At 37.1% G+C, this 72,089-nt stretch overlaps 1 protein-coding gene across 5 annotated transcripts; it reads left to right on the top strand.

Annotated features, from left to right (window-relative positions):
- The first annotated feature begins 36,282 nt into the window (after positions 1-36,282).
- Positions 36,283-55,741, top strand: PNPLA4 (patatin like phospholipase domain containing 4). Of its 5 annotated transcripts, none has more exons than XM_061988540.1 (9): positions 36,283-36,521; positions 37,553-37,863; positions 38,570-38,693; positions 44,611-44,795; positions 49,359-49,453; positions 49,627-49,762; positions 52,656-52,721; positions 53,376-53,528; positions 54,950-55,741. In XM_061988540.1, exons 2-9 carry the CDS (start codon positions 37,705-37,707, stop codon positions 55,079-55,081), a joined length of 1,050 nt encoding a protein of 349 aa, XP_061844524.1. In that variant the 5' UTR covers positions 36,283-36,521; positions 37,553-37,704; the 3' UTR covers positions 55,082-55,741. The 5 variants fall into 5 exon arrangements, with proteins under 5 accessions (XP_061844524.1, XP_061844522.1, XP_061844523.1 ...); XM_061988538.1 differs by having other exon boundaries at positions 36,283-36,549; XM_061988539.1 differs by lacking the exon at positions 36,283-36,521 and adding an exon at positions 36,568-36,653.
- Positions 55,742-72,089: the final 16,348 nt, after the last annotated feature.

Raw genomic sequence — 72,089 nt, 5'->3', positions numbered from 1 at the left:
GGCTGTATAGTACTGTATCTTTCTTTCAGTCATTTATGGCAGATTATATTCTTCCTGAAAATGGTGTAATGTCTCATGTTGGTAAGAAACTATTTGAACCTTCACCTTCATTCTTTTTCCAATTGTTTCATTAAGCAAAGTAAAATGAATATACATATGGATTGCAGAAGTCCTCTAGGCTATTGGCCTATTGTTTTCATAATCTTATTTTTAAAGGTCAAAACATCCTGCAATGGAACAGAGGTGAATGCATGAGGGAAATGGAAGATTCTAAATATTCCTAAAAGGCTGGAAGTGCCATACTTCTTTCATCTGAGGAGAACACATTTTGGAAGCTAGTGTCACAAGCAGATTTTACAATAAACCTTTAATGTCATTGAGGAAAGTGCTACAGCATCTGCTTTGTTTACTAGTCACTCCCTGGTAAAGCAGAAGGACCCTTGTCCTTTCCAGTAACACTGAGGAAATCCCCAGCTGCTCAGAGCCTGACATGCTGGCAGCATCCTCTCTTGGTATGTGACCTGTGGAGAGGCAGTGTTGCACAGCACAACTTGGGTAGTTGCCATGACAGGCTAATGCTCAATGGCCTGATGTCTCCCCAGATGACTTTTATGAGAAGAGGAAAAAACTCAGTGGGAGAAAAAAAGAGAAATAACAGAATGAGAGGTCAAATATTTACAGCAGAGGTGTGAGACAAGAGGTCTGAAATCCTGGTGCAAATGATAGTAGGGAAAACAAAATATAGGGTAAAATATAAACACACAATTATTCACTGAAGGTTGCTGTGCAAGACAGTATTAAATAGCATGATTTACAATGACAATAATTCATGGGCAGTGCAAGTTACAATTCCTATCACTTTAAACTTTTGCATCATTACAGAAATAGGCTTTAAAACCTAAAAGGAATCTAGATTCCCAGTCGCCCTACAGGCTCTTGCCAAGTACTTTGTGTAAGATTTCAAAGGGAAATAGATCAGAGATTTATAAATGTTTCTTCCAAAAGGAAAAAAGTATTAATTAATATTTACAATGTCTGTAAATGTATCTAGGTCAGAAATGAAATTAATCTTTAGTTTTAGTTCACATAAATTAACAGGTAGACATATAGGGCTTGAAAGTTGTATACATCCTTTGGTTTTGTTGCCACACAAAACTTCAGTCACACTTTTAAAGGGTTTTAAAAAGAATAAAGCTAGAAATTTTCTCTCCCAGGAGAGAAAAGAAAAAGTCTTATAACTTCATATTTGAAAGCACAAAGTCCTCTGCTGGTTTTTAACCCAAAGAAACAAATGCAAATTCACATCCAACAAGCCAAAATTGGATTTTGAGGAAAAAGAAAACAAAACCAACATACCAACAACAAAACTTTTGTACCCCTGGGGAAATTAAAAAATCTCAACAAAGTAAAATAACTCTAGTCTTTACAGTGATGATTTCCTCTTCTGATATACAATTTCCACTTACATCTAGCAGTCAAGCTTTATGATCACTATTGTGCAAAGGAAGACACAGGAAAATGTACCTCCTTAAAGCTTGTCAGTAAGTAGGACACAAATGGATGAGGATCCCACACAAATCCAGCCTAATGGGCACTTGCTGAACAACTTCAATTTTAATATTTAGCTTGACTAAATAAATGATTGGAATTAAAATCTCTAGATTTGCTGAAAAATCTGTTTTGCCTCTAAAATTAACTGGGGAAACCAAAACTAAGCTATCATGGGAAAGCAAAAAAAACAAGAAAGAAAATGCCTCTTTTTATTTACAAGGGGTTTGAGTCCTCATGTAAAGCCCTAGGGCACTCCAGCAGGATGGAAAGATTTAGAATGGAAGTAGTACTCACGGCTGGTGGGACCTTCTGTCAGGCTAAGTGTGAATCTTCCTCAGACAAATGCTACCCAGGAAATTCTCTCCTTTCCTCTTCTCTCCACATGAGATGTGTCAAGGTGATTTGTGTCACCTCTGTGAAAGTGAAGATAAACTTTCCTTACCACTGCAGGCTGAATTGTCTCAGACACACTGTGAAGTGATTTTGACTCATCAGTATTCTGTCCTCATTCTTGAAGTTGAAAGAAAAAACAATGTGCAACCATTAGCAATTTTTCCTCATTAGCAACATTTGTTGAAACTTAAACTGACCTCAGACACAAAATGCTTTTTATAAAAGATAGTAGGATGCTTTCTTTTTAACAGCTTAGTCAGGTCTTGGAAGAATTTTTAGATGACTGGTATTCTGGATATTTAAAAAAAAAACCAACCAAAAAATGTAGTCTGACAATTGATTTCTTTGAGGGGTGGCATTTTCTCTGAAATTCATAGGAACAAACACATATTTTGCAAGAAACCATGCAGCTGATTTAATTAAGTTAAAATGCAGCCAGCTGTCTTTTGGGAAAAATATGTTAAGTAGGGCTGCTTTTTTGCAACATTTTCAAAGAGATAGTTTCCTAAAATGAAGTGAAAGATTTTGAAAGAATCAAGACACCACAAAAAGGGATCTGAATTTAGATTATTTCAAAATAATCATGATTAGCATTTGCAAGTTTTCACAGAGTTTGGCTAGAAATACTTGCTACATACTAACAGTCCATTGTTTCAGGTAAAATATTCAACACTCAACACTCAGAGAGGAAATATTTTAAGTTTGTTATTTAAAGAGATAAATGTTAAAACACATGCATACACAAATTCCCCAGACAAAGCCAACAGAGCAGTTTGACTTCTCCCAATCCCACCATCAACCTCTGCTTTTACTGACTAAAATTTAAGTTTTATAGACCGCATTATTTTGGAAGTTAGCTTTACAGGGAATATCATGTTCTGTCTTTGCAGCACTGTGGCTGTGTCTGTACTAGCAAATTAAATAAAGCAACAGCTCAGATTTGAGTCCTCTGACTTGATCATCTATTGATGGAAGAGTTCTGGCAGGTTCATAAAGGAAATAAATATTACACTCCCAAACAACTTATGTGCAAGGTTCGATGCAGGGGACCATTCTCAATAATTATTTTGCCTGCCACCCCTCTCTTTTGGAGGCTCACAGAGCTTAATTGTATGGATACAGATCATTTCACGCCAGCTGGCCTTGTTGCCAGAGAATAGGTTTCAGCCTGTTTAGTTTATTAGTTAGACTAGCAAACTTGTTAGACTACATTGGTGAAAAGATTAAACTGCCATGTGTGTTAAAACTTTCCTGGATAAAGATAAAAAAGGACACATAAGAATGCCTTTCTTCAAAATTCACTTTCTTTTCAATGTGCTGGTGACAGATTGAACCTTGACAGAACCTTACAAAAAGTCTTGCTGAAATAAAAACGTCTCTGCTATTTGCCTTAAGAAGAAAAATCTTTAAAACAAAAAAAGAAAACCAAGGAAATCTGAAAAGCCGTAAAAAAAAAGAAAAAAGAAAAAAAGAGATGTCTATATGGTTCAAAGCAGTAACATTTTAACAAACTCTGGATTTTTAAACCCAATGGGTAAGTTAAGAGATGTCTTCTAGAAGTGAAAATGTTCCCTTCACATCTGTTGTTTACAGTGACAGATTCTAAACTACCTCTGCAAGAAGCTCTAAAGAAAATTCACAGTACTTGTGGGGGTGAATGCCTTGAAAACATTTTTATCTCAACCCCTCTCTCCCACCAAAAGTACCTCATCGTGCCCAGGATGTCATGAGTTGCAGGGCAGCCGGTGGAGGTCTCTGCAGAACCTCTCACCAGCCTCAGACTTTCAGCTGTATTCCATGTTGTGTTCCAGATGGACATACAGCTCTTAATCACAGAATCATAGAATAGTTTATGTTGGAAGAGACCTTAAAAGTTCTTCTAGTCCAATCCTCTTGAAATAAGCAGGGACATTTTCAACTCGATCAAATTGCTCAGAGCCCCATCCCACCTGGCCTTGAATGTTTCCAAGGATAGGGCATCTTAATTCCCTGTCTTGGAAGAGAGATTGAAGATAGAAGTACATGTACACCGCTTTCTTCCTCTTATACATAGAAACGGATCTTCTACACCTGGATAAAGATCCATTTTATGCCACTCAGAACTTTCTCTCACTTTGAACACAAATAACTAGAAAGCAACAAAGTATTGGGTGTTTCTGTAACCATAGAGTTTCAAAAATATTAGCTCCCATTTTGATACTTACCCTTGCTTATGCACACCAAGAAGAAACAACTCATTTCCAGAAAGAATAATAACAGAATCACATAATGTTAAGGATTGGAAGGGATTTCCAGAGATTATCTAGTCCACACCATCCACGCGCCCCCCCGCCCCCAGGCTGTACTAGGGTTCTCTTACCCTCACAGGAAGTTTCTGCTCATGTTCAAGTGGAACTTCTTGTGTTCCAGCTTCTGCCCATTACCCCTTATCTTGTCACTGAACACTACAAAGACTCACCCCATCCTCTTGACATCCTTCCTCACAGCCTTTCCCCATAAGACAGATGTTTCAGTCCCTTGATCAGCTTGATAGCCCTCCACTGGACACTCTCCAGAAGTTCTCTATTCATGAACTGGGTAGTCCAAAACTGGACACAGGACTCCAGATGAGGCCTCATCAGGGCAGAGTAGAGGAGGAGAAGAAACTCCCTTGACCTGCTGGCCACATCCTTCTTGATGGATCCCAGGATGCCATTGGCCTTCTTGGCCACGAGGCCACATTGCTGGCTCATAGTTAGTTTATTATCAACCAGGACTCCCAGGTTTCTCTCTGCAGAATTACTCTCCAGCAGTTCAACCCCCAGTCTGTGCTGGTGCATGGGGTTGTTCCTTCCCAGATGCAGGACTCTGCACTTGTCCTTGTTGAACCTCATGGGGTTCCTCTCTGCACAACTCTCAAGCCAGTTGAGTTCCCGCTGAATGGCGGCACAGTCTTCTGGGGAATCAGTCAGTCCTCCCAGTTTGGTGTCATCAGCCAACTTGCTGAGGGTACCCTCAGTCCCCTCATCCAGCTTGTTGATGAAAATGTTGACCAAGACTGGTCCCAGAACCGATCCCTGTGGAACTCCACTGGCCAAAGGCCTCCAACTTGATTCTGTGCCATTGATCACCACCCTCTGGGCTCTGTCATTCATCCAGCTCTTGATCCACCTCACTGTCCAATCATTCAAGCCACTCTGAGCTTTCTGATGAGGATGTTATGGGAGACAGTGTCAAAAGCCTTGCTGAAGTCAAGGTAGATGACATCAACTGCTCTCTCCTCATCTACTCAGCCAGTTATGCCCTTGTAGAAAGCTATCAGGTTGGTCAAGTAGGATTTTGCCTTGGTGAATCCAGGTTGATTGACTCTCCTTGATAACCATCATGAGGCTGCCTGGCCTGTAGTTTCCTGGGTCCTCCTTCTTGCCCTTTTTGAAGACAGGTGTGATATTGGACTTTCTTCAGTCCTTAAGCACCTCACCTGTGCTCCACAGTTGTTCAAAAATGATGGAGACCAGCTTAGCCATAACATCAGCCAGCTCTCTCAGCACTTGTGGATGCATCCCATCAGGACCCATGGATTTATGGGTGTCCAGCTTGCCTAGTACAGCTCTAACCCAATCCTCCTCAACCAAGGGAAGGTCCTCTTTCCTCTAAATTTCCTCTCTATCCTCCAGGGACTGGGCTTCCTGGAGTCTGGCCTTGGGGATAAAGTGTGTGGCAAAGAAAACATTCAGTAGCTCCACCTTCTCTGTATCCTCTGTCACCAGGGCATCCACTTCATTCAATAGCAGGTTCACACTCTCCCTAATCATCCTTTTGCTGTCAATGTACTTGAAGAAGCTTTCTTTTTTCTCCTTTACATCCTTTGCCATATTCAATTCCAAGAGGATTTCAGCCTTCCTTATTTAATCTCTGAACACTTTGGCAACATTCCTATAGTCTTGCCAAGCAACCTGGCCTTTTTTCAACATTCCTGAGACATCCTTCTTCCATGTTTCAGAATCCTCTTGTTCATCCATGCAGGCCTCTTGCCTACTTTATCTGATTTTTTTTTTTTATTTGTGACGATCCACCAATCTTGGGCTTGAAGATTAACCAGCTTTCCTGGTCACCTTTACCTTCTAGAATCCTAGCCCAGGAGATTCCTCCAAGCAGGTCTTTAAAGACACTAATAATGAAAAACTTAAGAACAAATGTGGAGTTATGAAAGAGATTGCTTCTCATCAAGAAAAGTTTGCAGTCTAAAAGTTTCATACATTGTTTTTGACACTTAGGTACATGGGCAGTTAAGGATTCAACTATTTTTTTTTTCTACATATATATCTTTATATTTACACCCACATATATATCTATATAGTTTCTCATGCATGTACTCTATATATACCGTATATATATACATAAATATACACATACCATAGACATATGCTATGGAGACAGGTAAAATGCATCTATAATGCAGAATTAGTGCATACATATACATATACATATACATATACATATACATATACATATACATATACATATACATACAAATAGTGCATGGTATCAGTGTACCATTATATATGCACATATATGGACAAATTGCCATGTAATTAGATGTCTAAGTAGTGATACTAGTGCTCACAGGTTCAAGAAAACATAAATATTCAGGGAAGTAATTACCTCTAAATTCATACTTTCCAGAAACAAGGCAACTGCAAATGCAAAGATAAAAGATGCAGCTGCAGTCACGCAAGGTCATTTTGAAATTATAAAGTACTCAATAAAAAGCAGGAATTGTATATTATTTGTTCACAAAATTTATCAGCATCTACATATTTTATATAGCATAGTCTAGCTACATACTTTAAAGTGTATTTATGTATTACTTATTTTATATATATTTGAGAGAAAAAATACTGATACAAATATTTTGACATTTGTTATATGCACGTTACATGTTACCTTTCCGAAGCTTACAATTTATGTGGATAACTGCAAATTTGGCTTTAGAAAATAACAATTTTTTTTTCCACAAAAATGTACATGAAAAAGTGTGGTTTACATTATGTATTTAGGTTGGGACAAACTAATATTTGTTTTAATACAAACTAATATTTGTTTTAAACTTGATTTTTTTTTTTAATTTGAATTTCACAGAGCAGTAATTTCTTAAACAAGTAATGTAAAGACACAGAAGTGAAAAGTGTTAGCTCTATAAACAAACTAAGTAAGACACAATTAGGTTTAAATTCCTCTTACACCCAAGGGATTATGAAATAACATATGGGGGACTTAAACTAAATAAATGAAAATAAATAATCTAATAACGTCTTAGTTAACTTGATAACAACATTTACCATTCAAAAGAATAATATGTCATGCTTAAACTGGCTGATTAATGATTGACGCTGTAACATTTTAAACCTGACTGATTGATCTGTCAGTGTTCTACAGACTGGCTTGCTTTACTCCTCTGTTGGGCTGGAGAGAAAGATAACTGAGCAGGTTTCTGAGAGAGACAGAATGCAGCTCAGAAGAGTTTATTAAAGTTGGATTAAATATTTTCCTTTATATATATACATGAACTTTTATTAAAAGTAACATAATATTTACAAAAACTAGTCTGGAATTCAATGAAAGATGTTTAGCTCAGTTAAAAAGATGGACACTTCATATATTTTTGTTTGGATCCAATACCAAATATTATGATAGTTCAGTAAGCTAACCCAAAACTCAAGTTAAAAATATTTCAACTCATATCACTATGATCTGGACAAAGCATTCATTCTTTATAGAAAGAAAAGCAGAGGTGATTATCAAAAATCTTGGTTACTAGTTAGCACCAAAAAAAATCCCTTTTATTGCACTCTTTTCAACAGCAGTTGACTCTAGAAGGAGCAGGAGCTGTTGTAAGCAATGCTGATGCTCACAGATGATTCTTCCAAGTGCAACATTTCTAATTAGTGCTCTGTAAAGTGGAACTGTGTTCAAAGTTTTGTTTTGCATTTTAAATTCTCAATAAAGTTTTACTCCTTGCTTTCATTTGCCTGACATGTTTACTTCTGTATTCCTGGAGGAACACATCTGTTAGCATGGCTCAGAAAATTAAAAACTATGAGATGTCAGGAAAAAGAGTCTAGAAAGTCAGGAAAGGCTGGATGTAGACTGAAAAAAGCAAAGACGGGAATAAGAGACAGAGTCTATGAGGGATTATTTATTTCAAATTAATAAGCCCACATGCTTACAAAGGGATATCAGGCTTTTTGCATGAAATGTTCAGAGAGCATCAAATATGAGTTAGCTTTCCCAGATGACATGGGAGAAACGAGGAAAAAAATGTAGTAGACACAGCTCTTTACATTTGTCCTTCTCAGCTACATGCTCTTCCATGGTCTAGTAAATACCGTGGAGGTCACACTACAAATTATGCCATTTACAGACTGATGAGATTTACACTCTATAAGCACATCTTTCACTTCAGAAACAGGCAATGGAGAAATATGCAAACTTTCCTTTACTTTCCTCTATGTAAAAGATCTTGGACAATAAAAGACAGTAGAGAGATGGAGTATGCTTAAGAAGGCAAGACTAGCCATATCACTGTGGCAACACTTGAGTGATATCTGACGAAAGGTGAAGGTAATTTTATTTCGTAAAAACACTGAGACAAAACTGATTTGATGCATTCAGTTATGTTGTCATAGTCACATTCTCAGAAGCACTAAGAGGATGTCTGCCCATACTGCAGACACCAACACCTTTGACTCCAGGAAGTCTGCCCAGGCTTCCTTGTGATGGCAGGCAAGACAGGGAATACCAGCTATTGAGTCCTCCTGATGTTCCCTGGGTCTTGCTTAGATGTTTAACCCTAGGCTGGGTTTATATTTCCCTTTTGTATCCCTGTATAGGCTGACCATCAATGTGTTTTTTTGTATCTCCATCTGCCCCAGTTAGGGAGTCACTCACCTTTTTTTCTACTTATCTATGTGTATTTTGGCTCCTACCCTCTTCTCTGTCTTCCTTTTATCACCTTTTAATGGCTTGATTCTTTTTAGTATCGGCTTGTTCTATTCCTTATTTTAGGCTTTCCTTTCTCTTAGGCTGTTATTTTCAAAGCTGCATGTCCTGAGAAGCAGAATATCCATGTGCCAGAGCCTTGGTGACCTCCTATTCAAAATGCATTGGGACCTGTCTGCTCACAGTCCTTTTCCTGATGTCTCTTCCTTCTGATGCTTCACTAGCCAGACACTTCTTTCTTCATTCAGATTAGTCTTAGGGTTTGCATGACAATTTTATCCATTAACCTGTACTGTTTCAAGAACATTTCTGTATATTTTTTAACATATCCCTAGTCACAGAAGCAGTGTAGAAAATAGGTACTAATGCAAGCTCTAGAAATATTTTTGGGTACTGGAAGACTTGCTGCAGTTACTTCCAGACCACTGTTGGCTATTTCACTCTGTTTTCTCAAAATTTAAAATGGTTTATCACTGAGAGAAGCTGAATTATATCTTTTTAGCCTGTCCTAATTTATTTGCTTCTTTTGTTACAGTAAATAATAACAGAGCTATAATTTAAAATTATCTCAGATATGTGATCCCCACCCCTTTGGCACAGGAGTGATTACTCACTAGATTACTTTAAAACCCAACTATGTGTGGAATGACATGGACAACAGAGAAAAATTTTGAGAAGTGGAAGCATCACATTTCTGAATCGTCTAACTTAGAAACCTCTAGATTTGTTTCTAATCTTGTTTGAAGTTTCCTTTCAAGCAGAATCTTCTGTGCAAAGTAGTTAAAAGGAGCTTTTAACTTAACAACTTCAACATGAAACTAACCCTTCTGCAATTTCATAATTTACCAAATTGGCAGTGAAAAGGTCTACTAACTTAGCAAGCAGTAGCTACAGAGTTGTATAGCTTGTGTTTTGCTGGCAGAGTTGTACATGAAGTATAATTTATATTTGTTCCAAAATTGTTGTAAAGAGCCAGAGGTTATCTGGCAAAGCTTCTGATGAGCTCGTTTTATGTTAAGAGCTGCCAGAGTAGCAACCACTAAATGCAGTAATTGATGTGCTACATCCTTAGAATTTACAAAACACTACTTTACTTCCAAATGTCCCTGTAACCTTCATTCTTTCTTCTGTATTGATCATCAATCTCCATATTTTAATTAAAAATTAATCTGTAGTCCATACACTTCTGATTAAACCACTTAAATTTTGTTCTATCCCTTACCTACTTCTTTCTTTCTCATCTTTTTTTTTAGCCCTGGCATCCTCAGAGTCCTTTTTTACAGAAACCTTCCTTAGAAATCTAATACAGAGACTGATGGTGAAGGCACTGAGTACAACTTTAAAGTCTAAACACCTCATTTCTTCAATAATGTGGTTAGCCTTTGAAGCTTTATTAGGCCTGAGACAAAAAGTCTGATCACTTTCAGAGTTTTCCCATTTGGCAGCCATTGACTGTTAACACACGATTGAGACAGTTACTTAAGAAATGTCCTTTTTATTGGTTTAAACTCTTTCAATACACCAAGAGTGACAGTACTATTACAGATTAAAGAAGCTTACCTATTTTTACTGAATGTTTTTGTCTCTATTTGATGAATTCTTCCTGTAATAGTAAATTGGAGCAACATCACCTGATTTCTTAAGTATTTAAATGTCAGACTAGAGAGAATATTTGAATTAAAACATTTTTATTTGGGTCCTATCAGAGAGTAAGAAACAGGTATTTAAAATGGAATGTCTTAGCCATGTAACGGCCACCTATTAGCTATATATTAGGATGGCTGACACAGATATAAAATATTTATCAAAGTGGTCTCTTAAAGCTTCTTGGACAACATTGTTCTCAACATTGAAAGAACAGTGACTTAAATGACAAAAATAAGTTTAATATTAAAGGAAATCTAAGAGGAAAGGAAATTAAAGCACAACCACAAAAGTATATGGTAGCTGAGTTTTTCCAAACACTTTTATCTCTATTGTTACAGCCTAAGAATCAAAATAGAAAGTCTCCATTGGTGTCATTCACTGTAATTACACTGGAGCTGATGGATTTATGCCCACTAGATTCAGGCTCTGGATCCCTATTGTAACAGCTCTCCTTACTCCATTTGTCTCCATCTTCACACCCTACTCCTCCTAACACTTCCTTTTATACATTCCCACTCATAATGAAAAGTAGTGGAAAACTTCCACTTGATGGGCCAAATTTCTGAGAAATCATCATATTTTTCTTCCTCAAAGGAACTGAAGACAGGATCAGGACAACGAGTATATATCCTCTTAATATTCTGGAAAAACGCTTTCAAGTGTCTGTGTTTTCCATCCTCTTCATTTTCCTGAAATGACTGAACCTTGTTTTCCTGTAGATACTGACAACCTTAAAGGGTATGAACATTTAAGATCACAAACTACATGTAAGACTCCAGAAGAAACACTACAATCATAGGTTACCAAACCACCCTAATGAAAGAATAATTCATGTTCAAGCTGAATATTTCATACATTGCTTTTTTTAAAATTCAGAGCTTCAGTATTTTTTTTACTAATGGCAGGCGATATACTATATAATTATCAGTATTCTCAAATACAAAGTGTTTTTCATTTCTGGACTTTATCTCTGAAACAAGTGTGTTTCACAAACACATGGGGTTTTTTCCCACACTAAGACAGTTGTAACTGATACTGTAGTATTGCAGGATAGAGTACTGAAGAATACAATCTTAACTTTAATTCCCTGGCTTAATCCAATACTCAAAACTTTTGTCTTGCAAACTTAAGTCAAACATCAGCTGCCAAAACAAGACAATGTGTGAAAATAAATCTGCTAGTAATAGCATTAAGTTGGGTGAGACAACACATGGGCCATAAAGGGCGGCTTAAATTTATACATTCCATGATAACTAGATTAAAGGAATACAGTAATTGTTGACATCCAAAAACTTTTCTACAAGTGATAGTGAAGACACAGTAAGGCTGAGTCAAAATTCCAAAACAAGTCTTTTTTGCCTTATCATAGTTTCATTGTATGTATTTTGTGGTCTTAAAATAATGGAGAGGAGTTAAAATGATGAAATGGAGATGACTAAAAGAACCTGGAACAATTTTCAGATAGTAAAAATACAAGTACAGATCTTAAAATGAGAGTGGAAATAGTATACCTCTCAGAATTTGTGTAAAAAAAAGGGGGTTTTATTTCCTTAAAATTTAGATTTAAACATTCCCAAGACAGTAATATCTCTACACAAAAGCCTATTGAATATGTAGCATGGCTCTTTCTCCTTGTCATGATATCCACTAAGATGGGGGAAGAATTGGAAGCAAATTGTTTTGTTCTTTAATGCTTTTATTTACAGTAGTATACTGCTGAGTCTTATTTATTCCAAATTTCAAGATAATTTCTTCCCTTTCTTGAGAGGTAAGCAGGGATATGCAATGTTGTTTAACAAACCACCAAATCTTTGAACTCTAGAATTCGGATTCCCTTAAATTCACCTTACATAATCAATATGTTAAATAAGGTAAAATTAATTCTATCATTGTCATATAATTCTGTTTTGAAAGGCAAGTCAATACTTGATATTGAACACATTGCACTGCTCAACAGTACTGAAGAGAAATCTTCTAGGCCAAATGCTGTGCGAAGGTACCAACCCCTCAAGTTCCCATGGATGCTCACAACGCATGAAGGCCCACAGGTCAACAGGTCATGAGAAAAAAGAGTTATCAACCTGAAGAATATGGCTGCTGCATTCGTGAGCAAGTTCCCAAGAACAGCCGTGGTGCATGAGTGGCTGAAGGTCACGAGGGCATGAGAATTCAGTAGGTTCCTCCACAGTGAAGTCCACTCCTAGAGACCACCAACTCCACTCTAAGTAGGGCTCACGTAACCACATATTATAACTAGATTAGCTCTTCAACAACTTCAGGATATCCATAAAGACTCAACACATCATTGTTGTCCAGAAATGTCACCTCTTGAAAACTAAGAGATCTAAGGTATGGCTATCATGTAAATACATTTGTCTAAAAAAGACAATGTAATATATGTCTGTTATATGTAATATATATAAAACAGATATACATATATAATATTTACATATATAATATATCATAATTTCACAATGCACATGAAAATTTTTTTCAGAACAAATACTTGTAATGTGGATTTGAGGATGGATACGTCCTGAAAGCATCACAGAATAACCCAATTATTTCTCATCTTTGCGAAAAAATTCTCTCATAAAGCAGGTGGCTTTTTTCTCCCCAAAATAATTTTCTTCATCAATTACTCATATAGGAAGTGTACCTGAAATACCTGAAAATATTACCAAAAGTTAGACTAATACATACAATTCAGAAAAGAACTCAGGTACAGAAAGTTGAAGATGCCACAATATACATATACATATACATTCATATATTTAGTTTCAGGACAAAAGGATATCACATACTATTTCACAGGAACCTCTAAGAAAAATATAGACAATACAGACATGTGAGTAAATGAGCAAACAAAAATTGTTTCTGAGAACTAATTCACTGTCACAGTGAATGTGCTGTAAAATGTACAAGTGTATAACTAGTTTGAATACCATACATAAGAGAAGAATTTGAAATTTAAAAATGCAATTTGAAGGCAAGAGCATTTGGGGTATTTTGAAGACGGTATCAAGGAAGAAAGTATTTCTTTTACTACAGAGAATGCAGTAGAAACAATTTGTATATTTAAAAAGAAGTCATATAAATGGAGATTATTTACTTGTTAAAAAAAGCCCAGCACCACAACATTACTTGAATTTTATAATTGGCTCTGGTTTGGTGGTCAGAAAACAAGCAAGGAACATAACATTTTCCTCAATGGGATATTCCCAAACAAAATAAAATATTATCTATATATAATATTATACATATATAATTTATATAGTAAACCATGTTATGTTTTATATAATGTTATCAAATATATTTTATATCTTTTATGTATGTATATAGTAAAAAATATAATCAAACAACACTTTTGCTTACTTTCTCTCAAGATTTTTGTAAAACAGAGAAACAGAGAAGATAAAAAAAGTTTATTTTTTTAAATAAAATGGTGTTGCATGATTATACCAAGAAGTTTTTTCACTCTCATATTTTGAAAAAGGACATGAAATTTTGTCATACTTTTTAAAGACATAGAAAGCCATAAGTATTTACAACAATGAAAATTAAAAATAGTATGGAGGAAATACATAACTGTGTAAGACATTTCATTATTTCTATTTGGATCTGAATTTTTTGTATTTTGTTATAGTAAGCATGCTTAGTAATACAACTACAAAAATTATTTACACTAAAAAATATGGGGTTTTAAGGTGAAAAAATTACTTTCCTCTTGTATTTAATAGGCAGACATTCCCAAGTTCAAATAATATTCTTTTCCCTAAAATATGGTCCATTTTTTAAAGAAAATTTTGAATCAGTTAAATTATACACTTACTTTTCTTATCTCTCAGTTTTGGATGTGTGTCATACAATATAAAAAATAATATGGACTTCTGATTTTGGGACAGTAGTTCAATCAAGTTTAGAAATTAGAAATGAACTGTTCCTAGTAAAGTTATCAAGCACAAGTAATAAACATATTGGTTGATACAGTAATGAAGTGGGAAGGAGGAAGAAGAGGATATCAGGAAGGAATCATGAAATTTAAACAGTAAAATTTAAACTGAAAAAAATCAACTGAAAATTTGATTTTTCATTAAATAAAAGCTGTACATCCAAATCTTAATCTCCACTCCTTATTAAGAATTCCATCAAAGCCATTAACTTCCCATAAGTCAGATGCAGAAGACTGGCTTCTCTCTGCAGCAACACTTACATGCCAAGGCATGCCACAAAATTTTGTGCATCACAAGACCTAGTCCTCAGATCATATGTATGTCACTACATGTGTCATGGATGCTTTGTTTTCCTTTCTAAGAATACCAGCACACATGCTTATGAGAGCCTACCGCTTATGTGGGTTTTATTCAGACAGAATCAGAACATAGCTGGGCTGCATCTAGGGATGGAAAAAGTTTGAGCTGGGATACGTATTTAGATTCTCAGAATGTCAATACAGTTATAGCTAATGAGCTTGTATTCACTGGCTTTTGACTCTAAGGTTGGATTATGGCCAATCACCACGCCAAAGCTAACCAATAAATTACATGCACTGAGTTCTGTCACTTAGACTGCATCATCCTGTTTGTTTTGATTCCTTAAAGAAAATCCTAAATATCTGAGTTTAGCTTCAGTGCTCTTGACAGTTGCATTTCTGGCTTTGGTGATAATTTCTCTAACAATTACATTTATCAGATCCAATGCTAGTTCCTTTAAAGACGTACACCCTTGGCTTTTTAGACACATTATCCAGGTATGATCTAATAAAAAATTCTTTTTCCATTGAGAGACAACCTCTCCATTCTTTGTTGTCAGCAGAAAATGTGTATTACAAAATGAAAAATTTAAACTAAAGCACAACTGCAACTAGATTTAGAATGATTACCAGTTTCTAAAACACCGTATTTTGTAATTTCCATCAGTAAGCTTTAGCTCCTTTCTAACGTTAAAAGTCTTCCTGAAAATTAGATTTGAAAGATGGCACCTTTCATGTAAATGTGTGACTGTTGAAAATTCTGCTTTTCTGAATACCCTATTCCTAATCCATAACCACAAACTAACTTCATTCTTCTGTGCCTGTCCATCATCATCTGAAGAAATAGTTGCAGTTTTAATATAGACAGACAAATTGATTTGTATCAAGTGTAAGAGTGGTGAGGCACTAGAACAAGTTGCTCAGAGAGGCTGTGAATGTCGCATCTCTGTAAGTGTTCAAGGACAGGTCAGATAGGGCTTTGAGCAACCTGGTGTAGTGAAAGACATCCCTGCCCATGGCAGAGGGGTTGAAATGAGATGAGGTTTAAGGTCCCTTTGAACTCAAACCATTCCATGATTCTATGATAACATATCTGTCATAAGTCAGCTCTTAACTTATGTTATCAATTGATAACACATATATTTTTTTGCATTCGTGATTTTTTTTTTTCCAGTTTAATAAGTTTTAAGAATGTGTTTTGGAAATGTGATCATAATTTAGTTCTACTTCTGGAATAGGCTCTTAAGGCTAATAAGGGACTACATACTTCAGGAAGGAGAGAAATCTCATTTTTGTCCTATGAGGTAGGTAGTAATATTTTTCAGAGGGAGGAATACAGGTCTCATATTCAAGTATTAAAACTACTTGTAACATACACTTTTTATTCCCAAGTTATTTTTCCTTCTGCTGTGCATGAGGTGGAATGAAGGAATCTCCACTGCCTTGAAAAGAGATTCACCACACAACATTTCGGGTTCTCTAGAAGTACTTTATAGGTGCTTGAACCTGTATCTGGCTAATACTTGTCTGAGGAATGAGTTCAAGGAAAATTGAAAAGAAGAGCAGAAAAATTAATGAAGAGGCTTTGAAAACAAAATAGGTAAATAAATGCATACATGAGGAATTAGCTATTTATTTTCCCTTTGAGAGAATTTGATGGACTGCAGGGCTTGGTTGCCTAGAGATGACTAGTGAAAGCTGTGTAATCTGGAGTTACTTTTGGTTATGGTCTAAGATACCAGGGGTTGGTATTTCTCTCTTTTATCAGCCTCCTTATACAAAATAGTGTCCTTCTCCAAGAGGCTTGTAACAACTATGTACCTGAGTCTACTTCTTCTATGATTCACTTCCTTGAGTCTACACTTGGCTTACAGATTAGGGTGAAGAATTAATTTCTCTATTCATCATGAGATGATATGTCCTATTGCTGTCAAGTCTTCATAGTTATCATGCGTCCTCGTGCCAGATACTCTGACTTTATCACATTCTGAAGATCTCTTCTATTGACAGCTTACAAAAGAAACATGAAATCTTCCAATAGAAAGTTTGTGGTTGTCTTAAATGCTTCTTTTTTACAAATATTCTTTCCCTTCAGCCAAATTACTAGGCTGTTTTTTAATATAAAATGGAGATAGAGAATCATCTTTTGGCTTTCATTGCCACCGAGTGCAACCCACTGTAACAAGAAAGTAAAAGAGTGCACTGACTGGCTGAAGGCAAACAGGATCCCTTTGCCAGCATTAAGCCTGTCTTGAATTCTCAGAAAATATAAAGAAAATAAAAAGGTATTGATAAGTCCCTATCTCAGAAGGAAATATACCTTCTACAGCATGTAGAAGACTGGCAGATCTAAAGATCTGACCAGATTCCTGGATTACCACCAAGGTAGAGTAGTTATTTCAAAGTGTTGTTAGTAACAAACACTACAGAAAATCAGTTTTCTACACTGTGGCTAATTCTTGGGTCCTTGGCAATAGTAATGGTATGGGAAATGAAATTGTATGGGTCATGAAATATAGTGTTTGAAACAATGGTGGTGAGATTCACACATTTACCATAGCTGAGATGGAATAAAAGACAATTTTTGAGTGCAAGAGATCTTTCTGTGTGATGGTGCTAAAAAACTCTATCCCAAAGCACTGGCAGGATTGAGGATTTTCATTCTAATTATTGATTGGTTAACTCCAGGTTTAAAAATGTAACCAATTTTTCGCAAAGTTGCTTTCTGACATGGCTATTCTATGTGTAGATTATACAAGAGCAATATCTAGGTGTAATAAACTGCTTCTCACTAGGAAATGAAATCCACAGCTGCCTTTTTATGTTTACCACACAAGACTAGGGCAAGGAATGCACATATCTGGCTCTACATAAAGCGATCGAATATCTAGCCAAGAACATTATGATTTTATAACGTGAGATTTCACATTACTTTTGCATTCAGTAACAAAGGAACTGCTTTATAACTGTCCTGAGCCAATCATCTTTCCAGAATTGTCTTATCTTTTAAATAGATGTCATTATAGCTAAAATAATTTGAATATTGATGAATCTGTTATATAACTTACAAGTAAACACTATCGATACATATTTTCCATCTCCACTTTATTGTGCTGGGTTTTTATAAGCTTTTCTAACCTTCCTATTTTCTAAGGAGAAAAAAAAGATTAATTGAAAACCTTAAAAATTATACAAAATGAAAATAAACAGACATATATTTGTAGTCTTCCATACCACCATTGTTGTCCATAATATTCTATGGTTTTGATCTTGTAAACTCCTCATGAACAAATAAATAATTATCTTATTCATGTAACACTTCTAAATTATTTCACATTGTGGTAAAGGTGGCAAAAGTATTTTAAGACAAAACTTGAAGTATGAATTCTTGGGATTCAAACTGAATGCCAGAGCCCTGACCTTTAACATTTCCTAGACTAAAAGAGAAACTATAACAAATATGTGTCAAGAGGTGATGACTCTTCTCTCTGTCATCTTAAGAAACTTAGCAGTATCTGTGCCCTTCCCAGCAGAAGCATTATTACATCAATAACAAGTGATGTACAGATGAAGGAAGCAAATCTTTAAGTAATTAAGAACTAAGTTGTATCATATTGATCACTATTTGGTTAGCTTTCCTTTGGCAAATGCTATCAAGACCTTTGCCTTCCTCAGTTTTCTCATTTTGGAAAAGGTATCTCAAAAATAATCATAGTAGTCTACTTTCGTTTATCATACATACAACTGTGAGACCAGTTATTCTGTTAAGATTGAAAAAATATATTTGCTTTCAGTCTACAAGGCTGTTAACAGGATATGGATGACTAAGTAAAGAGGTACTTACGCATAGAATACAGCATTGCCTGAACAAACTGTGGAGGAAATCTATAAGAAAACTCCCTACCAGTTTTTAAAAAAAAATTAAAAGTTAAATCAGTTAGAAATTTCTGTAAATTAAATGCCTATCTGAAATAGATAATGTCACTATATTAGTGTGGATGCTATATTTTCCTTTTTGTGGGAGTTAAATGAAGCTACAGTGGTTTGCCATGCCTAATAGCAATGCAACTTCAGTGCTGCTTTTTCTAACAACGTCAAAGAGAGTACAAAATGGTAAAAAAAAAATTCACAGTTTTCTTCTTTACAATGTGGCAGAAAGTGCAATTAAAAATATTGAAATGCTAATACAGGAAAAAAATATAGCGAATGAATTCTAATGGCCTTTCATTCAATGTTGACAAAGCTAGAGATAGGGATCTGCTGCAAGAGCACAACGGTTATTGCAATGCAGAGAATTTATCAGAAAATGCAGAATAGTGTCAAATATGTGCTTTAAGACTACAAAGAAGCAGACAACAAATCAATAACATATATAAGCAGTTTACTGATAAATCCTGGAAATAAAATGACCTCTCTCCTCAGCTAAGCCTCTAATCTCTGATTATTGTACCATCAAAATAGGTCTTCCATTTTCACTGAGTATAACCAGATATAAACAAATTTGCAAAGATGACTGACTCCATCTTGAAAGAATAACAGTCTACTATCATAAATCACACTGCAACTAAACCTTCTATGTCATTATAATTTGACTGGTAGTGGGAGAAAGGAACAGATATAAAAAATGTCATTTAAGGAGTGAAAGGGAGTAAAATAAGCTGAAATTGCATAAAAATACTGTCAATCATGCAGCTACCACTACAGCCACTCTACTGTACTTGCACAGCTTCTTTTCCTTAGAATTGGTAGTAAATCCATCTAACTATATTTTTCCTCCCAGTGACAACCCTCAAGTCTATTCACCTTCTGTTTTTGCTGACAGTTACAGGTTTTTTTGTTTACTTTTGAGGAGAAATATTTTCCATAAGAAGCAAGAGAATGGTTGACATAATGTTGACAAATCAATGACATCTGTATCAAGATACTTGATTATCATATTCTGCTTGAATACAGAATTATATGCATATCTTTTAGCAACCTTAGGAGCATTATTTCATAATTCCCAAGGTTTATTTCTATAAGAGTCTTTCTGTGAAGTAGAAGTTACATATAGATATTTTGCACTCATTATAGGTTATAAATTTGTAAAATTCTATTATGGACAATACTTCATTAAAGATGTAGTGAATTAATTTTATGAAGAATGACAAGTTATCAAACAGCACTCTCATGTGTGTGCATAACACATTACATAACACTTTATATTAGAACTGCTGGTCAGCTGAGATGCCATGTCTTTTTTACTCTGTATCAATATAATTGTAGTTACAAAAAATTATAGTGAGAGATTCATAATGTTTCCAAACTAATTAGAACCACTACATTAGTGAAGATATTTGGAATGTCATTAATGAATCAGTTGCAAACACTTCTTCTATATTACAGAAACTACCACTTGCTTTTTATGTCCCATTTAACATCCTGATACTTCTTATTGATACCAGAAAGTGCAAGAATACTGAAGTGTCCTTCAGAATGGAATTTAAATCTTCCTGCTACTGTGACTTCAGAAACAGTAGGAAAAAAAAGTTCATTCATGTCTTTAAAAACAACTTGTCACCTTTTTAACAAGTGGGGGAAAAAAAAAAAACTAAGTTGACAGTCAAATGTCATAAAATGTTACCAGAGGAACTGGTTGGGAAAAATTCTCATCAGCTTTTGTTACTCCTTTTCTTTGTACTGCATTGCCCCCTGCAGGTATAAAGGAACCTCTGTTTTTCCACAGCATTTTCTTTAGCTCTTTGAGTGGAGCATCTCATCTGAGAAACACATGACTTCCGAACTGCTTGCTAATCACAAAACGCTGTTTGAATCACAGAATAAACTTATAAAGGATAAAGCAGAAGGTAGAGGAAAAATCCTTGATATATACTATATCTAACATATAGAAGTATATAGGCATAAAACAGATTAAAATACATCTCACAGAGCAGTGAAAACTTGTGTTCTGGCCTGTACTCTGCAGATATCAAGAGGTTTAAACTAGAGAGGAATATGATGGTTCTCTAATGTAATTCAAATCCCAAATCTTTGGCCTCAGCCTTAAATTAACTGCATGCTGTTATTATTTTTCTCTCAGGATGACAGATTTTCTGAATTACACAGCCCCATCAACATACTTTAAGCATGAACTCAGACCACTGACTTTGTGTGATTATCACTGTATTGCAGAACATAGTTTGAGAAATAATGGATGCTCATGCCTCTGACACATTTCAGATAGATAGCTATGCAGCAGACAACCAAAAAGACCAAGGAGGCAATGTAAAGCCTAATACCACAGGTGGGGCCTGGTGCTCCCCAACAGCAGAAGGATTACCAGGCTATCCCAACCACTTTGTTAAAACTAGGTACTTTGAGGGAAATTGTTCACACACTCCTAACTTGATTAAGGAAGCATGTCCAAAAAAGAAAGCAAGGATATTTCATGGTTGCTGGTAGGCAATATTTGATTGTATTAAGTGTCATGTTTCCTACTATATTAAACTGGAAGGATATTAAGCAGAAGCCCCATGAAGTAATCACCACATACTAGCACCAGATTGGGTATAGCTGAGGCAAGGAGTGGATACAAGTGGATACAGTGGTTTCTCCATTTTTGTGGAACATATACAGTGTCATTGTAGGGATACATGAAGCTTCAACACCTGCCATACATAAGGGTAACACAGAGGAGTGTATAGGCATGGTCCCTCATCTGTCCCACATCCATGAATTTGAAATATGTTACTAAAAGTTAATAAACTAATGTCTTCACTCTGTAAATTAATAATAATTGTAGTGGGCTGACTCTGGCTTGGACACTTAGGTACCCACCACTCCTCCCCTCAGATGGACAAGGAAGAGAAAAGGTAACAAAAGGCTAATGAGTCAAGACAAGGACAAGGAGAGATTGTTCACCAATTACCATCACAGGAAAAATAGATTCAGCTCGGGAAAATTAGTTTAATACCAATCAAATCAGAGCGGGATAATAAGAAAGGAAATAAAAACTTAAAACACCTTATCTCCTCCCTTTTTCCTGGGCTTAACTTTACTTCCAATTTCTCTACCTCCTCTCCCTCAAGCAGCATGGGGTGTTGAGAAAGGAATGGAGGTTGCAATCAGTTCATTACAGGTTGTCTCTGTTGTCCTGCCTCCTCAGGGGGAAGATTCCTCACACTCTTACCCTAGTGTGGAGTCCCTCCCTTGGAAGACAGTTTTCCATGAGCTTCTCCAAAATGAGTCCTTCCCACGGGCTACATTTCTTCATCAACTACTCCAGCGTGGGTCCCTTCCATGAGTTTAGTCCTTCAGAAACAGACTGCTCCAGCATGAGTCCCCCACAGGGTCATAAGTCCGGACTGCAAACCTACTTCAGCATGGGCTCCACTCTCCACAGGTCCACACATCCTGCCAGCAGCTTGCTCCAGTATGGTCCACCTACAGGGTCACAGACTCCTTCAGGTGCATCCACTCACTCCAGTATGGGGTCCTCCATGGACTGCAGGTGGATCTCTGTTCCCCCGTGTCCCCCATGGCTGCAGGGGCAGAGCCTGCCTCACCACAGGCTGCATCACAGGCTACAGAGGAACCTCTGCTGCAGTGCCTGGAGCACCTCCTCTCCTTCCTTCTTCACTGACCTTCGTGTCAGCAGAGTTGGTTGTCTCACATATTCTCACTCCTCTCTCTGGCTGTAGTTGCATAGGTTTTTTTCCTTCTTGCTAAATATGCTGTCGCTGAGACACTACCACCCTCACTGAAAGGCTCAGCCTTGGCCTACAGCAGGTCTGTCTTGGACCCCTCCTCCAGCCTTCCTGCTAACAAAATCTTGTAATTCAGTCCCCACACAATAATTCAGTTCTAGCTAAAACTATGTAAATATATCATAGGTTATAAAAATTAATAAATAATGTTCAAGAAAACTTCGGGTCTTGCTGCAAGTAGTTTATGATAATTTAAATAGATCTGGTCTTCAGCACCACTGCATTACAATTTTGGAAAGGTAGAAGGGCACACTAATTCTAAGGCTTTAATTGTAAACCTCTTCCTTCAATTATATAAATAGCTACTGCAGCTGATTAAACAGCAGTGACTAATCAAATTGGCCAAATGCTATTTTTATACTCATGCAGATTTTGGAATTGAAAATACAAGGCATTCGTAAAACTAGATGATAAAATCTCATTAAGAAAATGTCTCTGAACAGATTTAGCTCAACTTCTGATTTAATGATCTCAGCTTAGAAGTGAGGGGTTACAGCCCAGCAATGGTGGTAAAAAATATACATATCTACTGAGATACAGCTGCACATATATGCAGAAGCATACACATATTTGGGCATGTCCTGCAATTCAGAATGACTTAATACCTGCACAAGGCTGTATTTCTACCTTGAAAATCAATGTCCACACGGTATTTTATTATCCTTAACCTTTCTGACAGTGACAGACTCACTCACGCATATTTCAGAAATAGAGGATGACAAGATTCCGAAAAGTGGGAAGGGGAGCCATTGACATATGTAAGTACTTTCCCTAACTTCTGGCTTCTTCTAGAGTCACCTGCTTCATCTGCTTTCCTACTCACCTTTCTTTTAATTCTATATATCTTCCTTTCTTTTCAAATGTCTTGCTAATCACTACTTCAGACACTTTTTCTTTTTGTCATTAATGGAGAATTGTTTATTTAAACTGAAAGACAATATACCTTAAGATGGTAAATGAGAACATTATTACATCATCCTTTTTCTTTAGGTTCTATAAGATGTGGCTATTTCCTACACATACTTAGTACTCAAAGTATTGCTATGTCTTGGGATCAAATCAATACTTTGGTAACTATTGAGTTTTTTGGTATGACTTAGTCCTTGCAAAGTGGATGACAGTAAATTATCTGTGTCACAGTTCAGTTTTCAGTATTGGTCAATCCATATATTTAGTTAATGTGCAGTGCTTACAATGTGTTTTTTCAGTTCAGATCCTGATCAGTATAATTAAAGAAAACAACATGCTTGCATCAGTGCATTTTTTTCTAAGCAAATACAAAAGGTTAAATCGAGTGACATTTTTTGTTGGCCTGAAGAGAAATAGAAATTCTGGAAAGAATTAGCTGCAGGCTTGGTTAAACAACCATGTCTCATCTTATGGTTTAGCTAAGTGCTCTCAGACAAGAATATAAAACCACATTAAAAAAAACCCCAAACCTACAAATACAATAATTTCAGAATGAAATGTAAAGGCTGTCCAACTCTCCTTTCTGTTCAGTGCTGAAAAGATGCAGAAGATTAGCAGGCAAATATTATTTTAATGCTTTTCATAATTCATGTCACTAATTGTGATTCTTCTTATTGAACTTCAGATACGTACTCAGACAAATATAATGCTAAGTATCTGAAAGGAAGGTATTTAGTCAAAACTTGCTTAAGGTTTCCTCTGCAGTCTGTGGGATGAGGCAGCCTATCTACAGCAGACATCTAAAGGGCAATGGAATTAACTGTCACCTGGAGATTTCTATCCCCTTCTCCCACAAAGCAATCCAGAGTAGTATAATGTAAATACCAAGCAAACAGTGTTGGTTTTCACTGAAAAGTTTTAGAAATAAAAGTGGGTAAGTGGAATCTTAGCTCGCAGTGAGAAGATGAGAGCATAAGGTAATGTGCAACACAAGGATACCAAGATGCTATCAAGAACATGTTCTATAAAGTTCTAATGCTTTTATGAAAAACAATAGAAAAAGCTTCATCCAGATAAGTTATATGTGCTGATTTGTTACTTACAAACAGCTCAAAAGTTGTGTCATTCAATTAGCTAAAAGAAGAAAAATAGTTTTTTATATTTCTGGGGAAAAAAATAACAAAAAATGCAGCACATTTGTCTTAATCCAGTCTGAAGGCACTTATCCATCCTTTCTGACTAAAAGTGCTAAAAGTTAATTAAACACCTAAGAAGATGTTTCACTCTAGCTTTATAAAAACTCGATATTAAGAATGGGTAGCTTAAAGTTAATAACTGGCATAAGTAGAACTTTTGGTCCAAAATGATCAAACAGCACTGGCATTTTGGAGTGTATTACTTTCTTAAAAAATTTGAAATCTAGTTCCATAATATCTTTTCCTTGGTTTAACATAAAATTAATCATTTTTTTATTCAAAAACAGAAAGCAGAGAAAAAATGGAACTTCAATAAAGGTTATGCATGATTATATTATTTTAGAATACCCTGTAATATAGTCCTAAGGTCATGTTTCAAAAATAGAATATTTTCCCTTCCTACTACAGCATTAAGGTCCAAGCTACTACAGTCTTACAAGTGTACCATGCCCAGATCAACTTCTGACATAAAAAAAATAAAATTACCAGTACAGGCTGGGGGTTGACTCACTGGAGAGCAGCTCTGTGAAGTGAGACTTGGGAGTCCTGATTGATAATAAACTAACCATGAGCCACCAATGTGCCCTCATGGCCAAGAAGGCCAATGGCATCCTGGGATGTATCAAGAAGAATGTGGTCAGCAGGTTGAGGGAGGTTCTGCTCCCCCTCTACCCTGTCCTCTTAAGGTCACATCTGGAGTACTCAGTTCTGGGCTCCCCAGTTCAAGAGAGACCAGGTACTTCTGGAGAGAGTCCAGTGGAGAACTATCGAGATGATCAAGGGACTGGAACATGTCTCTTAGGAGGAAAGGCTGTGGGACCTGGGGTGTTTAGCCTGGAGGCGACTAAGAGGAAAACTTATCAACACTTATAAATACTTTGAGGGCAGATGTCAAGAGCATGGGGTGAGTTCTTTTCCTGTAGTTCCCAGTGTCAAGACAAGGAGTAATGGGCACAAGCTGGAACACAAGAAGTCCCTATTGAACATGTGCAGAAACTTCTTTCCTATGAAAGTGAGGGAGCCCTGGCACAGGCTGCCCAGGGAGGCTATGGAAACTCCTTCTGTGGAGGTTTTCAAAGCCCACTGGGCGTGTTCCTATGCAGCCTAATCAAGATGAACCTGCTTTAGTAGGAGAATTGGACTAGATGATCTCTGGAGGTCCCTTCCAACCCCTACGATTCTGTCATTCTGCAGCACAAACTCTAACAGCCATGTGGTGGATTCATAGTATTTTACTGACAGCTTGTGTACATACTATCTGAACACAGACTGTCATAATTAAATTTAATCAAACCAGCAAATGGGTCAGATATACAGATCAGGAAAACTAGGAACAACAGCAACTGAATGTAGTTCTGTTTAGGGATTCATCTAAATTCTATCAAAACATCAGTCAGTCTATACACTGATTTAAACAGAGAAGCATCATAGTCTCTGTCCATGAAGGTCTCATCCAGGTTACAATAGTACAGGTATTGCCTTAATTTCTCCAGTGTCAACAGGTTGACTTTTTGGCTTAGTTTGGTTGCAAGGACAAAGAACTTCAATCAGAATCTTTAAGGTCAGTTACTGCTTCTGAAAGGATTAAGGTCAATAAAATGCAACTGAGGGTTCCTGAAGCTTACTCATTCATACAAAAGTGCAAAGAATGATTACTGTATAATTCTAAAACTACATCTTTGTTATCTATCAACTAAGCTGAACTTTATATTACTCACAGAAGCAGAATGCCTGAATGAGCCTTCAGTATGCACTTGAAGGCTATGTACCTGTTCAAACATCTCAAGATTCAATTATCCCTATCAGGTGCATTCAGTGATCAAGAGGAAATAAAACCTTAAACCTTAAATAATATTTAGGGAGATATTTCTTTGTCATAATAAAAAACAATAGGAAATATCCTTAAATACAGTTTCTGAAATGATGTTCAGTTATGGACCTTATCTAGGTGACCCTGCTTCTGCAAGGGGTTGGACTAGATCTCTAAAGGTCCCTTCCAACCCCTACCATTCTATGATTCTATGATTCTATGAAATGTAATTGTTTGCAAATTAGAATATTGTCTAATATGAAAACATGTATAACTGCCAGTAACTCAGAGAAAAATATATCAATATTAAGCCATATTCAGATCCCCTGCACTTAGAACACATTGACTATCTATAGCACTTAAAGGCTGTTATAAAATAGCAAATGACACTGAAAGTACGATGGTATTTTTAACTGTGCTTGTAAGGAAAGAAATATTTTTAGCTTGAATTTCACCTGCAAGAATTCTCACATTCCAAAATTATTCTGTTCTCAAAGTGGTCCAGTCTCACCCAGGCTTCCCAGAGGTGCCAAGCCCTGCTCTGATAGGGAAAGAGTCTAGGCTAAGAAGTACAAAGTCCTAGCTCATGGGCAGACCTCTTTGCTACTGTTTAGGATTCTTGAGAAGCAAAGTTAGAGAATCACCATTCAATGGCAACTCCTGCTGCTTATGGTTAATGTTTCACAAATTTTTCTGTCTGCCTGCTGTTTCTCACTAAATTCTGTCCAATTTGGTAACAGTTGCTATCTTGTAGTCATGGCTGGAAAGTGGACGACCTCCACAAAAGATTCGGCACAGGAACTTCAGACGGGTTGCTTTGAAGGACTGAAATGTTACATCTGCTTTTTCATCTTTTTTAAAACTGTTGCTTTAATATACTGCATTTATGCACATGTGACATTACAAGATGTCCAAGTTATCTAAGCAGAAATGCACTATAAAAGTGCAGCCATTGTATGAGACCAATGGTAGAATCCTAAGAAAGGAAAGGTCCTGCAAACTTGTCACATTTACAGTTTACATCTATCATACAGTGGAAAATTAACTCTGACCTTTAAGTACTAGAGTAATGTAGAAAGAGCTTTGATTAGGAAGCATTTTTCTTAGATAAATGTTGTTCAATAGCTTTAATGATACTGCCAAGTATCATTACGATGTCTTCTCTTAATTTTACAGTGATAAAGATTATTTTAGCTTATAAAGTTAACTGGCATAAAATCTAAAGTGAAATACAGAGCTGAAGGAGTTGTGGAGCTAAAGCAGAACTCAGAACAGACAGATCTGATATTTTAAAAATTATCCAATACCATATGTACCAAAACAGATCAAAATATGGACTGGAATCCAGAAAATGTCTTCTACTGCCTCCTGTCTACAGAATCTCTTATTCAGTCTCATCAAGTCCTTTCCTAATGCCTTGCTCAGCACATTTCTCTTGCTTTGCACTGAACATGTTGCAATTCCTTGTGAACAGGTTAATTTTAAAGTAGAATGTTTTGTTATAGCAAATCAACAAATAACTTTTTTCTCATAGTCTAGTATTGTCTCAGAATGAAAAGGAGACAATTTAAATGTTAATGATGGTGTAGTTAATAACAGTATCTGTAGACAGTACAAAGAGGTCATGTTCACTTGAGGTGTGTTACCTGGTGAAAGAGAGAAAAGTCACTTTGGTCACTAAATGCCAGTTGTGAATATTCTGTGACTGTGTCAACTCATCACATGCTGCCTGCATGGACAGAGGAAGCTGTGTCTTCATAAGCAGAAGAGACAATAGAGCATATGGAGATCAAAAGTAGCCCAAAAAAATGATAATTTATGTCCTTACTCAAGGACTCTGGCTTTTTCATCAATTACATTTTTCTGTATTTTAAAAAAGATTAAATTTACATCTAAGTATAGGAATCAAAGTCCTGTCTGTTCTTTTTACCTTGCTATGCACAGAAATAGAGAACATACATGAAAACACTTTAGTATGTTTTGAGAGTTCTATTTTAACATGCAAACTCATGATCTTTTAAATTCTGAATCAGTAGCTACAAAGAATTAATGGGGCCTAACTAATCTAGTTCATATTCACACCATTACTTAGATAAATATTCTGTACTGTTCTTATGTGGACAAAAGCTTAACAATGACTAATAAGTTGACAGAAAGCATATTACAAAAAAATAAACTGAGCAGTAACCTAAAAAAGACAAAAGTCACCAAAAGATATAACAAGGAACACTATTTTTAGAAATGTCACAAGCTAAATGCAGTGGATACATGGGAAGTACTCATAAAGAGATATGATGAAAACATTGCCACTGTACATACTTTCAATAGATTTAACACTTGAAATAAAACAAAACAAGACAAAGTAATGGGAAAGTGAGATAAAGGGTTAAAAGAGAACACGTGGAAAGAAAACTAGACAAAAACTATGACTTCTAGTAACTGCACATACAATGCATTACGCAGTACAGTGAGTTATCAATACTATAAAATTTTTAAATCTTTTCCATTCCACATAGAAACTATTTCTGTAAAGGTAGTACAGGACTGGTGGGAAAAAAAGACAATTTCATATAGAATCAGGCCAAAATATGATAACTTCTCAATTTGCTACAGTTATAGAATAATAGAGTTGTTTCAGCTGGAAGAGACCTTTAAGATCATTGAGTCCAGCTTTTGTCTCAGCCCTATCCACCGCTAGACCATTTTCCTAAGTGCAATATCCAACTGTCTCTTAAACATCTGCAGGGACGGTGACTTCACCATCTCCCTGGGCAGCCTGTTCCAATGTCTGACAACTCTTTCAGGAAAAAAATTCTTCCTCATATCCAGCCTGAACCTCCCCTGACACAACTTGACGCCATTTCCTCTTGTTCTATTGCGTGTTACTAGGGAGACTAGAATGACCCCTGCCTCGTTTCAACTTCCTTTCAGGTAGTTGTAGAGAGTGATAAGGTCTCCCCTGAGCCTTGTTTTCTCCAGGCTAAACAGCCTCAGATCCCTCAGCCATTCCTCATGAGACGTGCTCCAAATCCTTTACTAGCTTAGTAGCCCACCTCTGGATCCTCTCCAGTACCTCAATGTCCCTCTTGTAGAGTGGGGCACAAAACTGGACGCAGTATTCGAGGTGTGGCCTCACCAAAGCCAAGTACAGGGCAATGATCACCTCTCTCCTCTTGCTGACAACACTGTTCCTGATACAGGCCAGGATGTCATTGGCCTTCTTGGCCACCTGGGCACACTGCTGGCTCATGTTCAGCTGGCTGTCAGTCAATACTCCCAAGTCCCTCTCTGCCTGGCGGCTTTCCAGCCACTCCTCCCTAGGCCTGTAGTTGAAGTACTAGAGACTGAAAGATGCAAAAACCCTAAGTACTTGCATATTGAATTTGGAAAGGAATGTCAGCCTACACATCAACAGTGATGATTATTATGTGCTCGCTCACTGTTCACAAACATATCTCTTCTCATTCTTGTTCTGAACCTCAGTTACTCGTATTTAAGAGAAGAAATAAACCAACATCTGCAGAAGGGTTTTCAGGGGAAGTAGTAAGGGGAAAAATCACAAAATCACAGAACCATGTAACGGTTTGGATTGGAAGCGGCCTTTAAAGGTCATCTTGTTCTAACTCTCTTGCAATAGGCAGGAGCGTCTTTCACTAGACGCTCACTAGAGTGTTCAAAGACACATCCAGCCTGATATCGAACAGTTCATGGGATGGGGCATCCACAACTTCTCCACACAACCTTTTCATGGGCATACTTGCTGTGAACCTGAACACAGGCACTCACAGGCTGTGCTGAGAGAGAAAAGATGGAGTGCAAAAGCAGACATTTTAAATATTGTGTTAGGAAATGAAATGAGACAAATTGTGAGCAGATGGAGTGATTTAACAGCAATGTGCCATTCTCCTTCTGTAGTGTCCATTTTTCTGACTCAATTTTTTATTTAATGGATGGCTTCATGTTTTGCTCTCTGGCTTCCAGACAGTAATTCATCTCACTTAAGAATTTCAAGCAATGGCAGTCTCAGCATTTGGCAGCCAAGTGAGCCTACATCGTTGCCAGGAGAGAGGCTCCTTCTGCCAAACTTCAGTCATTTACCTCTGAGGTGGTTTTGTTAGGCCCTCATGTCAATAAAGAAAAATAAGCAGTTTTAGACAATGATTTATCTAACACATTTTAAAAGTCTACACTAGGTTAGAATGAATTCCTTTCAAAAAATGTCCTAGTCCTCTCCATTGACCAGAGAGGCGTCTTAGAATGACTTGCTCATATACCCCTGTCTAGACTGTAGCCCATGCCTCAATTCCTTTGATGAATCCCACTCAACATGTCAAAAACTGAGAGGGAAAACAAGAAACTAGCTGTTATATGAAAACAAACAAGTAGAAAAATCACTGGGTCTTTAATGAACTATATAAATATTTCTGAAAGAGAGCTCTTACTATCAAACAACATGCATATCTTTGGTTTGAAAAAGAAATTCTTTATTTGGAGGAAATTAAAGAATCAAGAGCAATTCTAGATTGCCTGACAAAAATCTTCATTTTCACTTAGGTCTTTGGTTCCAGCTACAATATAATCAAGCAAAAACAGAATAGAAAACAAACAAAAAAGACAAATCACTACCCCTGTTATGACTCCTCTTAATTTTATTAAATATTCCAATGTTTTGTTCAATAAATCGTAAGATTACCTAGAATTTTTTAAAGACAACTTGCAATACATGACAAAGGTTTGTTTTACATTTGCAGATTTATAATTTTTTCTTGGGGGTTACTTCATTGATGCTTTTTCCCCCCAAATTAACCCCACGGTGATACTGAACATGTCTTTTTATTATTTTTATTTAGAAAAGATTTGCATCTCAGATTTTTGCTTGATTCCTTGGCCAGATCAAGGTTATTTTGAAGTGGGAGCTGGAAAAGTAAAATGTCACTTATTTTGGCAATACTGATCTACAAGGCCAGACGAACAGCATTGCCACCTATAGCTTACACTTCAAATAGAATAACTCCTGTAAACTGAGTCCAAGTACCTTATAGATGTATGGTTTACAGTGGAAAGTTTACTTAGAGAAGGAATTACTTTCTGTAACTGATACAATGTAGCTTAAAAAAAAAAATATTTAAGGGCAAAATTAAAAACAAATAGCTGTGTATGGGTATGATCACTGTTTTCCATTTCCATCTTATTTTTTCATGCAAATGCTTCCAGTCAGGGAAATAAATTTAGAAACCTTAGGAATAAAGTGAGAAGGCATCTGATTTCATACACGATTTTGTATCAGGATCAGCTGAACTTCCTACAGACACTCTCACTCACTCACAGAACATATACACGAAATGGACTTGCAGATTGAGGTATACCTGAAATTAATGATTCATTCTCTTACAGACAACTTGCAGAAAATAATATCATTTTCAGATTAATTGATCGAGGACATATAAAATAATGGTATATCTCATTTGGAGAAAATGTTTTGTACTGACATGTTTAATAAGGCATTGAGGAAGAGCTCTTACCTTAGAGGTAGTGAAGTCCATCTCCATGAGAACTTTATAACCTCTTAGTAAATCTGATTTCATTCCCACATTAGGCTAAGGCACAGTACACACTAGGACAAAGTCCTGCACTGCAGATGCCATGATAGGAAGCGTACTGAGCCCACGCATCAGACTTCACTAAGGATTTCACTGCGGCCCCCCCTAAACCTCTACCCCTGCCATCAGGCACAGAGCAAGTGAGGCTGAGCATGGAAATTAGCATGAGAAAAAAGTTACTAGGTCCTTTGGAAAGTAATGGCCATTTGAGGGGGTGGGGATGTTTTCCCAATTTATAATCTCCTCTTGTATTACCCAGATAATGAATAACCTACAGTGCTCTTGTTTCATGTGTTTGTTCTCTTAAACTTCAGTTTCTTTACACACAGGCATACACACCAGTGTCCTACAAATTCTTCTGTGAAAAAAAAAAAAATCAGCTAAAAAAGACTTAGAGAGGTTCCTGGAGACACCATCTAGAAAGCTGTGAGTTTTAGGTTCCCCGTCCTTTTTTAAAAACAATTATAATATTCCAGTAACACATGAGTATCTAAATGTAAGATATATGCTAATTGCAAAAGCCACCTGACAGAGAGGCTTCTAAGTCAATCTCTTTGAGGGCCTGAAAGGTGATTCAGAGGGTAAGTTGCTTCACCTTGAGATATAATATGACCTGATACAGTTTACTGAAAATTAATGTCAATGTTTACGTTACACAAATCAATGAATAAAAAATCTTGACCAAAATCTATAGGGCAAGGAAAATCTTCACTATGGATCTTTCAAAATGAAGAATTTCAGTTCTCATTTTACAACACTGCTTTGTTTTAAAATTTATAACATTTCTTTGTAATAAGGTATACCTTGACCTGCAATTTTTGGTTTTGAGTAGAAAACAGTAAGTGTCTCTTCACTACCTTTTCCTTTGAACAAACTCCTTGGCACATTTGCACTGTGTGACAAAAAAAAACCCAAAAAAACCAAACCACACAGATTAGCTTTCTGAGGTGTTAGTGAAGACAAATCTTGTAGTCTGGTCAGCTGTGTAACATAAATGATAGGCAAAATCTTATCTTACTTCCCGTATCAATGGTACAATGATAAACAATATTAAAAACAACTTTTAGTATTATAATGAGACAACAGTATGAACATGTAAAGGCATGACCTAAACTCTGAGAGATCACTGGGAGATGTAAATCTGCTGAAAGGCTGACCTAGTAGAATATCCAGGTGGCAAATGAGAACAAATGCATGATTTGAATAATGTTACTCTGTTCAGTTTAAATAGATGAGGCCTTTGGAAAATGAGGAAGAACTATCTTCTCTTTGATACTTAGAAGTAACTTAAACACGTCATCTTTGGACTACAGAGCAGCTGTGAGTCAACCCAGGGGAAATCTCACCCTGTCTTTTTGTTAGCTGCTGTTACTCAGTTTTAATTAAAATAATGCTCCACATAAAGCAGACAGGTGCAAGTAAATGAAAATCAAGAGTACTTTACCTACTCAGCTTGATCAAAGTGGCACCCAAGTGATAAACTGAGGACAGAAAGGAAGAGATAGAAATCAAGATAAAGACAAACCTTAATCAATACAACCATGGAAAACTGGTGTTGCACGCTCCTCATAAACAATACTGTACCATTTTATTTAAAATGGACCCTTAAATTACACAGTGTCATTAAGTCTTCACAATAATTATGTTTTGTTTAGTTAACTATACAACCATAGCCTCATTTGTTGCTCAAACCAACTACAGGCTGGTCAGCTTGCAAGTTATACTATGTAAAGTGGGATATAGTATAACTGTTGGATATAACTTGACTCAAATTCCTTCAGGACTGAATCTCTCGTAAGGTTCAGCTGATCTAACCAGCTACCACAGAGTAGCTACATACTGTTTGGTACTTTACCTTTTTGGTCAAAAAAGATGAGACTATTAGCCTTCTAACTGGAATTATTTTCTTGGCTTAAATACAGGAAATAGGAGAAGTGTCTCATACTTTACATGTATTTTTCTTTTGTTTTGATTCAGCCTGAGAGACCATATTGCATGGCTGCATCTGGAGAGCCCATTGCTCAATAGACTTTTGGTAATCTGTGTTTCATTTTTCTAAACTGCAGATTCTAACTCCACAGAATATAACAATTAAAAGACTTGTTCAACATTTCTAAGGACAATTTAAATGAGGCAGTTTAGGGGGTTCCCCCTTTAGTAATAATTCTATGATAAAGGTTTATTCACCAGTTAAAGTTTTAGATTTAACAGAAAACAGAGATTTTAGCTTTCTTAAATGGATTTAATCTAATGATGCAATGTTTGTCCAGATGCTGCTGCTGCTGATTCTCTTCTGGTCACACACTGTTGAGAGACTTGGCTTCAATCACTGGAAGACACTGCAATTACTGAGCTTATAATCAAAAGACTAGTCAGAAAATGCTAAGTAGTAATTAATAATACAATGCTATGGTAATTACTATTGTCATTAAAGTTACTTCCTTGAGAAGCAGTTAAATCCACTTCCTTCTTCCTCAAGTTCAGGTGCTTTTCTGACATTGATAAATCACCCTTTCCCTTTAACACTTTTGGATGAAATCTGGTATAGCTTCCTGAAACTTTTAACTTTAAGTATGTGCATATAGCTCTTCTTCCCAGTATTCAAAAATCTTTCTTTTTTTGCTTCCTCAGGATTTTTTTTTTTTAATTTGCTATGACAAGCACAACAATTTCCTTGCCATTAATGCAAGCTGTACCTACTCTGTGAAATTCAAGCCCATTGTTAATGTACCTTCACTGTTGCCTTGGCTTTAGTAATGCCACCATTTACTAACAAAGTAAATTTTTCTAAACATGAACATGCAGCAGATAAAACAAGCTTAGACACTTGAAGGATAAGTGTCTGATTGAGTCTTGCTATGGGAAAGGAAGAGGATTGAGCTGAGATGTGGAGCCAAAGAAGTCTTATTTATACTTTCTTCCAAAAGGGCAAAAAAGACTCGAGTGCCAGCTGCTGCATTTCAGAGACACTTTCTGCGTTTGCTGTCCTTGGCAATGACCTCCTTTGCCTATACTTGGAACTATCCCTGATTAAATGCTTAATTCTCAACAACTCAGAAAGCTTAATCTACATGATTCATTTTCTAATTCATTAATAGATCAGCCACAGTACAGAACGAACAAGAAGCTAACTAATGCTCTAAAGTCCCATTTGGAAGGACGAGAATGAAAAGGGTCCTCCTGCCATGTTTGTGACATTTGTATTCTCTATAGCCATCAACCAAGTATAAATTTAGATGCAAGCGTGGTCCTAATGATACTACTGCCCACTACAAATTAAGAGCTCTGTCTAGAACTAGAACAAGACTTTTTTTTTTTTTTTTTTTCTGTCACCACTAGGTCTCATCTAGCTTTCTCAGCTAAAATCTCATCCTGCAAATGTGGAGGACTGCAGGATGATGAAAAGAGAAGGCTGTTAACTCTACCAGGAAGCAGATTGGTCGTCATGAGACAACCCCAGGGCTCTATTTTCCAACTACTGCTTTTTGGCAGTCAAAAACATTACTGAAGTGTGCACAACCACTTTAGACAGCAGATGTCAAGGCTCTCTCAAAAATAGACGTACTTCTTAATCCCAAATCCACACATCCCATATAACAATAAAGAATAATGGATGCCAGAGGTGAAAGAGGTTAATCAGTGCGAAATCCCTTGGCTATCTTAGTTTTAACCTGAGTCAGGCATTTGAGAGAGATCATACATCTACACATTTATTTCAAGCATTTTTGCTCTTCCTAGTTTCCTTCATCCCCTGTAGGCTACAAGTTCCCCCTACACCTTGCAGTTTTGTCACGTGTGGGCTCCAGTACTCACATCTGTTAGAAAGGTGAGTGGATTCACTTTACTAAAACATAAGACACACACACACACAGAAAGGCTTAAAGAAAAAAAAAAATACAGCTAATTTATTGCCGCTCTCAGTTCACCCACCCTGTGCACCGGGGTGGTGGCGGGGGTGGGTCAGACAGATGAGGGCGAGGGGCGGGCACCCACACTCAGCAGAGGCCGGCCCAAGCAACCACGCCGCCACACACAGCGCCTGTGCGCCAGACGACGGAACAAGCGAGCCGCCCTCTCTCCGCCTCAGGCTGCCCTTGACGCATGCGCCACCCTGAAAGGCCCTCGGGCGCGGCCTCTCATCCCTGCGCCGCCGAACAAGCCGCCTCAGGCTGCGCACGCGTGCGGGGAAGGTGGCACAGGGGAGGCGCCGCCCGCCCGCCCCAACAAAGCCGCGCAGTAACCCCAACTTCCCGCTGTCAGGGCGGGGGAAGCGTTGCGGCGGCTGGGCACGCGTGGGCGGGCACTAGGAGCCGGAGCAAGCTAGGGCTGGCCGGGATCCTGCCAAAGCGAAGCATAGGCGGATTCCGCAGCTCCCCGCCTGGTTGTCTCTGCGGCCGTCACTGGGACAACCGTGGCCGTGGCTTACCGCTGCCCTGCGTAAGCTGCGCTAGGCCCCTCCCCCTGGGTGGGTCTATGGCAGGAACCTGCGTGGAGGGAAACGGGGAAGGGTTGTGGGGGTTGAGTGTAATATTTGAACGGGAAGACTCGTTTAAAAACAGCGCGTCTGCTGTAAGTTTATAGGTTGCAGTGACTTTTCTTGTGACGTTACGTTTGTTTTGGTTGGTACTTGGCGTTCTGTAATTATTGCATTTAAAATTTTTATCTCATGGTTTCAGCTCAGTTTTGCTTGTGTTGGTTGTCGGCTGAGCAGAAGTGGAGGGAGGGAAAAACAAGTTGCTTTGTAGGCCTCAGGGCACACGGGGTAGTGCTGAAAATGTGAAACCCAGTTGATTTGGATTGAATTTGAAGTTAATAGTATGCCTCTGAGACATTGCCTACACAGTATTACAGTGGTGCTGGTAGTCAGGACAATAACCTGCTTTTCATCTGGGTAACTACATTTCTACATTTTACTTATTATTGTCAAAGTCCTACAAGGTGTAAACCAGACTTAGGTTTGACATGTGAGTCACACCTTTGAGATCCGTGTAGCATAGACAATTACAAGGTTTGCCTTGTACCAACCAGAGTGCTTGAGGTTTTTCTCACTAGGATCTTGACATCAGCACTCTGGTTTTGTAAACAGTCAGTTTGAGGTTGCTGGAACACTCCTTACACGTTTTTTAGCTGAGGTAGAAGGAACAGCATATTCACATTAATTATAAGGAATAGTTTGTTTTTGTTTGCATTACTAACAATTTTAATCCTTCCTGTTTCTGATGTGGACAACTGACTTCATGGTCAGTGGTGAACAACAGTGCCAGGTGGAGGCTGGCAAGAGAGAGTGTAGTTACTGAACTGAAGTTCTATCCAGAACTGTTTCATTGTCAAGTGAATGAACTTGTTGGTAATGCATTTGTGTTTTAAAGTGAGAAGATTGTGAAGAGGGCCTTGTTTTACAGCATCAGGGCCTTGATGTGCAGCTACCTTTTAACTGCTTTTGTTTTTCCTGTCATGTTTTTAAACAGGTTATGTTTAGAAGAGAGGAAGTTTCTACTGTATAATTCTGTGTCCAAGCTCATCTGTTGATACTTCCTTTGTAACTCCATGATAAATTAAGCTTTAGACAGTATCAGTTTGCTTACCACATCATTGGGATCCAAAGGCCACTTCTAAGAAAATGTGGACAGCCATGAGTCTTCATAGTGCTCAAATACTGTTGCTTCAGTTGAACAGTGGAGGACGGTGTAGTTGCACATTTCCAAAAACTCAGCAGTTCTGGGTTGGAATTCTGAAGTATTGCACTGTAAGGGTACCACATAACAGAGCTAAATTTGAGGTAAGTACTGTTGTGGTGCTCTGGGTCTAAGTGATGTGTATCAATACAGTGGAAATATAATTTCTTTTAGAATCTACAGGGCAAAGCTTTTGCTCTTGCAGCCTTATTTATGAATTGAAGATGCCCTTAGTATAAATCAAGGTGAAGAGGCAGGCAGCAATGAGGTTCAAGAGAACCAATGTTTAAGAATCAACCTTGAGTCTGATAGGTCTAGCTTTGGGAGCAACGTGAGGTTCTTTTCAAATTATACTTCAGACAATACTGCATTATAACTGACAGACTTGTTAGAGTGCCAGCCATTTAGTGAAGAAATTCTCTGGAAAGCTTTTTAGTAATGCAAAATTGCACAAAAAAAATGAGGGGGAAAGCAATAAATTTGTATTGATTTGTTAGGAGAGGATAACAACACTGGAATTTAATAATAAAAAAAAATCTGTGGATACAAACAAAAATAGTGGGAAAACCCACAAAATTAAGACTAATCTTGGACATCAGCAGTTCCAAATGGCAGTGTTTTTCCAGTTGTCTAAAGCTTCTCTAAAATATAAATTCCTGTATGTATAAATAGTGGAACGTTGGGTTTTCAACTGTTTTAGTAGGAACTAACTAAGCAATTGAGAAATTTAGATGGTTTTGCAACTATTTTAATTGACTTTATTGATCTACCTATTTCTGTTCTTGTTCATATCTGACTGTATGATTGTAGGTTTCCAAGGTAAATGATAAACAATCAGTAGTAGATACAGGAATGGCTACTAGTGGAGAAGAAACTAAAATAGCTGCTAAAAGGCTCCGTGGAGTATATGATGGAAACCAGCATTCATTAGAAGGTATTGAACCTCTTGCTACCCTCTTCTTAAGAATTCAGACTTCCCTGTCCTCTCTAGAATCATAGAATGGTGGGGGTTGGAAAGAACCTTTAGAGATTCCCCTTCTTAGATCAGGTCCACCTAGATCAGGTGACAGAGAAACATGTCCAGGTGGGTCTTGAAGACGTCCATAGAAGGAGACTGCACACCCTCCTTGGGCAGCCTGTGCCAGTGCTCTGTCACCCTCACAGTAAAATAGCTTTTTCTTATGTTTAAATAGAACTTTTTGTGTTCCAGCTCCTTCCCATTACCCCTTGTCCTGTCACTAGGTGCAATAGAAAAAAAGGAATGCCCTAACTTCCAGATGTATTAATGATCAATGTGGTCTAAACTCTTAATTTGAAAATGTAGTGGGTTTGTGTGGACAGGTTTTGGTAGCAGAGGGGGGGGCTACAGAGGTGGCTTCTTTTAAACAAAGAACTGCTGGAAGTTTCCCCTGTAGCTGATAGGACCAAGTACCAGTCAGCTCTGAGCTGGACCCTGCAAATACCACGGAGTGTGGAGCAGAATGGATGATCTGTGGTCAGACTCCATGCTGACACGGGAATGACATGGTCCTGTAGAACTGATAAGCAGCACTTTTCGGTACTCTGAGCCAATGGTCTGTCAAATCTTGACAAAATGGTGTCTTTTGTGTGAACTTAGGTCATTTTAATGTCATTGTAGTACCAAAACACACCTCCATCCCAAAGGCTACCTGCCTCCAAGTGCAACCACTCCTTGAGTCTGTGCCTTGAATTGTTTGTAAGCTCTACCTTCAAATGTGAGGTGAGAGCATCTTACACCAATCGTAATAAAGGCATTTATGACTGAAGTCACTCAAACTCCACCTTGAAGGTAAAGAAAGGTATAAAAATGGTTAAAGGGGAGTGTTGGGGAAGACACCATCACAAGTCAGGGAAGCTCCCTTGCAGACTGTCTCTGAATCCTGGGGTCAGCCAACGGACTGAGCTCCTCTTCTCCCACTCATTGGAACGCCTTGGGTGAGACTTAAACTAAGTATGTCTGTGGGAAACTTGGGAATCTCTCTAGAGAATGATTCTTTAACTTTTTATAGTCAGGCTGTACTTTGTAACTTTGTGCACTGTATTATTTATACATCTGTTTTTGCATGTGCTTTCTTCTGCAGTCAATCACTGTCACTGGTAATCCATAAGAATCTGTATAGCTGTTATGAATAAAACTGAACTGTTTAAGTAGCCAGTTGTCACAGTTTCTCGCTGAACGTGATCAAACCCTGGAGTGTAGCTGTGATAGTTGATGAGCACAACTGCTGTTGGTGAATCCAGAATCGTGATAGATCACAGGAGGTGAACGTGCCTAGACTGATTGTGGCAAATTGGACATCACTCAGAATTTAAACCTAGCTGCACCTAACCTCTCACGTTGGTGAGGAGAGTTAGAAAGCAAGGGGGTTTATTTTCTGCGAAATCACTCTGTCCTCTTTTAATGCAGTAGACCTGCTGCTGATGGAGGCTGAGCCAATTAGCAGCTGAGGTAATGCCTCTCTGGTTGATGTATTTAAGACGGGAAAGAAGTTAGGCACAGGTGCTAAACTGCAGCAGCAGAAGTGGTAGTTACAATTCTGGCCTTTATTTTAGCAATGCTGGCTAGCTAAATAGCTCTTTCCATGACTTTGCTTGTTTTGTTGTTCCTAGCTAATAAGTAATCCTCAAATGTGCAGTTATGCATCATACATTTTAGTCCCTGGGCTTCGGGGTGCTTGGTCATTCTCATTCTATGTATATTTAATTTTTGTTTGTAAAGGTTTTTAGTCAGTTGCTTTGGGCATTTCCAGCATTTGTTTACAAATGAGATGACAGGGAGGTAGTTAAGACTGGTAAAGACTAAGATGGTACACTGTGTAATTATGTTGCTCAGGAAACAGCAGTGTGAGAAACTGTTGTGCTATTTCTTGTGCATGACAACTAGGAAGACAGTAGCTATCCTGAAAGAGCTCAGTCATAATTCTGCTTTACAAGCTTGTCTCCTTGCATAGGTTGTTTTGTAGGTTTGCATTACAAATGGATGACGTACTGCTGAACAAACAGAAATGGCTCCTGCCCTGCCCCACTCACTAATATGTTTTTAGTCACCTATGAATTCCTTTTCTTTTTCTCTTTATTCTGCAGATGTGAGAGTTTTTTAAAGAGAGCTTTTAGGTTTGTGGTTATTCCTGAATGCTCCTGCATTATCTGTGAAGTAACGATGTTGTAGCGTCCTTCTGGTTTCTTCTTGTACTTCTGCTTCTCTTTGTTTTTTTTTTTCTTGTAGACAACCAAAGCTCTCTAACCAGTTAAAATACCTATATTTTGAAATTTGTCAATCATGCAAGATGACAAGATTTTTGAAAAGCAGTGGCAAAAGCATTTGTGATGTCCTGTTTACATCATATCACCAAGGATATTTGTTCTGAAATCCTATGGAACAGATGCTTCATGTAATTTCTAAGATGGCAAGATTTCTACTGCTTGCTCAGGCAACTGAAAAAATGTTATATGTTCAGATGTGACTCTGCTCCTATTTCTGGTACTTTGTAAGAAACTGACAGAGCATAGTGGTACTGTAGACATAGGGAAATTTCTCTTGGGAGTGCTTATAACCCTACTATTCTTTTTGATCAAAAGAGCAGTGATCTAGCAAATCATCAAAACACAGGACATTTTTGAGTCATACTGTCTCTGAAATACACCATTCCAACTTGCACGTCAAGGGTTGCCATGACATATTTGCAAGGATCAAAAGAAATGGGAAAGTTTGTGCTTTTATAAAAGTATCTTTATTTCTTATTTCTTGCTTTTCTGATTTTTACAGGACATTCATCTAATGATCACTTTCTTATCTTTCACTCAGTGGTTGCTTTGCCAAGGTGAAATGACTGTTTAACTGCATCTGTCAAGCAGACAGTTCCTCATAGAACCATGATTCCTGTTTTTCTGTATCTTTTTAGGATAAGTGCTTTGTTACAGATTTAAAAGGCATTCAATATACAGAACAGCCTCATAGGTAGATTCGTGGTGCTGAATGAAGGTATTAGTATTCTATTGTTTCTCCTCTGTAATGCTGAACACTTGTAATATTCTCCTGCTTTTATTACTCTGAACAAATGAAAGAAGACACAATTGTTTCACCTAGCAACAGATACTATCACTTAGGAGCATTACATGATTAGGATACTAGCCGTCACTTAGAAACATTACATTATTAGGAACATCACATTGCTTTTAAATTAACAGATGATAAAGCTCAGAACTACATGTAGGGTTGTTACATGTATATGCAAAACTCATTTCTCAGTTATACAGCTAGATGTAACCACTGAATCTGTCATTTGAACACAAATTTCATCTTCCAATTAAGATTTGTTCTTCTAAATTTCATCTGTTTTTGACAAATACATAATGTAGACCTGGGAACTGATCCTAATTAGCAAAAATATAGTGCCTTGGTAACACAGCTATGCCGTTGCTACTTTTGATTTGAAGTTCTCTTCAGGAATCTAAACAAGTGCTATGTTGTATGCCCTACAAATCCAGTGGATCAAGGACTTCCATTTAAAAAGATTTTTTTTTAATTGGTTTTAGTTTTGTTCAGTCCATCTTTTTGGACTTGAAATTAGTTTCCTCTTCAAAGACTATTAGATTAGCGGCATTCTTTAACAGTATTCCTTGATTTGAAAACTTAGTGTTCTTTTTTTCATGTTAATATCTCACGGAATCATTTTGTCAGTCAAGAAACTGATGTATTCAGCAATCTCTGTCTCTTGGGTAGGGACATGAAGGAGGAAGAAGAGAATTATGGGAACGAAGTGTTTAAAAAATTAGCTCTCATCAAAGAATGAATGTCATGTATCCAGACACTTAAAATAATAGTGGTTACTCTCAGTAACTGAAAATTAGATAGGACTAAAGCTCATCTAAGAAAGTAAAGTTTCCTCATGAAGCCTTGTAAGCAAAGACATGGACTTCTGACTTCAGTCAGTGTATTTTCAGCAGTTTTTTATCTGAGATTCTTGTCATCTCTTCATTTCATGTAACCTAGTTTTCTGTTCTTGCTTTAAAGAAAACATACTGGCCAGTTCCTCATACAGGAAGTATGATTGGCTTTTACATCTGTAGGGACTTTTTTTCCTTTTTTAAAAAAGAAATCTTTTAAACTAAAATTTCTTGCTACACTTCAGATAATAGTTTTAGTTTCCATCTTTCTTTTTATTTTATCAATGTCTAAATACTTTCACACAGGGAGAGATATCTCTTAGAATGCTTTGTTGATGAGCCTTGTAGAGGGTTTAGTGGGGTTTATATACATGTATATAAGCATACATATGCTTGTTTTTATTTACATAACCTTGTAATCTTACATTTGTGTTTCTTAGTTACATTTCATAGGTGCCTTAGACCCAGTTCCTGGGATATGTGAACTCTTACTTTGCTTTTTTAATTTTCTTGACCTACCAACTACCTGAGTGTGGTCCTTATTTCATAGAAAGTTTTGCATTGGTAGTGTCTTGAGCCTGAAATCTCTTTTGGAGAAAAAAACTCTTTTGGAGTTAATCCTTCCATGCTTTTTTTTCCTCCTACTTACTAATGCAACTTTTTTTGTTGGAGTGGCCTGTGATGCAAATATATCTTTGCTCCTAATTTGTAGAAGGCATGGAAACAGCTGCAGCAGTTGGTTAAACTCCCAAGAGTTTAAGTAGCCTGAAAGGAAGCACATCATGGCATCATACTTCAAAGTCTGTTCTAGTTTTCTTCCTCTACCCAAAAAAAAACCCAAAAACTCAATCTTCAAAGTAGAGTTGTGTTTGTTATTTTCCAGTAAAGTCTTGAGTAAATTTTTTTCATCTTCTATGCAGTACAGTGATGCTTCTTTAAATTAAAAGTTTCTTTACTTTTAGAAGTAGTAAGAAAATTCAGCCTTTGCTTCAGGTGTCTTTCTCATATTGTCACAGCAAGAGCCAACCTCAAATCAACTTCAGTACAAATACATTAGATATAAGTTACAGGTGTTCCTACTTAGCAGTGGATATGCAAACATTTCCAATATGAAGGGGGTAAAACACAATTGGTAAACTGCCTTAAGATAGTGTGGTGTTATAAGAGAATGACTTATGCACCAAACGGTATGCCCTGACACTAGGAGTTGTGCTCTATCTCTGGAAAACAGTAAAGCTGGTCGGACTCATTTGTGATCTGATTTTAATCATGTTATGGGTAATGCAGTTTTGTTTAGCTTGTGATTTTTTTTGAAAGCTATTTCTTCTCACTTTTCTTGTTCTTCCCATTTTGGAGCTGAAGGAGCAATTTATCCCAAAATCTGTTGCTCTACATGTTTGCTTTTCTTCATCAGAACTGACAACACAGTGTCTGTAGATTATTTCCAAAAGAGATATCTCAACAGCAATCTCATTCTTCAGTATAATGATTTATTTGTTGGGTTTTTTTTCTTAAGTCTCATTAAGATATACATAAATACACTAGATTATTTTTAATTCAATACTAGGATAATCTGTATAATGTCTTTTATATTTGTACGTGATAATCCATGAAATATATTACTTTCATAATTGTAATTATTTGTAGAAACATCCTCATATTTTATTTTTTAATAAGTCGCCTGTAATGATTGGAACTTCTGATACCTGTTTGTGGTTTGTGTTTGTTTTAAATCTTGTACTTGATACCTTCAGTGCATGTGTTTTCATACATGTAGAGTTTTGCATTTTACTTAAATCAAAAGTTTTTACTGTTCTTAGCTAAATTGGCTTTTAATATGTAGATATTATTTTTCCATAGAACACATAATATAATATGTAATTGTAAGATAAAATTAACTGACCTTTTTTCTACTCTGATTTTTTTTTTTTTTTTCCCCACAGCAAAAATGAAACATATCAATCTGTCATTTGCAGCTTGTGGTTTTCTCGGTATTTACCACTTGGGGGCAGCAGCTGCTTTTTACAGGCATGGTAAGAAGTTACTGAAAAGTGTGAAAGCTTTTGCGGGAGCTTCTGCAGGATCACTGGCTGCCACTGTCTTATTAGCAGTACCAGAAAATATAGAGGTAAATTAATAAACTCGTAGGTATAGGACACGATCATTTTCAATGGACGTTTTTGATATACTCATCTATCATTAAGTTTTAAAAAAATATTTTGGTTCTTGTTTCACTTTTTACTGCTTGTGAAGGAACAGGACTTGTATAAATATTCTCAGTAACAAAATCTCTGACTTATGGGAAAAAATGGTCATGAAGCAAGTATTTCTTTATTGCAAAAAAATCTGTCACATGACTACTATATTGTAAGTTATGTAAACATAAAATATATGTGTGTGAATATTGAGTTGTATGCAGCCAGATACTCTTTAATATACTGAAATGTATATGCACTTAATCGCTGTACATTACAAAGTTAATAGGGTTTTTTTTTTTTTCCTAGTAGGCTTTGTTAAGCAAATATATAGCCCCATTGCTGTAGAAAGAGATGAAAATGGTAGATGGAATGTATCATAATAAAGTTGAGGAACAGCACACACCAGCCTAGAGACTTTTTTTCCCTGCTGTCTGTGCTCCATTAGACAGTGCCAGGAGTGGCTTGTGCACCTGCTTTGAACTCTGTACAGTTCACAGCTTAACAACAGTAGCCCCACTGTATGGGGAGGATTAACCTTCATAGCATTTTGTTCTGGCCTACTGCATACATGTGTGTGGAGGGTTTTTTTTGCTCCAGAGGTGCCATCTGTCATGACAGATACAGCATCATGTAGGGGCAGCAACGTTATATTCAGTGATTACTCCAGTACAAGTTCTGTGGGAAAGAATTAGCTTTTTGTTGTGTTTGTTTGTTTTTCCCCACGGGTTAAGGCTGCTTTGCCCCCCGTGAAGTGCCTGTAGTGAGTTTCCCTTGATATATCATAGAATCATAGAATGATAGGGTGGAAGGGACCTTTAGAGATCATCTAGTCCAACCTCCCTGCAGAAGTAGGTTCACCTAGATCAGGTTGCATAGGAACATGTCCAGAAGGGTCCTGAAGACCTCCACAGAAGGAGACTCCACAACCCCTCTGGGCAGCCTGTGCCACTGCTCCGTCACCCTCACGGTGAAATAGTTTTTTCTTATGTTTAAGTGGAACAATTTGTGTTCCAGCTTCATCCCATTACCCCTTGTCCTGTTGTTAGCTACAATAGAAAAAAGGGATGTCCCAATCTCCTGACATCCACCCTTTAGATATTTGTAAATGTTAATAAGATCTCCTCTCAGTCTCCTCTTCTCTAGACTAAACAGCCCTAGTTCCCGCAGTCTTTCCTCGTATGACAGCTTATTATCAACCAGGACTCCCAGGACTCTGCAGAGCTGCTCTTCAGCAGTTCGACCCCCAGCCTGTAGTGGTGCATGGGGTTGTTCCTTCCCAGATGCAGGACTCTGCACTTGTTCTTGTTGAACCTCATGAGGTTCCTCTCTGCCCAACTCTCAGGCCAGTCGAGATCCCACTGAATGGCAGCACAGCCTTCGGGGGAATCAGACAGTCCTCCCAGTTTGGTGTCATCAGCCAGCTTGCTGAGGGTACCCTCAGTCCCCTCATCCAGGTGGTTGATGAAAATGTTGAACAAGACTGGCCCCAGAATCGATCCCTGTGGAACTCCACTGGCCACAGGCCTCCAACTCGATTCTATGCCATTGATCATCACCCTCTAGGCTCTGTCATTCAGCCAGCAATGATATACATATAGAGAGAGAGAACTAGGCTTTGCCAAAATGTTCATATGTCTTTAATATTTTGAATTGTAATAAACATAATTGGGGGGGGGGGGGGGAAGTACCATTATATTTTTCGTTTAAGTACAGTTAGGTTTCAGTCCAGTGAGTGTCAGGTAATCTCCATGCCTCACTTGTTGCAGGTTTCACTGCATTTGTTTCAGATCATAATCCCAGCCAATATCCCACTTTGCCATTGATCTTCCTATTTTTTAGTTTTTTGTTTCTGCTGGGATATGAACTTAGGTAAACTTAGTTAACTGTAGTTCATAGAATCATGGAATGGTAGGGTTGGAAGAGACCTCCAGAGATCATCTAGTCCAACCCCCCTGCAGAAGTAGGTTCACCTAGATCAGGTCACATAGGAACACGTCCAGGCGGGTCTTGAAGACTTCCAAGGAAGGACTCTACAGCTCCTCTGGGCAGCCTGTTGCAAGTCTTTCATGACTTCTTTCCATCCACCTCCCTTCTCCAGGTGTGTTTATATGATTTAGCATTGGCAAGTTCCAGTCTGTTTGGAAGAGAACCTTACTTGTATTCTACTTGGATGTTTACTCCTTTTCTGTAGCCTTTGCCTAGTAATTTAGTTTCAAGTTTACCTTGAATAATGCATACCTCAGACTTCAGTTTATATAACTCTTACATCAGGGGGGTTTTTTTGTTGTTTTTTGAGATTTTTTCCTGTCTCCAGAGATGGCTGTTAGACAAGCTATAATTAGGACTTTGTCTCCTATTCTCAAAGCTGTAACACAATATTTCCTTATCTTGGTGCGAATGTAACACTGAGGATTTCTTGGTTTGATTTTTTTTCTGTTTTAATATGACAAGTTTGCAAATGTTTTTCTGTTGTATCTTTTCTTCTTGTCACTATTGAAAAGGCATGGGACTTGAGAATTCTAGGAAGGCTTATAGAGTTGTAGATAAGTACTTATTTATTTCAAAAGTACTTTGATCATATTTGATATCGAGTTTGCTTAATTCCGTACAAGTAGTTAAAGTTTCTAAACATGCTCATTTACTGTTAAAAATGTACTGCTTAAAGCTTCTAGTACTAAAATGTTAAACAATTAGTAGCTGTAAAAAGTTGTCCTTTTTGGCAGGAGGAATTGAGACTATAGTATATTCTTAGTGCGTATAATATGGAAAGTAGTTTTCTGTCACCTACATTTGAATTTCTGCAGCTGCCTATAAGTTCTGTATCACTTTATTATAGCATCGTAAATCTAAAAATAGTAGTTTAGTAGTTCTGAGATACTTCAATGCACAATTTTGGGGGTTTCTTCTTTGTTTAGAATAAGAGGTGTCTGAATATACCTCTTTCCAGCTGATTGGCTGCAGAAAAAGCCTAACTGCCTAATGTGGAATAAATTCAAGACTTGGTGCATATAGCTAGTTTTATATAATTGAATTGTCTTGCAACTGGTAATGGTAAGTACTTCATAGGGGCAAGGTGCAAATCTAACCTATGTGAAAAGAGTTAGCACAGATCTTTAGAGTGATTGTTGCTTTATGAGGTTTGGACCACCAACTAATGAACTTATTTATAATTACAAGGCCTTATATAGAAAGCAGATGCAAGAACTACATTTGTATTTTTCACTTGAGGAAGTGAAAGTGATCTGAGGAAGTTAAACTGCTTCACTCTACTTGCTGCTTATCTCATTCTAATCCTCAACCAACTCCCATTAGATCCTGTACCTTCCTCCTCTGCAGGACATATCACTTCTTTCTTTTTCTTTTCTCAATCACATCAATCATTTACTTTGTTAGCAGCAACATAGTGTTCTTTATTCAAGAACCTATGAAGCCAGAATGCCGAACTGTCTACAGACAAATATTTTACTCTGTAAACATGGTTATATAGGTGAATAAAGATGTATTTTTTTAAGTACCAATTTCAGAAAGTTGAATATTTTTTTTTCCAAAGTCCCTAAAATCTTAAAAGAAATCTACACGAAAGGTTGAAAAAAAGAATACAAATACCAATTAGTGAGTCACAAGCGTTCAGAATCTTAATTCATTGTTTCAGAATCCTTTTGCTAAACAATAAATGCTAGCAATTCCTTTACTCTGCTTGTGGAGGTCTTATGGCTCACATTTCAATATGGTTTTCTGCAGTCATCAACACTAGGTATTTTAGCTTTCATAGAAGAGGTTCTCCATGGAATCTGTTGCCCTGTTTAGTGCTGCATCTGTTCTTATATGTCATCCATCATAGTATTCCACTCATCAAGTTTTTCTGTATTATTATATTCATTAAATATGTGTATTTGCCTACCTTGGTGAGTTTGTGTGATGTAATCAAGATGGCCCTGCTCTGGCACGGGGGTTGAACTAGATGATCTTTTGAGATCCCTTCTAACCTTTAAGATTATGTGATTCTGTGATTTGTTAGTAGCATGTTTTTTGCATTACTGAAGTTGTAATAATTGCTGTTTTTTTAAATGGTTATAGACAAAGTATCTGATTTTAGTACTGGAGTTGCCTGTAAAATAAAATATGACTTTACACTTGAACTATAAATGATTGTTCTTGTAATGGCATGATTCAGAGAACTGATTATTTAGTGGTAGTAATATATAGAAAAATAGCCTTGAATTTTCCTTGTTTGTTGAAGTGGTATTCTTGATAGGGTTTATTATTATGATTATCATTATTAGTTTATTCTTATTAGCGATCTTGTAAAAGCATCACCATTTTGACATGCATATCTTGTTACAAACCAAGCTTATACAGGGAAAATATTTCATTCTGATGATAGAGCTTTTCTCTTGGTTAAAGCTCTAGCTGCTAGTATGTTTTGAATGCCACAGTGGAACATACTTTCCATAACTAAAACATTCTTAATGGTGAATATTTTTAATTTCCAGAAGTGTAAGCAGTTTGCCCATGGATTTGCAGAGGAAGTTAGAAAATTGAACTTCGGTGCTGCAACACCTGGTTATGATTTTATGAAAACACTTAGGTATCTGTCTTATTACATCTATAAGATCATTTCTGTGTGAGGCTCTCCAAATGAAAATAGACGGTGTGCATATTTTTTTCTATACTGTGGAGTGCACAACACTCACAACTAACATATTTGCAAGGTTTTTAAATAGTGATGGTGAATAACATTTAGCATTTTCTTTACTCTAGGGAAGGCATAGAGTCTATTCTTCCTTCTAATGCTCATGAGATTGCTGAGAACCGTCTCTATGTGTCAGTCACTAACACCAAAAATGGGGAGAATCACTTGGTTTCTAATTTTGCCTCCAGGGAGGACCTCATTAAGGTAATGTAATTGAATAATGCTGCTTTAAATAAAAATACTTGAGGTTCTTCAAGGCTTAGGAGTGTGTTATTTGCTGTAGAGTAAATCATTGTTCTACTCAAGTAATCATTTATTGTTGTAACACCACTGATAGTATAATACAAACAATGGAAGCAGTATTAGATCCAACTGTTTCACGAATTTTGCTGAAGTTCGTTTTATGTGTGTGTTTCCTTCACCTGTTTTTAAAGTACTACCTTGCAGGCAAAGTGTATTTTAAAAGTAACAGAGTAACTAATGGTTGTAGTAGATGAGAATAAAATAGAGAATCTCAAAATTTTAAAACAGTTTGAGGCTTTTTATATCTCTTACTTCACTGATACCATTTATATATGTTTCATCATTAAAGAAAGTAAAGAAAAAAAGTTAAAAAAAAAATCCAACACCCTACAGGTCCTTGTTGTAGAGAATAGATTTCATGCAACATCAAATACCGTATATAAACTGTATTTTAACTGATAGTGGAAAGTGTATCTTTTACTGTCTGTCTCTTCTTTTGAATAACAATTTTTAAATTTGGATCAGGATTGCATACATAAGCTGATATGAATTCAAGTGCATGGAAGGCAAATGTTCTTTCTAGTAGTTGATTGTATCTTAGCAGAAGATATTGTAAGATAGAGCAGAATACAGCAGAAAGTAGAGTGGGAAGGAATTCCTTTATCTTTGCAGATGCTCAAAGTAAATAAGAGCTTCTTAATAATTAACAAATAATAAAGCAATTACACTCATTAACAAAATCTCAAAATATGAATGTTTACCTTAAAAATAGTTTGGTTTGTTTTTAATGTGGACCCATTTTGTTGAGCCAACAAATTTTGGTAGTATATCTTTTGTGCATGCCTTCACCTATGCATGTATCGTTTACAGAACAGCCTGAGTATTGGTTGCTGCCCAGTAGCATGGAGGATAGAGCTTGTTAGGTTATGCCTAGACAAAATCCAAGGCATGGATAAAGATATTGGTGAGCAAAAGTGTTTTGTTGCTTTCAGCACTTAACAAGCCTTATGGTTCCAAAGTTTTTCTGAACCAAATAGATGTTGCTACAATGTTCAGCTTATATTTTCTTGGACTGTTCCCAGTGGACATGGAAAAGCAGTTAATAATCTCCCACTTTTGAAATAGTCTTTACATATGTGAAGACAGTCGTCACGTACTAACATTCCTAGACTTCCAGTTCTTAAACTGGAGATACAGGGAAGAGAGGCATGGTTTGTATACGTGTGAGAGAGCAAGGCACCCAGAACACTGTTGTATTACTCAGTTTGGAAATGTGGGAGCAGTGAATAGGAGTCTATACTGGTCCATTAGTTGTAGGGAGATACTGAAAGTGTTCTTCAAATTTGTCATTCTGCAACTCCCTCTAGAACTAAGCGGCTTTATAAGGAAAGTAAACTGCTTTCTTCAGTCTCTGTGTAAAGAATTCACACTTTGCAGGGTTCACTTGGTTTTTACTCTTTTTTCTTCACTAAACCTTTTTTCCCAATTTCTCTTGATTTAGAAAGGCTAAAGTGACTGAGATGCAGTTGAGGGAGAGAGGAGTAAAGGGAGTTGGGCAGGGGAAGAAGCTCATGTTGGGAACTTGAGAACACTGTAGGATGTCACTTTTGAAAATCTGGAGAGGAATGGCTTCAAGAGGGACCTTATTTTATGCTTTTGTGAGGGAAAGACTTAGAGAAGTAGCTACAAATTCACGTTTGGAATGTAAGAAGATAAAGCGTTTTTATCTGAGCTCAGTTGAAGTACTGGTGCTTGACATTGCTGGGAAGAGAAATAGTCTAGAAAAGAATTCTGGAAGTGAAGGTTAAAGTTTTCATATATTCTTAATTAAAACTTGTTAGGGAATAAGATTTTGAAAACAAGTTAATCTACTTTCGGTGTTAAAGAAGCACAATTTCACAAAAAAAAAAAAAAATGGGCATTTTCATTGATAATCTCTTTGAATTGTGCATTTTTTTGGACATGATCACCTTAAAGTAGTATATAGTCTATAACCTGTGTCTCATGCTGCCATGCTAGTACATGCACATGTGTTTACCCCATTTAGCAATATGGAATTTTCCGACATACTACATTTTATCCACACATCTACCCCTTCGCTTTGAAGTGCTGTACACTGATTGCCTCTTTGTGTATATTTATATGTGAGTCTAATAGGTATAGAGGTATAAACTCGTAAATATTGCTGTGAGTGGATAGAAAGGTATGTGTATGCACATCTATACATGAAAGAAGACGTGTCCTGGTGTTAAAATAGAAATTGAGAACTGCTGTAGACAGCAATGTAAACTTACAGTAGGGCAAATATTGCTTTGTTAATACTTTAATGTATTAAATGCAAAATATTGAGATTGATAAAGATAGACATATGTTGATTTTTAGACTGTACATAGTATTTTGTAAGTTTTTAATTCTTAGAAAATCTGATTTATTGGAAGAGTAAATATTATATAAATATGCTAGCAGACAACTGGGGCACCTTCTTTTTTAACAGTACTCTATTGCATTTTTTTCATCATATGCGTATTCAGTTTCTGGAAAATCATAGATTTACATCACATTTTGTAAGATTTAACTTCATACTGTTATGAATCCCATTAATTAATGATTTAATCCTCAATATTTTGTTTTCAGAGTTGTCACTGTCAAGTCATTAAAAAACTATTGTATCATTTTACACACATTTAGACATAGAAGATATTTTGACATGGCAGTGGTTTTATGCAAAACTAATATTGACTGGTTACCTGCTGCATTATTTAATATAAATTATGAAAATATATATTGGTTTGGAATTAATTTGTTGCCATTTCTTCAATTTTGTTCTCTGTTCTTTCTACTTCATGATTTCTAGGTCCTTTTGGCAAGTAGCTTTATACCAGTGTATGCAGGAATTAAGCCAGTGGAATATAAAGGAGAGGTAATTCATTAACTACCTACTTCTTGTCTATGTGTGTAAGAGCATTTTTAGTTTGTGATGTAATTATTTGATCTTAAGTGAAGGCAAATGCCATGCTATATTTTGTAGAACAGTTATTATTTTTGTTGATACCGTGAACACCATGAAAGATGATACAAGTTTGTTAACCTGTTTCAAAAATTAGGCTGCAATTATCTCTCTAGCATGAAGCTGTTTCCTAAAGAGAATGTCTTGCACTTACTATGAGAAGAAGCTTCTCTTTCTAAAAGTGCTTCTCACACTAATCTGTGTTATGAATTCTAAAATGGTTTTTTTTTTCAGTTTGAAAGACCACCATTTTTGTGTATGAACTAACAGTAATTCAGTATAAGACATTTTGTTATTAGCTAAACTAGCAAGCTGTTATCAGTAGCTTGGTAAATGTATTGCACACATTTATACATTGTGTTAAATGCCCATTGACTAAACACTGTGTGTGTACACTGTCAGTTCCTTGATTCTTATGCCTCATACTTAAGCTTATTCATGGTATTTTGAGAAGGAAACTTTCAAGTTGCTTGAGATTGGGATGGCGGAGACAGGAACAGGAAGCATTATTCAGTTATGGTCGCACCGTACTAAGGTTACTTGGAAAATATTTCTGTTTTCCAATAGAAGTGGGTTGATGGTGGCTTTACCAATGGCCTTCCTATCTTACCTGTTGGAAGAACTGTGACGATTTCTCCCTTCAGCGGTCGATTAGATATATGTCCACAAGATAAAGGACGTGTGGATCTTTACGTAAAACTTGCAAAACAAGATATCATGGTGAGTTGCTTAAGTATTTAACAACTTAAGGAGAAAAAGTAGTTATGCAGTTAAGGTTATGCTTATATTTATGCTTATATTTATATATTTATTTTGTGCTTATGTATCGAGTAGTTTTTGGCACTTTCTGTTTTGCTAAGGAAGGTAAACTTTTTTTCTTAAACCAAGGTAAGGAAAATATAGAATAAATAAAACCAGTTGAAAAGCACTGATCTATTAATGAAAACTGAGAAATTATCATAAGCTTTTAAATGTAAATAGTCTAGGCTAACTTTGATTATCAGCTGCCTTTGACAGAATATTCAAAAAAAGAAAAAAAAAAAAAGAATTTTGTAGAATACCTCAAGAGACAGGAAATAAAACATACCTTCATACTCATTGATTTTGTATATATTGAAAATAAATGCAATAGATTACTGTTTGTTTCTTGGTCATGATTTGTATCTGATATCTAGTACATCTTTAGTAGGAGAAATGAGCTGGTGATTAGATTGGTCTACAGACAGAAAGTTAATTTTCTGAGTTACATTGCTTCTAAGGTCTTGAAAGTGCAGATATGCAGAATGTCAGGCAGTGTTTTAAACTATTCCGTGTGAAACGTCTTTCACTTTTAGAGCTGTAAAAATGTGAACTAAGAATAAAATTTTTGAAATGCTGTTGTAATCTACCTAAAATGAAGATTTGTATATCTTCATTTATCTGTATTGGAATTGGATATAGATTTCTGTGTCTTTGAACTTCCTCCATCTATCAGTGGCAGCTTGAATAATTGCTTACTTGAAATAATGAAGGTGGTTGTGGTACTGTTTTGCAAAATTGTATATGACTAAAGTATTTAATTGTATAAATAAAGTGTCCAGAACATCATTAAATTTAATTATTTTTTATTTTGTTGTAAACAGTTTAATAACATCTCTACTTCAGAACAAAGTTCTGAAATCGTTTTACACCATGAAAATGACCACTTCAGATGCTGAGTTCTTAATTTGTTGGTAATACAAGCTACATTTATACTCCATATACCCCGTACATTGCCTGGGAATGTTCCCAAGAATGTGGTTGTTTGCACTAGTAAGCTGTCAAAATATTTCCTTGCACAACTTTAGCATGTGCCAGCTACCACTCTGCCAGACAGTTCTGGGAATCTTTCCATAGTTAAAATGTTTCAGAAACTCTGTGCAGTTTTATAAGCAGTCTGTCTTGGAGGCTGTGAGTTTGATGGTGTATGTGCAGACCATTTGTGCCAGTTTGTCTTGGCGCTCAGCAATGTACCTGGACATGGTTAATTTACTGGTGTAGCTGTGCTGGTCTCATTGTTTTACGTATACTACATGGAGCAGGTGACAGAACAGATAGCAACACAGTCAAGTCTAGGTAAGTTGCTTTAATAAACTAATTTATAGCCTCTCGCTCTGTTGCAGCTGTCTCTGGCCAACCTAGTAAGACTTAATCAAGCTTTGTTTCCACCAAACCAGGAGAAAATGGAATTGTTGTACCAAAATGGATTTGATGATGCTGTAAGTTTCTTACTAAAAGAAAACTGGTTTGAATAGATGGTATATTGAAAATTAACAGAACCTGATGTCTGTCAAAACACATCTATGGGCATCATATAGAATCTCAGGGATTACTGTTCCAATTCCTGTTCATGAAAATACAAATCCCAATGGAACTGTCTCTGCTTCTACCGAGAAAGTATGAGTTACACCCCAAGGACTTGTATAAACATGTCAGAGTGGGAATCTTACTTGCCTGGTAGTGGCCTTATTTTAAAGAGGTTAAAGCTTAGATTCATTTTGCTTTAGCTGAGGACTTGAGTGGGATTTATAGTAAAACTCATGTTGACATGATTACAGAAATTGGGAAAAGTCTCTTTCAATGTTATTAGAAAGAAAAAATCAGTGTTGTACTGTGAAAAATGACAATCTGTGTTATCTTAATGTAATAGTTGTGCTAATTGGATGCTTGCAATATGCAGATCTATTATGTATCTTGCAGTGTTCTAAAGGACTCAAACAACACTACTCACAAGAAATAAACATTTGCACTCTGATTTGTGTATTTTTTACCAAAATTGGAAGTGATAGTTGAAATTCATAACAGAAGTATCATGTTTGAATGTAAAAACACCTTGTTAAAGAGAATATAAGAAATTGTTGTATTTATTGTGTTTTCTTTCTCTGCTAAAGTGTAATAAATATATTTTCTTGAAACTTCTGTTAAAAGTGAATTTATAAATTTCTTGGAATAATAACATCCTGGTTATTTGAAATGAACTTCTCTCCAACAGACTGGGTTTAAGTGAGTCAGCAGATAATGAACTCAGACTCATATGTCTTACTATTTTACTATTCACCCGGCATTGACTAGCCTAAGTGCAAGTTCAGAATTTTCATTTCTTAATGCCTAAATGCTAAAATCCACAGCTGTTTATTTAAAAGCAAAATATATTTCTGTGTTAAGTGTGTTTTTAAGTTCATTATTTTAAATTTTAACTAAACATGTAGGAAATTATAGCATTCCCTCCCAAAAAACCCCAGCAAATCTGTGGAAGTGAGAATTAAGATCATAGAATGATAGAGGTTGGAAGGGACCTTTAGAGATTATCTAGTCAAGCCCCCCTGCAAAAGCAAGTCCACCTAGATCAGGTTGCACAGGTCCAGGCGAATCTTGAAGACCTTCAAGGAAGGAGATTCCACACCCTCCCTGGGCAGCCTGTTCCACTGCTCTCTCACCCTCACAGTAACATAGTTTTTCCTTATGTTTAAATGGAACTTTTTGTGTTCCAGCTTCTTCCCGTTATCCCGTGTCCTGTCACTAGACACAATAGCGATGCTCCAAACTCCTGACATCCACCATTTATATACTTGTAAATATTAATGAGATCCCCCGTCAGTCTCCTCTTCTCTAGACTTAATAGCCCCAGTTCCTGCAGCCTTTCCTCATAAGAAAGATGTTTCAGTCCCCTGATCATCTTGGTGGCCCTGCGCTGGACACTCTCCAGAAATTCCCTGTCCCTCTTGAGCTGAGAAGCCCAGAACTGGACACAGGACTCCAGATGAAGCCTTAGCAGGGCAGAGTAGAGAAGGGGAAGAACCTCCCTTGACCTGCTACCCTGTGTCTTCATAGGAGAGGTGCTCCAGCCCTCTGATCATCTTTATGGCCCTCTAGACTCACTTAATCAAATCCATGTCTTTTCTGTACTCAGGGCCCCAGAGTTGAGCACAATGCTCCAGGTTCGGTCTCCCAAGAGCAGAGTAGAGGGGAAGAATCACCTCCCTGCATCTACTGGCCACGCTGCTTTTGATGCAGCCCAGGACATGGTTAGCTTTCTGGCCTATGAGTGCACATTGCCAGGTCATGTTGAGTTTCTTGTCAACCACAACTCTTAAGTTCTCCTCAGGGCTGCCCTCAATCCACTCATAACCCAGACTGTGTTTGTGGTTGGAATTGCCTTGATTTGTGTGTGGGACGTCACACTTGGCCTTCAACCTTCTCAAGCCTGTCCAGGCCCTTGTAGATGACATCGTTTTGCTCCTATGTTTTGACTCCATGAAATTATTTTTCTCCAGTCATTTTAGATTTCTCCTAATAATAGACTTGTGTTTGAGAATTTAAGCTGTATGTAGATAACACTCATCTTCCAGACAGATCAGTTACCATCATCTTTTTCATATGCCACAAAATAATGGCAAATTTGGAATATATCTGAGATAATTACAAGGGAAAGAATTTATGCAATGTAACTATTAGAGAAACATTAAGAAAATTGGTTTCTATATTTGTGAATTGGACAGCTGTGTAAGACTTCATGCCTTCCATTTTAATTATAGTTTTGATAATCATACACAACACGACATACTGAGAAAATTGGAGTTTCATTGTGAGAATAGAAAAATGCAGTCAATTTCCATTCTTTGTCACTGAGCTACAAAGAAATTCTAGAAAAGCTACCAGCTATGAAAGAAGAAAAATGGACGTACCTCAAAAAAAACCCCAGAAGTTTGTCTTTAATCGTTACTATTCTCTGTCATTAATGAATTTATGGATGATCCAATTCTGTTTTTCTCTTCTCAACCTCTGTTCATACGTAGCCACATGTACATGTTTTGTCAGATAGCAGAAAGCTTAGTCCTCAGTTTCCTTAACTTCACCTAGCAACCAGAGCTCAGCTTTTGTCGTAAGAAACAGTGAATACAGAGCTTGCCTCTGGGAAATCAAACCAGACATAGAGTGACTGTGAAGTTGAGACGAAGACTTTGGAAACCAGCTGTTCCCTGTGCCCACAGTGTGATGATGATGGCAAACTCAGAGGGTGTTAGCAAGCCACAATTTTATTTTTACAGAATAACATGGCAATTGGAAATATATTTCATATACAGTTTCAGTCAGGATAAGAATATGGATTTTCTGTTTTCGTAGGCAATGGGTTAGAGGAACACTTACTACCCAATATTAGTACTGTAGCTACTACTTAAGAATTGAATTAACAGTTTAAAGCTAGCTTATAGAGAATACTTATTTCAGAGAGAAATTATGTCACTCATATTAAAGACTGAGGGTGATTCTCAGCTCTAGAGGGTAACCTTGAGGGGTGTCTGCAATCAAGGTGGAAGATTTTCAGACACACTCCAAAGGAGAGTATGCAGAAATCCTGTCACAGCCCACAGAAATGGGACTAGACTTTTATAGAATAAAGCAATTGACTGTTATTTATCTTCTTATTGAAATTACACCTCTCTAGAGCTAGCAGGAATATCTAGTTTCTGGCAACAGTGTTATCACAGAGATGTTGTCTACCTTCCCTTTAGTAAGGCATCTGATGCTATTTCTGACAGTATTCTCTTAGAGAAATTGACTGTTCTTGGCTTGGATGGGCATACACTTTCCTGGATGAAAAACTGGTTAGATGGTTGAATCCAAAGAGTAGAGGTCAATGGAGTTAAATCTGTTGGCATCCAGTGGTGTCCCTCAGGACTCAGTACTGGGACCACTCCTATGTAATGTCTTTATTAATTATCTGAATGAGGGGATAGAGTGCATCCTTAGTAAGTTTGCAGATGACACCAAGCTTGGTGGAAGTGTTGATCTGCAGAAGCACTACAGAGAGATCTGGATGTCTGGGACAAGGCCATTAGTTTCAATGAGGCCAAGTGCCGTGTCCTGCACTTGGGCCACAACCCCCAGCAGCGCTACAGGCCTTGGGAGGAGTGGCTGGAAAGCTGCCAGGCAGAGGGACCTGGGATTGTTGGTTGACAGCAGCTGAACATGAGCCAGCAGTGTGCCCAGGTGGCCAAGAAGGCCAATGGCATCTTGGCCTGTATCAGGAACAGTGTTGTCAGCAGGAGGAGGGAAGTGATCATTCCCCTGTACTCTGCTTTGGTGAGGCTGCACCAAAACCTATCCAGTTTTGGGCTCCTCTTTACAAGAGGGACAGACCAACCGTTAAGATTCAGTGATTCTGTAATTGAGGTGCTGGAGAGGATCCATAAGTGTACTACCAAGATGGTAAAGAATTTGGAGCACTTTTCCTATGAGGAACAGCTGAGGGATCTGGGGCTATTTAGCATGGAGAAAAGAAGACTCAAAGGAGACCTCATTGCTCTCTACAACTACCTGAAAGGAAGTTGTAGCAAGGTGAAGGTTGGTCTCTTCTCCCTAGTAACAAGCAACAGAACAAAAGGAAACAGTCTCAAGTTGCACTAGGGGAGGTTCAGGCTGGATATGAGGAGGAATTTCTTTACTGAAAGGGTTGTCAGGCATTGGAATGGGCTGCCCAGGGAGCTGGTGGAGTCACCATCCCTGCAGATGTTTAAGAGACAGTTGAATGTTGCATTTAGGGAAATGGTCTATTAGTTGACAGGGCTGGGACAAAGGCTGGACTCAAAGGTCTCTTCCAGCTGAAATGATTCTATAATTCTGCCTGTTTCACTGCCCACTAGCTCGGGAATTTTCTTATCCTTTGAGATAGTTGGATTAGTCTGATCTATAACAACCTTTGCCACTAAAAACAGCATGACCTTCATCTTGTATCTTTTCACTAAGGACAGTGCCTTGCTCCCTGTGGAGACATTTGGGCTGGTGAAGAGATGTTTTTGGTGAGCTCTGTTGCAAGGAGGTTACTGCTGCATTGCTCATGAATTAGTGATCCTGGTAATTTCATTCTGAAGTGTAGTTGGGTTGTAGTCACAGTCTGAGAGCCTCTCCACAGTTAGTTTCTTGGATATACTGTAGAGCCTTCCTCCTTTTACATAGTAAAGAGCCATCTGGATGTGATCCTGTGCAACCAGCACTCTTACTCTGTTTGGTTAGGGGGGTTAGAGTACGTGATGTCCAGATGTCCTCTCTAATCAATGTTTCTGCCATTCTTTGACTTATTGTAGGATCAACATTTCTTATAAATATTATTTTTTTTAACTCTACAGTGTGCACTTTATAAAAAGAAGGTTAAATAGAAAAAAAGTTATATTTCATAGGTCTAATATTAGGAATTGTGTTCTAAACTCATTACAGAATTGGTCCTGATGTTTCATTCTGTGCTAAGCTACCATGACCTTGGTGGCTGCAACATAACAAATAATTTCTTTTTACTCTTCTTGTGCTGTTGGTGTTAGATGATAGAACATAATAACTATTATTTGTTTCCAGTTCCTCAGAACTTTCTGAATATTTAACCTTACACACTGGAAGTCTATGTCCAACTTCTTTAGAAACACTAGGTAGAAAATAACTGAGCTGTTTCTGAGAAACATTTGAAAACGCACAAAAATCACACTGACCTTCATTTGAAGGGCCATTGATCTGAAGTGGAAGCAGTGTTATAAAGTGGAAAGAAAACAGCCCCATTCCAGTATAAGAGTTATCTAGATTTGCTGCTTTAAAAATACACCTTTTAGTTATGGCTGCTAGATTACTTGTGATTTTTTTGTCATTTTTGCCAAAATGCCAGAGCTGCATGGTTTCACTGAATGCATTCACCTCTTTGTGCTTCTTGTACTTGAAGGTGACTTTGGCTCAGTGACTGCTGCCTTCAGTTCTCTTCAAAATACTGCATCTTTGAGATGAATGTCACACCTCACATTCTAAAGGACAGAATGGCTATTTATCCTTTAAAGCTCCACATTAAAATGTATAAGTATTCTGTATATTTTACCACTTAATCTTTTACCCAGTTTATTTTTTTACTTTAAAATGAAGTCAGACATATATGCAATGAGCATTTAATTTTTAAGATTCTTAAAATAGGGAATATGAGGTGTTTCTGAAAAGATACTTTATCTCGAAAATAGTTATGTGTTTACATTTGAAATTTGAATCTGAGCTTCTAACTCTAAAAATCTAAATATGTATGACTGCAGATACAGCCAGTTCCCAGTTTGGGTAGAGTAAAAGAGAAGATCATTATTTAATTCCCACTGTCTGAAAGAAAAAAAAGAAAAGTAAAAAGTTTCTTCATGAAAACACCCTCTCTCCAAATATTCAGGTGAATTTTCTGTCCCTGTGAAAGTCACATTTCACTTTTTATAAGTGTGCTTAGCATTTTCACCAAAAGGGGTCAAATGCTCAGATCAATTTCTTTTATTTAGTATCTTTACCGATAGAATAAGGAAATGTTTTAGAAAAAAAGGCTAGTGATGAAGTTGAAGCTGATTCTAACCATGTATATCCACTTCTTAATGTCCAACCTTGAGTTTCAACTGTAAAACTTGCAGTTCCCTTTTGAGTGAACAGTTTACTCACCTTTTATAACTGTTACATGGGTAATGTATAAGACTGTAACCTCAGTCATTTTATTCTGTGAACCATTTCCTTTCTCATAGTATTTTCAGTAGTGAGTAAATTTGAAACACAGTATTCAACTTGGAATATTTGAGAAGGCAAAAAAAAAAAAAAGGAAAAAAGAAATTCAACAATTTAAATAATTGGTGAAAGTATCAATTTCTTTCAAGCCACACATATTTAAGTATTCTAAGGCAACACTTCTTCAAGTATTTCATTACCATGCAAATTATGAAAAGCTCTTTTTATGCAGCTTAGTTTATGGTTATTTACATAGATTTCACATAGATTCTAACCACTTTAAAATAGTTTCTATTACAATCTTAGATATGGTACATAAGCAGTAAGGATAAGCTCTACAATGGTAAACTTAGATCTGTATTGTCTGTCCATATGTTGAGAGGATTTCAGTAATTAATGTTTCTTCAAAAAAACATCTAAATGGCAACTTTGAAAACCATGCTGAGTAGTTTTATTCTAATGGGAGATGCATGTGTCCAATATGCATTACATGAGAGGCATAGCTGGGTAAATAGCTAAGAGTGGAAGAAGTGGCAGGGATTTGTAAACATGGGAGATATGTAAGGAATTAGAAATAAGGTCAGACAGTGACTGGGGTGCATGTGAGAAATTCCTCTCAGACAAACTCTTCTTTAAATCAGTCATTTCAGTATACAGATACTGTATTACAGAATTGTATTTGTAAAGCAAAGAAGCTGTCTTAACCTCAGTAAAACGAAAATTTCAACTGTCCTTGTGTTTGAAGTAGAAAAAGTACAATATGTACTGTCAGTTTTATTGGCATTGAAAAGAGGTTTGAATAGCTGTTACAGTATTTTGGTGATAATTATATATACTAAAGTTCATTTCATTTGTAGCTGTGTTGGAGTAGTAACTTCTTTAGTTTGAAATAAATACCTGAATAGATGAGGAAAAAAAACTAAACAAAAAACATTCCAAGCTAATGAACTTATTTGTGTGTAAGTTTCTTTTCTACCTTGATAATAGTAGCACACACCACACATACTCCTGTCTTACAGTTACTACTGCACACACCTTGTTTTTCATGTCATTTTCCTTCCAGTATCACTGAAAGTTCTTATTAATGACATATCTTCATATTCTTGATTAAACCCGTTATTAACTGGTCTGGATGGCTGGTCATAAATCCACTCACTTGGCAGGGTAGCACTGCTGTCCATGTTTCTTGACTCATTCTTGCAATTTTTGCAGGACTGGTGAATCTGTTGCAATATTCCACAAAATGTATTGTTAAGCAGTGAAAACCTTTCCATGAGATACCCCGTCCTTCACAGAACTTATTCCTAACTGTACTGTGATAGCAACCTAGCGTTTATCCTGAATTGTTTCTAAAATTGCTAGATGAAGTAAAACTAAAAGCTAAATTCAAAGCTAAACCATGGAAATACTAATTTATCTACACTTCAGTGAATTGACAGATTATTCAATATTATTGATAACAAATGGTTAGGTAAGATACTAGCACCTTGGATGTTATTGGTTTATAACTTATCTGGTTTTAACTTAATAACGAAGTGGAATATGGTCTGATGTGGACTGTTGTGATACAGCATAACAGTTATGATAGGTTTTGGTTTAAAATAAGAGTAAGAACTAATATTAAACAGTATGAAATTAATTTATTATAGATAAATTTATTAAAGTGAATTAGCTGCCTTTTAATTAGCCTTTACAGGTGATTTCATGTTGTACTCAAGAAATAGGCAGAATGTATGTCTGACTATATGCCAGTGCTTTAATTATATAATACTTCTCCACTTCTCAGTGCTTTCTTTCAAGTTGCATATATGCAATTACTTTAGAAAAACAGAGCATGGGAGTGAAGGGATAGACATTTTCATACACTGTTTGTTCTTACGTAAGGTACCTATTGTTTTTTGAGAGGATGAGATGGGTTTATTCCTTGGGAGAGAATCCCTAAGTGAGAGCTGCAATGGCTTCTCTATAAAAGAGACATGGTTGTCATGCAGATGTCATTGGGATAGTGTGGTGCTGTGTCCTAGTCTGGATTTGAAAGCACAGGAATAGATTGGCGGAATATGAAGCAAGAAGACAGATGAGAGGACTTGGAAAAGTCAGATCAGACCTCAAGGTCAACAGCCCTGTACTGAAGCTTGCTGAAGGACTTAACCAATCGTGTCCCACCACAGTTAAGCAGTGGCCTATAAGGGCCAAAAGGCTCTTTGGGTCTTCTAGTCCTTGCTTCAGTTAGTTTATGCTCTGATTTTGACACAATGTATAATTTTGTGATAGGAAACATTTGTCATTTTGTAAATAAATTACCTTTAAGAAGTTACAAACTTCCAAACTTTTTAATATTTCAGTGTTGGTCTTTTTAGTCTGTGTGGTGGATTCACCCTGGCCAGAAGCTGAGCACCTGCAGAGCTGCTCACTTCCTCCCTCACCAGCAGGACAGGGGAAAGAATAGAAAGGACAAAAGCAAACAACTCATGGATCAAGATAAGACAGTTTAAAGGATGAAGAGGAAAAAAAAAAGCCCAACAAAACAAAAAAACAAGCAGCAGACTAAGGCCCAGCCAGTCTCTGAGTAATTGCCACCTCAGAAGCAAAATTCCCTCTGGTTGGCTTCTTCTGCTCCAGCTCTTGTTGCCGAGCATGACATTCTATGGTATGGCATATCCCTTTGGCCAGCTGGGATCGGCTGTCCTGGCTGTGTCCCTTCCCAGCCTCTTGCCCAGCCCCAGCCTCCTTACTGGGTGACAGGATCAGAAAAAGAAAGCCTTGATGCCATTCAGACTGTTGAGCCAAAACATTGGTTTAACCACAAATCCAGAATGGAATACCAGCAGGCTGCTATGAAGAAAGTTAAACTCCATCCCAGACAGACCTAGTAGAGCTTGCTACAGCTTGCTAAGTGCACTAACTGTGACTCATTTTAGGAGAGTCTAGGTTGGCTCACTTTTGGGTATTCAGATGTGAAACGGCTTTTTAGCAGGCATCTGCTGCTATTATATGTTAGCGAGGTTTACCACATTTTTCTCTGTCACGAGTTTGCTGTCCCCCTAGATTCAAAAATCTTGTCTCCTACTACCTGAACTGCATGAACATTTCTGGTTTTGATGTGGCGTGGAGGTAAGTGTACCTAACAACTGGTTGTTAAGAAAAACAAAACCCAAACTTTAGGTGACCTAGGATACCATAAATGTCTTTGTAAGTCTTGTAACTTATGTCAGTGATGCTGAGCCTTATATAATAATATTGATGACTGTGCAGTAGCATTATCAGAGAGTGAACTGTTGCCACCATGACAGGTTCAGTAACCTTTAAGTAGCCTCTTTAAACTACAGAAGCTGAGAAAGAGAGGACAAGGTGAAGGAGATCCTGCCTTTCAATCAGGACTTGCCTACCTGAAAGATCCATCTTTCTCGACTTAAAATAGCTACCATTTTAAAATCAAATTGAGTCCTCAAGAGCTAAGTTGTCTTACTCTAAGCCTGTTAAGTTTGGTACCTATTCAAATTTGATACCTATTCCCTCTTGGTCCAATTTGGACTAATACCTCTAAGGGGTATTAGTTTTGAGAAGAGATGTTGGTGAAACACAAAGAATTTTTAAGGTCTTCTATAAATTCTAATCTCTGAACTATATTTACAAGAAAAGACCTTGTAAATCTAATTAGAGCAAGTGGGCTGTTTGCGAGTTATGCACAGTTGTAACACTGTCCATGACTACAAAGACTGTGAAGCTCATTTGCATGAAGTTATAGCATAGCTTAGATTTGTTTAACTCATGTTTGTTTCCTTCCACATAGTTTAATTTACATAAAAGGTCAAACTAGAGCTGTTTCTTTAATAGCTGACTGTTTAGGTTTTAGTTCTATTAAAAAAAATGATTAAAATAATTTCCGATGCAAGGAAGAGACACAACTAGGAAAGAGGGAAGGATATTTTTAAAATGTCATGGGCAGCATAATAAATCACTCAGGGCTTAGACAATTTTTATTTTATATCTCAAAATATGTTTTCTCCTTCCCTTGCAAAATAATTTCAAGTTTTGAAGTTGCTAGGGTGCTATACTGCTGGCCAGGTAAATGTCAGGCAGTGATCTGTACCAACTGCTGGTGGGAGTGGGCAAAAATCTTGGCATGACTGGTTGGTTGACTGGAACATGAGTAAGACAAAAGATAAGCAAACATTCATCAGTGTCCAGGCAAGGTCATAAAACTAGGGGCTGGAGCCCAGAAACAAGGAGGGATCAGGATCTGCTTAAAACTGCTCATCTTTTAGGAGACTTTTTTCTCATTCTCTTTTGTTTTTAAGTAAATGTAACAAAATCAGCCAGCGACACAGAAAATAGCTTCCCAGTTGCTGGCAATGTCTCAGCAAAAACCAGATATAATTTTTTGGTATGTCACTGCTTCCTGTTTTTTTTTTCATGGCCATGCCTTGAAAACATTCAGAGATGTGAGTTACATCTCTAATGCTTTAGTTAACAGAAAACAGAGTGACTTTCTACTTTGCCGTATGTTCAGATTCAGTCTAATCTGTGTATCATTTCTTTCCGTCAGAAGATGCCACTCATCCTTAGGTTCATGGCATTTATTTCTGCAGTTATTACTTACACCATAAGATATGATAATGATGGTGACAAAGATGGCATATCCAAGAAGGAGGAACCAACTCCACCAGGTGTTATCTGATTTTATACAGTCTTTGCATTTGAAATCTGAAACAAAGAGAAAATTAAGTATTTTAAAAAGAAAAAAAAAAAAAGTTGTTTTTCTGATAAGATTTTATTTGAAGGATTAATGAGGGTTTACCAGACAGCACAATTGTTTTTATCCCATTTTCTTTCATGGTTTTTTCAGGCTAAGAGGTTAAACTTCTCATGAGAGACCTGTTGTCTTCCTTTACTTCAGATATAAGATTTTTGAATCTGTTGTAAACTACTTATGAAATGAATACTAAACAAAATTCTCAGTTTACTAGAAGTGGTGTATCTGAAAACGCGTGGCACAAACTTAGGTATACCTGATGAACAGGCCAATCTAAATGACAATTAACTCACTAAGTCTCAGGCAACATTTCCTTTTTCTTAAAAAAAACCCAAAAAACTACATCAAACCAAATGTATGGCCCCTGTGGTTTTTCAGGGACTCAGAAGAATTGCATTGGACAATTTTTAAACATAATGTGAAATCTGGAATTAGAATGATGTGTCGCAGCATTTAGCATTTGCTAGTTGGATTTGTATGGAGAGTCTACATGGAGAAAAACTGACTTGTCTGAAATAGTGTATCTCAGTCACTGAGGTCACATCCCCAGGATTCCGAAAAATGGATTAGTAATTTGAGGATGTTGGAAGAGTTATACAGTGTTGAAATTGATTTTACAGTCAAACAGAAAGGAGTTTCACTCCCACATATGCCTGCTTTCATGGACATGCTTTCTAAAATCCCTCACACTGTTCTGTGAATTTACTGTTCATTTTCCAGTTACTGGAAGGACAAGCTACGTATTTCAAGAGAGACCATTGTCATATGAAGAGTGAAAAATATTATAAAAAATATAATTGAAGATTTTCAGAAATTTGAGGGATTTTGTTTGTTTAATATCAAGTAAAGATTCAGCAAATACTTGTGGAGAATATTAAAAAAAAGTAATTTTTAATAGATATATTTAATGCTATATATTAAAATGTGTGATTTTTGTTAGAATATATGAAATACAGAATCAATATTCTACTGCACAGTCAACTGGTTTAGATCCAAATAGAATTCTCTGTCCTCGAGAAGTCTGCCCAACCATATCAATACTTTGAACAAAAGGCATGCCTTACTTCCCATACACATGAATATAGACTGCTTTTTCCCACTCTTCTTTCAGCAAAGTTGAATGTTGGGAGAGAAGACAGTAAGGCTGCCGGAACATTTAAGTCACCTTGCTCACTTTTCTGACACTCCCAAATGCTTCTTACCGTGCACAGTCAGCTTGGTTCCATTTCCACGTTTGCCCTGGAATTTCTGTGTCAGCATCACATCGCAGAAATAGGAGTTAGTGGCATTCTGGTCAACATTGCTCAGTTTTAAGATGGAGAATCCCCTGAGGATGTTCTTTGTAATGTGTACCTGTTGGCTGCCTGGACCAGGGCTGGACTGGAGGCTCTGCTGTTTGTAGGAGTCGGGGCCTTTCCTCCAGTACACAACTGGCTCCTCATTCTCTGCACTGGGGTACTCAAATACACATAGCATCCACACTGTGGAGTTAAGGAGCACGCTGGCATCTTCAGGGTATTGCATGACTGAAAGCTCTGGCACATTGCTGGCTGTAGGATGTAATTGAAGGACATTCAGCTAAACAGAGATAAGAAGGGTTATCTTGGCCAGCTGAATACGTAGCCAATATCTGGATGTACGGAAAGTCACCACTACAGGAATGTTTAGCAAAATGTGCACTCAGGTGATGTAAACAACAGATTTTCTTGTGCCTTCTGAGAAATCAATACTGAAGTCGGCATTCTAGAGTTAGAAAGGCAGTCACTAACTTTGCCTAAAAATCATGTATCAAATAAATTTCATGCCGGATATAAGAATTGCCAGACCTAGAAGGTGACAACGACCTCACCAAAGCTGAATACAGGGGAATGATCACCTCCCTCCTGCTGACAACTGTTCCTGATACAGGCCAGGATGTCATTGGCATTCTTGGCCACCTGGGCACACTACTGGCTCATGTTCAGCTGCTGTTAACCTCTCTCTGCCTGGCAGCTTTCCAGCCACTCCTCCCCAGGCCTGTAGCGCTGCTGAGGGTTGTTGTAGCCCAAGTGCAGGACTCGACAGTTGGGCTTATTGAAACACATGGCGTTGACCTTGTCCCAGCCATCCAGCCTATCTAGATCTCTCTGTAAGGCTTCTCTACCCTCAAGCAGATCAACACTTCCACCAAGTGTGTGTCATCTTCAAACTTACTAAGGGTGCACTGTATCCCTTCATCCAAATCATTAATAAAGATGTTAAACAGTGGTCCCAGTACTGAGCCCTGGAGGCTTGTGACACTTGTGACTGGCCATCAACTGAATTTAACTCCATTGACCACAACTCCTTGGACTTGATCATCTAACCAGTTTTTCATCCAGGAAAGTGTATGTCCGTCCAAGCCAAGGATAACCAGTTTCCCTAAGAGAATGCTGTGGGAAACAGTGTCAAATGCCTTACTAAAGTCAAGGTAGACAACATCCACAGCCTGTCCCTCATCCAACAAGTGTGTCACCTTGTCATAGAAGGAGATCAGGTTTGTTAAACAAGACCTGCTCTTCATAAACCCATGCTGACTGTGCTGTATCACCTGGTTGTCCTACATGTGCTGCATAATAGGACTTAGGATGATCTGCTCCATCAGCTTCCCAGGCACTGAACTCAAACTGACAGGCCTGTAATTTCCAGATCATCTTTCTGTCCCATTTTATATATGGGTGTTACATTGGCTGACTTCCAATCAGATGGGGCCTCCCCAGTCAGCCAGGACTGCTGATCAATGATGGACAGTGGCTTGGCAAGCACCCCTGTCAGTTCCCTCAGCACTCTAGGATGTACCCCATCTGGCCCCATAGATTTGTGTACATCAACATGGAGGAGCAGGTCACTGACCATCTCCTCCTGAATTGTAGGGGGGACATTTTTCTCCTCTCCCCCGTCTCTTGGCTTGGGGGGCTGACTTTCTCCAGTGGAAATGCTGCTATTACTAAAGACTGAGGAAAAGAAAGCATTAAGCACCTCAGCTTTATCCTTGTCTTTTATTACCAAAGTTCCTTCTGGATCTAATAGGGGATGGAGGCTCTCCCTGGTCTTTCTTTTATTTTTAATGTATTTAAAGAAACTTTTCTTATTACCCTTTACCACTAAAGCCAGTTTGACTTCTAGCTGAGCTTTTGACCTTCTAATTATTTCCCTACATAACCTAACAACATTCCTGTACTCACTGTGAGTGGCCTGCCCCTTCTTTCAGAGGCCATATACTTGTTTTTTTCCCTGATTTTAAAGCAAATTTCCGTATTCAGCCAGGCTGATCTTTTTTGCCACTGGCTCATCTTGTGGCACATGGGGATGGCCTGTTCCTGGGCCTTCAAGATTTCCTTCTTAAAAAGTATCCAGCCTTCCTGGACTCCTATACCCTTCAAAACTGACTCCCAAGGGATTCTATCAAGTAACCTCCTAAACAACTCAAAGTCTACCCTTCAAAAGTTCAAAGAGTCAGTTTTACTGCCCTGCCTCCTAACATCTCTATGAATAGAGAACTTTATAATTTCATAGTCATTGTTCCCCAGATGGCCCCCAACTGCCACATCCTCCACAGGACCTTCTCTGTTCACAAACAAGAAGTTGAGCAGGGCACCCTCCCTGATCAGTTCATTTACCAGCTGTATGAGGAAATTATCCTCCCCACATACCAGGAACCTCCTGGCTTGTTCTCTCTGCTGTACTGTATTTCCAGCACATACCTGGGAAGGTGAAGTCCCCAACAAGAACAATGGCAAATGACCACAAGATTTCTTCCAAGTGCTTATGGAATGTTTTGTCTACTTCACTACTCTGATTGGAAGGTCTATAGCAGACTCCCATAGCAATGTCAGCCTTATTGGCCTTGCCCTTTAACCTAATCCAAACACTCTCAACCCCGTCATCACTACACTGAAGTCAGATTAATAATGCCTTGATAGTAATTGAGCATATGAAGATTTGCATGAAAATGAAGGATGAGACTAAATCTCATTTTGGCAACAATTTACTGACAAAGCTCTGAAAATACTTTTACACCGATAAAAGTGTAAATTTGTAATGCTCTTTTAACAACTGCTGTATATGCACATTTATTTTTAATGAAGGAGTTTTACTATTATTGCCAATTGCACAACTACAATTTACAGTATGAGATAATTACATCATAATTAAACTAATGCAAAGATGTGAAAAATCTTTTTACATGCTGTGAATTTGAAGGAGAATTGGGAGAAAATGACAGTTACAATTATTCTAGAGGTGAATATCACAAAAAAAAGACAAGATTATCTTAAAATGGGATTAGGCCAAACAAAACTAAAGATCATTATTATCGTCATTAAAAATAACGTTAATGCCCTCTTAATCTTATCCTGTTATTTCAATACATCATTATTTTTATATGGAGTATAAAAAATTGGAAAGTTATTACTAAGAACAGAGAACATATGTTTTTAAAAATATAGAAAGATCTCAATAAGATGTTCTTAAAACAGCTGATTATACTCCTATTTTTATGTTGTCATTCTTTTCAAACTTTTGGTCTTTTGAACATACATACTAAGAAATATATGTTCAAAAATGACTGTGCTATGTTTAAAAGAGATTCCTGAAAGCTAACATGAAACACATTTTAAAATGGAAATAATCCATTTCTGCGACATGGCTTTCATTTGAGTGGTAAACAACTGTCTTAGATAATCAGTACATCACATGGATAGCAGAATTCCACTACACACAGAAAACCAGTCTCACCTCAGTCAATGAAGGAGAGGTATCTGATTTTGTGAAGAGAAACAAATGGCTCATATCCAAAATAACTTTTGTATTTTCATCATGCTGTACAAATTAAAAAAAAAGAAGTTTCAAATAACTTCTATGTTTTTTTCTTTTAAGTCTTTTGGTGTAAGTGAATAAATACACTTTTGTAAGTACTCTAAGATCTATTTTTTATAAAAACATGAATATGTTGTCCAGCTGACCTATATATAAAAACATCACTATAAATTGACATACAAAAATGAACACATATTTTTATTCTTTTTTCATTTATATGTCAATTTATATCTACCCTTTTGATTACTTTCATACTTTTTTTTCCCTCATTTTTGCTTTCAGCCATAAAACAGCAGTTTGGAGACTTTACAAAGTAAAACTGAACAACTGACAGTTTCACCCTTGATTAAAATTTAGCACGGCCTTCCTTGATCAGTTAGGGTTTGGAGAGTTCTGGGGTAAAATTAAAAACAAACAAACAAACAAAACAACCAAGCCAAACCACCATGAATGAAAAAAAAACCCACTTACCTGCAAAGTGAGCAAAGTAAGATATCATAATTAATATACCAAGCCGCATTGTTTTCTCGAGATTGCTAATGCAGAGGTTTTAAAACCTCAGCCAAGACTACTGATACCACAACTTTTCAGTAACTAGTTTAAAAGTAAATTAAAGCTCTTCTGAAAATGTGTTTTTAACCTTACTTCTAGGGGGAGGTTCCTGTGGTTTCATTCACCGTACCTATTTCCTTTTCTACTGTCCCACATCCTGGACAATGCAACATATTAGCTTCGACTATCACAATTTTAAATTGAACTCCACTGGGACTGTTTTTCCATTCTGACCATTTTATTCAGCTGACTAGGAGGAGGATCAGTTTTGTGTACAAATATATATAGATTGAATGGTTAACTGCTGTGATAAATAACCACTATCACTGCAAAACAATGTCTTCATTTTTATTCTGAACTCTGTCTTTGGCTCCTCAGCGCTGAAACAACTTTTACACCTCTGTTAAAGTCCATTAAAAGAAAAGGTACTAAAGATGATATTTATTCATTATACAGGAGTATATTTTGATAGTATTTAAAAAAGAAAAAAAACACAAAAAAGCAACCCAAACAAAAAAACCTAAATGCAATGCAAGTCTTGACTTGTAAAAACATCTCGATCCTGGAGTAAGGTCTCTAATTCTTTTACTTGTGACTGGTATACTTTAAAGCTGGGC

This window comes from Colius striatus, chromosome 1 (genome assembly GCF_028858725.1).
Source record: "Colius striatus isolate bColStr4 chromosome 1, bColStr4.1.hap1, whole genome shotgun sequence".
Taxonomy (NCBI): domain Eukaryota; kingdom Metazoa; phylum Chordata; class Aves; order Coliiformes; family Coliidae; genus Colius; species Colius striatus.
This window is presented reverse-complemented; position numbering and strand designations above follow the sequence as displayed.

What these genes read in the sequence shown, in the direction of transcription:
- PNPLA4 (XM_061988540.1), top strand. Translation starts at nt 37,705, where the DNA reads ATGTGGACAGCCATGAGTCTTCATAGTGCTCAAATACTGTTGCTTCAG. An exon ending in AAACCAGCATTCATTAGAAG is followed by an intron (nt 38,694 to 44,610) that starts GTATTGAACCTC and finishes TTTTCCCCACAG; the next exon opens with CAAAAATGAAACATATCAAT. An exon ending in GATTTTATGAAAACACTTAG is followed by an intron (nt 49,454 to 49,626) that starts GTATCTGTCTTA and finishes TCTTTACTCTAG; the next exon opens with GGAAGGCATAGAGTCTATTC.